This window comes from Magnolia sinica, chromosome 1, assembly GCF_029962835.1.
Source record: "Magnolia sinica isolate HGM2019 chromosome 1, MsV1, whole genome shotgun sequence".
NCBI lineage: Eukaryota > Viridiplantae > Streptophyta > Magnoliopsida > Magnoliales > Magnoliaceae > Magnolia > Magnolia sinica.
Window position 1 is genome coordinate 108,673,375 of NC_080573.1, and position 72,089 is coordinate 108,745,463.

The 72,089-nt window shown below is 40.7% G+C and overlaps 4 protein-coding genes across 11 annotated transcripts; 3 read left to right on the forward strand and 1 right to left on the reverse strand.

Annotated features, from left to right (window-relative positions):
- Positions 1 to 1,168: 1,168 nt before the first annotated feature.
- On the reverse strand, positions 1,169 to 10,014 carry LOC131253488 (uncharacterized). 7 transcript variants are annotated; one of them, XM_058254544.1, is made up of 4 exons: positions 8,923 to 10,014; positions 2,874 to 3,076; positions 1,458 to 1,653; positions 1,169 to 1,357 (listed from the first exon to the last, which is right to left on the reverse strand). In XM_058254544.1, the coding sequence occupies exon 1, from the start codon at positions 9,828 to 9,830 to the stop codon at positions 9,030 to 9,032; it is 801 nt and encodes a 266-aa protein (XP_058110527.1). In that variant the 5' UTR covers positions 9,831 to 10,014; the 3' UTR covers positions 1,169 to 1,357; positions 1,458 to 1,653; positions 2,874 to 3,076; positions 8,923 to 9,029. The 7 variants fall into 7 exon arrangements, with proteins under 7 accessions (XP_058110527.1, XP_058110518.1, XP_058110513.1 ...); XM_058254535.1 differs by adding an exon at positions 7,670 to 7,705 and having other exon boundaries at positions 1,169 to 1,653; positions 2,874 to 3,057; XM_058254530.1 differs by adding an exon at positions 7,670 to 7,705 and having other exon boundaries at positions 1,169 to 1,653.
- A 25,652-nt stretch (positions 10,015 to 35,666) lies between these two features.
- On the forward strand, positions 35,667 to 36,932 carry LOC131248294 (uncharacterized). The gene is made up of 2 exons (XM_058248525.1): positions 35,667 to 35,954; positions 36,706 to 36,932. Exons 1-2 carry the CDS (start codon positions 35,667 to 35,669, stop codon positions 36,793 to 36,795), a joined length of 378 nt encoding a protein of 125 aa, XP_058104508.1. The 3' UTR covers positions 36,796 to 36,932.
- A 562-nt stretch (positions 36,933 to 37,494) lies between these two features.
- Positions 37,495 to 41,553, forward strand: LOC131253539 (jacalin-related lectin 3-like). The gene is made up of 4 exons (XM_058254574.1): positions 37,495 to 37,618; positions 39,812 to 40,180; positions 40,639 to 40,857; positions 41,133 to 41,553. Exons 2-4 carry the CDS (start codon positions 39,905 to 39,907, stop codon positions 41,439 to 41,441), a joined length of 804 nt encoding a protein of 267 aa, XP_058110557.1. The 5' UTR covers positions 37,495 to 37,618; positions 39,812 to 39,904; the 3' UTR covers positions 41,442 to 41,553.
- A 4,707-nt stretch (positions 41,554 to 46,260) lies between these two features.
- Positions 46,261 to 54,629, forward strand: LOC131253525 (jacalin-related lectin 3-like). 2 transcript variants are annotated; one of them, XM_058254554.1, is made up of 7 exons: positions 46,261 to 46,366; positions 47,058 to 47,264; positions 49,918 to 50,406; positions 51,114 to 51,356; positions 52,527 to 52,895; positions 53,367 to 53,585; positions 54,298 to 54,629. In XM_058254554.1, the coding sequence occupies exons 1-7, from the start codon at positions 46,364 to 46,366 to the stop codon at positions 54,595 to 54,597; spliced, it is 1,830 nt and encodes a 609-aa protein (XP_058110537.1). In that variant the 5' UTR covers positions 46,261 to 46,363; the 3' UTR covers positions 54,598 to 54,629. The 2 variants fall into 2 exon arrangements, with proteins under 2 accessions (XP_058110537.1, XP_058110546.1); XM_058254563.1 differs by having other exon boundaries at positions 46,292 to 46,366; positions 47,061 to 47,264.
- The last annotated feature ends 17,460 nt before the right edge of the window (positions 54,630 to 72,089 follow it).

Below are 72,089 nucleotides of genomic sequence, written 5' to 3' on the forward strand. Positions count from 1 at the left end.
CAGGTCACTAGGCAATCGGCACCTATCTAGATCACACCAACCTAACAATCCTAACCATCCAATGTGGAGCTATCAAAGGGCTTGTAGGAACAATGATCACTTCTTCCAAATTAAATTGAAAATTCAGCTTACTTGGGGCTTTTTTGGATATGTAGAAGGTGCAGAAAATAAACGGTTTTTTCCCCAGAAATATTGTTTCCAGGAAAGCATGAGAAAACAACATTGCTTCCCATGTTTGTTTATGTACAGCATTTTCCAAGAAATCTGGAACAGTTTCTAAATCACATGTTTAGCAAAAAGAAAATTTCCCCAAGAAAATTCAAGATCCGCATGACATCAAGGGAAGGAGATGAAGCCTGTCTAGACTCTCATATTCATGTATGATCAACAGGGAACACCCACGTTGGAGGTTCATTATGGGTTTATTATATGGTAAGCAAATGCCATGGCAAGTGCCTGCAATTTCCATCATTTTTACATCTTGATCTGGTAATGGGAAGGGTTAACTACAAGAAAACTATACTATTGAGTGCTCCCACATGATCAAAAAACCCTAACCCGTCAATCAGTGAATGCCCAATGCATATAAGCAACCAAATTAGAGGCATGGTTTGCAAATCAGTTTCGGTGTACCATATGGATCACCCACCAATACAGGGTCATGTCACCCCCAGTGTCGAGCTGTTTCAGGCTGGTACGTTCATGGGCAATACATTCCAGTTTCAGACAATATAGTAAACCATGGTTTAGAAGAGAAAAAGATATGCATGTTTAAGCGGCCATGGCTGCTGTGACCAAGGGTTGGAACAGCCATGATTGCTGCTATCGTAGGACAATATCGATCAAGAAAGAAACAAACAAACAAAAACCTGTCCAGGAAAGAAGAAGGAAAAAAAAAAAAAAGAGGGAGAGAGAGAGAGAGAGAGAGAGAGAGAGAGAGAGAGAGAGAGAGAGGTGCCCATGGTTGCCTTCACCCAACGTTGCAGCAACCATGGGCGTTGCCTTCGAAATACTACAGCTAGCGACGGGGAAACGAAGGAAAAGTGTGAAAAATGGGGACGGGGCAGGAAAATAAAATCGGGATTTTGTGAGAAAACTTTGCATGTAGGAAAATGCGATTTCCCACCCTTCCCTATGGATTCAACAAATGCAAACAGTTTAAACGAAGTTCCTTGAGAAACTCTTTCCTCTAATCTAGTTTCAACAATCTAGTTTGAACATAATAACGTGTCATTGAATGACAAGGCATCAATCCAAGAGCTGTTCTACAAAGCAAGATGGGAATGGATCTACATGCATGTGATCTTAGCCAACCTGCTGGGGACACCATATCCCAAATATATGTTTTGTAATGGACCTAACATAATAGTTTCATACAGCAGTTCGTTATGCTTCTCATTGATGTGAACACATAACTGTAAGGGCTCCCATAATCGAGAAAAGGATTATGTTCTTACCTTGTACAGTCCATGCTCCTCCCACTATTTTCTTGGCAGCAACTACTTGGGTCTTCAAAAGGAGCAGCGCAGAGTGCTTTTCCTTGGCAACACATTCATCTTCGCCAAGACTCCTGCATAACTACTTGCCTTGATCACCCTTTGCATAGGCCACATGTGAGCAGATGCCATTGAAAGGACATTCATTTGCCCGATTCTGTACAGCACCGACATGAAATCAATGTTGTGAGAGGAACCAACTTTTGCAACCGATTCCATAGTTTATTCACATTGCAACAGACAGCTATGAAGATTCCCATATCAAAATCAGAGTCATGGAGCCGCCTCAACTGGTAGTTGTACACTGTATTTTAAATAGCGAATGGCATGTAGAGGAGCGTTCACCCCCCTGAAGTGTGAGGCGTACTTCTATATTTTTAATCAAGGTTGTGCTTGGCTGCACTGATTTCATGATAATCTCCAAATTACACTGATTAATAATGAAATTGAACAAAATTTCATGATATTTCGTGCAACCAAGCACAACCTAAAGTACTAGGAAATGGTAATCATTAAGTATAAAAGTAAAGAAAGAGAAACTGATCTAAATACCATTACTTATTGAAAAGACTAACTAATTTTTATTGAAAATAGAAAATTTTAAATAAACTTCAGCCAAGCATGCACTTGTGCTGAAGGTTATCTTCAAGGGGATATCAAACTTTACTTTTGTGTGTGTATCACTGTATCCTCTCCTGAAGTTATGCAGGGCATAGAATGAGCAGCTATAGGGTCCTGCTCATGAGCAATTGTACATTTTGTGGTGAGTAGGATTTCATGCATATGGGGCCCATGGTTCGATGATCAAATCATTATATTGATGGACCTCAGCACAGATGAGGATGTGCAATAAGTTGCCGAGATCTGAAGATCACACCATTCGATATTTGGCCTTTTCTCCATTCAACAGCAGTAGTTGCTGCATTCTCTCTTATCTGTGCATTTGTTAGCAGCATATCAATGGGTTGGCATTTACAAATCAGAGACATTTCTGGTGCATCCAGCATCCACGGTGAGTCTCATTGTATCAATGGTTTTGATCATCAGACCACAGGCCCCACATGCAAGACATCCTAATTGTCAGAAAACTACACATTTGCTTATGAGTAGGACCCATAATTCCTCTGCTTTCTTAATGTAACCTCTTGCTTTTCCTTTTCATTTAGGGCCTGTTTGGCAGCTAGGAAAATAAAAGGAGAGAAAATGTTCACAAGAAAGTGAACTTGCCTTTTTCTGATTTCATCAATTTCCCAATCGATAAAGGAAACAGTTATCTGATTTCATTGATTTCCCCATCAATAAAGGAAAAAAGAAAGAAGAAAGAAATACATGGCCTACTGAGAACTTCATGAGAATCAGAAAGCGTCTTATTCTTACCAATACTTGTGATGACTGATGATATGTCACCAACTCAAATGTGGTGTTCTCCACAAGTAAAGCACCTTTTACTCAGTTGCTGGAACAACTGCTATCTTTGCTGCTACCCTTTCCCCTGATTGTGCCATTAGCTTCATACAGTCACCCTTGCATTCTGCTAAGGTAAACCGCAGCATTGCAATGTCTACATCTTGTGAGTTTTTCTGAAGTTAGTCAGCATGACATGAGAGAACCACTTCACCCATTGCAATCAATCAACAACTCCATGTATAGACAGTAATGCATGGATGTAGAAGGCAATTTGTTCTCTCAAGAATAGTGGGGTTCTTACAGCTACAAGAAAAACACTTTTCAGCAACCCTTACAAGATGGTATGCATTATTTGTAAAGGCAACCAGCACCTTAGTTACATCCATTTACAAAGACGCATTCATAAATGATAGAGCTCCATGTTGTCTTAAGGGAAAAGAAAAAAGAAAAAACGGATGATAGCACTTAAAAGAGCTCTCTCCGTAGCACAAAGGTCCACTCATAATGGCCGACAACACACTATGTGGTCAAAACACAACATATGCAGTGGCATCTCATTTTGGCACACCTATGCTGTCACATGACTAGGGATGCATCATGTGCCCAGGCTTAAGAAAATAAAGAATGAAACGGAAGTGAGGTGCCAGCTAATCGCATGAATTTCAGAATTTACAAGAAAAACAAGAAGAAACAATGCTTGGGCGAGGTGCACACCAGATAGTCGGGTAATCAGTAAACACGATGGATTACATGTGCAAAGTTTGTAAGCCAATGCAGAGATTATCCAAGACTTCACGTGCCCATCAAACACAACAATCTATTTAAGCCCTTTTTTCTTTATAAAGAGTAAAGCCAAGGCAGGGAAAGAATACAGCCCAAACAATTACAACCCAAAAAAGAGTCGAAAGATAACAAACATCAATGGCTTTAGATCCGGACACCCTTGAAAATCACAACGAAGCCCTCCCACGCTCTTGAAGCATCATGTTGGGGAGAATCATAGACTTCTTTTGGAGATTTTCGATGGTGAGCACCCTCTTCCTACCCACAAACCCAACAAGGTTGTCACCTTGGACAATGATTGTCGTATCATCTTGTAGAAGGACCGAACCGAGAAATGACCCGATTTGTGAGTTTGCCAAACAATCGTGTCCCTCTTGGCCAAGGAAGGATGATAACACTACAATCGATCCAAAAGCCTAACAAAATCACCCACTTCCTCATCCAAAAGGCCCCCAAGGCATGGAGGAGACCATACCACAGAATCTCCACAAATGTAATAACCATAAGCTACTATAATCTTCCTTTGCCGGAGACAAGCGAGCTAGTCTTGAGAACTCCTGTAGCAATCTTCCTCCATACCACACATAGAGCTGGGCAGAATCCAACCCGATCCGATGGATCCGATCCGAATCGAAGGTCGGGATCAGGTCGGATCGAGTAGGCCCACTCGGATCCGATCGTATATCAAGTCGAGTTCGGATCAGTGGCCAATCTGGATTGATCCGTTCCGGGATCCGATCTGATACGATCCTATCTGGTCGAGTACCTATATAAGATATTTTTACTTTTTTACTACCCTCACCCGAACGAAGCCCTAATCCCTTCTTTTTCTTTACCTAAATGAGCGGCGCTGCACCCACCCATCTTGATCCGGCCACTCAGTAGCCCGACACCCATCTTCACCGTGTAGGTTTCATTTTAATTTTATATATATATATTTTTTGTTTATTTTCGAGCAGTGGCCCGCCCTGGCTCGCTAGTGGACTGCACGAGGTGCTGGCTCGGCTGCAACATCTCACCCTGGCTCTCCTCCTTTTTCTCCCGATTTCTCTCTCTCTCTCTCTCTCTCTCTCTCTCTCTCTCTATTTCCCTATCACGAGTCTCCGGCTCGGCTTGATTCAGCCCAATCCGAATCAACCAGACAGACTCGGTTCGATTTCCCTGACTGAGTCGGACTCAGTTCGGGTCAGCCAGCAAGGATTCAAATCGGATCGAGTCAGCCCTGCTAGACTCGGTCCCGGTTCAGATCGAGTTCGGATCAGGTTCTTGGAAAAATCCGATCAAGTCAAGTTGGACCCAATCCGGTCCGACTCGACTCAATGCCCACATCTACCCAAAAACGAAAGCACCTCCTATCTCCAAGCGAAAAAAAAAGAAGTCAACCCTCACAATCTTAGGGGCCACAGAAATGACTGCTTTCCACAGTTCAGAAGCTCTTTATCTTGAAGATATCCTCACCCCCCATCCTAGATCCCATACTTAAAAGCAATCACAACTCTCCACATTCTCCCTTCTTCAATGCCAAACCTCCATAGCAATTTAACTAGGAATGCAAGTTCATCATGCCCAACATCCTTATACTCACTCCCCCTTCATGGCACCTATCTGACCACTAATTACTAAATACCAAGAAAACCTTAGATGATGTCCCTTCAATCCTCTTCAAGGTTCTCTCCATCTCATATGGCCAAACTTGAAACAAGATGGGAATCAAAATGGCATATGGTCTACAAGTGACAAGGTATTACACACGCAGGACAAGAGTTTGTACAGTATGTTCATTTTTCAGTTCGCACAAGTGTGGCCCATTATTCAATGATCCAAACCATTGACATGATGGGCCTCACTATCAATGCCCATGTGCTAGAAATCCTCGTACTCAAATATTCTCGCCCTAAAATATTTGGCATTTTCTTTGCGAACCCCCTATTTGTTGGGAATCTATTGAAGGATTGTATTTTAACATTTGGAAGATTTTGTGTACGAGTCATTAAGTGGGGCCCAAAATATCACTAGATTACTCATTGAAAAACAAGCCCACAACGAGCTGAAAGCCCGAACAGTACTATACAAACTCGTCCCGACAACGATTGTCGTATCATGTTGTGGAATGATCGAACCAAGAAATGACCCGATCTGTGAGTTTACCAAACAATTGTGTCCCTCTTGGCCAAGGAAGGATGATAACACTACAATCGATCCAAAAGCCTAACAAAGTCACCCACTTCCTCATCCAAAAGGTCCCTATTGCATGGAGGAGACCATACCACAAAATCTCCACAAATGTAATAATTGTAAGCTACTATAATCCTCCTTTGATGGAGACAAGCGAGCTAGTCTTGGGAACTCCTATAGCGATCTTCCTCCATACCACATATCCGCCCAAAAGCGAAAGCACCGCCCATCTCCAAGCGAAAAAGTCAACCCCCACAATCTCAAGGGCCACAGAAATGACTGCTTTCCACGGTTCAGAAGCTCTATATCTTGAAGATATCCTCACCCCACATCCTAGATCCCATACTTCGAAGCAATCACAACTCTCCACATTCTCCCTTCTTCAATGCCAAACCTCCACAGCAATATAACTAGGAATGCAGGTTCATTGTGCCCAACATCCTTATACTCGCTCCCCTTTCATGGCACCTATCTAACCAGTAATTACTAAATACCAAGAAAACCTTAGATGATGTCCCTGCAATCCTTTTCAAGGTTCTCTCCATCTCATATGGCCGAACTTGAAACAAGCTAGGAATCAAAATGGCACATGGTCGACAAGTGATGAGGTATTACACACACAGGACAAAAGTTTGTATAGTGTGTTCATTTTTCAATCAGCACAAGTGTGGTCCATTATTCAGTGATCCAAACCATTGACATGATAGGCCTCACTGCCCATGCATAGAGGTGGGCATCTATTCGAGTCGGACCGGATTGGGTCCAACTCGACTCGATCCGATTTTTCCAAGAACCCCCGAACTCAATCCGATCCGAGACTGAGTCCAACAGGGCTGACTCGATCTGATCCGAATCCTTGCTAGCCTGACCCGAATCAAATCAAAATGAGTTGAGTTTGTCCGATCGATTCGAACTGGGCTGAATCAAGCCGAGCCGAAAACTCTCGGGAAATTGAGAGAGAGGGAGAGAAAGGAGGAGAGAAAGAATGAGAAGTGGGAAATCGGGAGAGAGAATGAGAGAAAGGAGGAGAGAAGGATCAAGGAAATTGGGAGAGAAATGAGGAGAGTCAAGGTAGGACGCTGCAGCCGAGCCAACACCTCGTGCGGTCCACCAGCGAGTCAGGAAGGGCCACCGCTCGAAAATACACAAAAAAAAATAAAAAAATAAAAATGGAACCTACCTAATCAATAGAGGAAGATGAATGGTGAAGATGGGTGTCGAGCTGCTGAGTGGCCAGATCGAGATGGGTGGGTGCGGCGCCACTCGTTCGAGTAGAGAAAGAGAAGGTATTAGGGCTTCGTTCGAAGGTAGTAAAAAAGTAAAAATATCTTATATAGGTACTCAACCGGATTGGATCGGATCAGTCCGAATTGGCCACTGATTCGAACTCAACTCGATGTACGGTCGGATCTGAGTGGGCCTACTCTATCTGACCCGATCCTGGCCTTCGGTTCGGATCAAATCAGATCCGTCGGATCGGGTCGGATTCTGCCCAGCTCTACCCATGCACTAGAAATCCTCATACTCAAAGATTCTCGCCCTAAAATATTTGGCATTTTCTTTGTTAACCCCCTATTTGCTGGCAATCTATTGAAGGATTATATTTTTCCATTTGGAAGATTTTGTGCATGAGTCATCAAGTGGGGCCCACAATATCACTAGATTACTAACTGAAAAACAAGCCCACTTCCACAAGCTGAAAGCCCGAACAGTACTGTACAAACTCTTGTCCTGAGCATTGTTGCAATCCAGCAGACATAAATCCGGACATCCAATTGTAGAAAGAATTACCATAATGGTGATCATACCTGGAAAGTGCAGCAGCGAGATGTGCCAAGTTTTAGCTGAATAAAGAAACCAAGGAAAGAATTACCCACTAGTTAAATCTATAACTTGGCTTTTGAAGCTAGTCATCTGCACCTGTTCACTCAGTCACTTAATAGGGTCCTTCTGCTCCTTTTTCCTTCTTCATTGATAACACATATCTAGCCAAAAGCAAATCAAAGGATTTCGGAAACATATGGGACATGTCACCCATTTCAAGTTGGAGAATGCTATAAAACACAACTTGGGACAGACGCATGCAATAAGAAATTGAAATGAAAAACAAACAATATAAATACCGTGGAACACTGACATGCTATTATTATTATTAGGAGTTGTACCATTTACTAACTTAGCATCACATTCTGTTATATATCCAACACTTAGTGCAGACATCTTCAACATTTTCAGACGTTATACTCAGGCTACAAACCATATAGCGATGAGCATAGAGGAGGCTTCTTGCTCACCTGTTACTTAGATCCACTTCATGTACAGTTAGACTAAAAACACGACAAGACATTCCTTTTTCTGTTTGGATTGGCGCATCCAACCAGGAAGTTAGCAAAGCCATGGTAAAATTATTCAAGATCATAACAGTTACTCATGCATGGCATAATAAGAAATTATGTGATACCGATCTAACAACAAAGAGTAAAAAAAGAATGAGATGGGCCGGCATCGAGATAGGCTGAAATAGAAGGAACTGACTGTTTAGCAACTTTAAAGTTCATGTACAATGGCAACAACAAGTCAGGTTGCTCTCAGTATGATGGTCAAGATGACAAACTTAAATTGAAAGAAAGAAAATAAAGAACCTCGTGACCATTGCAGTGAAAGAAAGAGGATCCCACATCAAACTACTACAGCAAGAACACAAGTTACACGAATCTGAATAGGATGTAAAACAATCAAATTTATCGATGCGATTTTCGTTCTTCATAATACTATTGCCAGAGATAGAAAGTGATTTACAACTTAATTCCTAAAAGCAGCATTCCATCATCTTCCCAATATAACACATGGCAAGAGCAATCTAATCATAGAATATCATCAAATCAAGCAATTCATCCAATCTAAAAAGACGAGGGAAAAAAAAAAGGTTTTCTCTTCCTAATTTGTCGATCCCAACCGTCCAAGACGATAACCACATTCATCGATTGATACAAGCTGTAGCATATAAACATATTGCACTTTCTATCAAAGAGAACTAAAACAGAGAGGAAAAGAAATGTACATCTGAACAAACCACTTGTATAGATACCATGGCTTTCTCCACCCCCTTCTCTCTCTATATATATCAACTCGTAACAAATCCAGACCTTCCGTTCATCCCACCCCAGATCAAGAAGACGGGAACACGTCCTTCACCGCTGAAGCTGCAGTCAGATAATTGAGTGTGTTCCGCAGCGTCTCCTTCTCTCTCTTGAGCCGCATCGCCGTGTCCTCCAGCTCCAGCAGGGCCTGCTGCTCCCGTGGGGCTCCTTCGAACGTGCTGCCCACGAAGAACGAGAACGGGGTCGGGAACAGATTCCGCCTCAGGTCCTGCGCCTCCTTCTCCGGCTTCCCATTAAGCCGGTTCGACAGCCGGATAACATCTTTCATGTAGGATTCCACTTCAGTGGCAAGCGACTCGAGGTCCTCGTCGCCGGAGGGGCGGTCCTCGAGCCATGAGACCTCGGCAACGAGGTAGGGTTTGGTGCGGACGAGGCCACGGACACGAAACCGCTCCTGGCCCTTGCAGATAAGGAAGAATCGATCGTCGACGAGGCGCTCGTGCTTGACGACCTCACCAACGCAGCCGACGTCTGCAGTGCCGCTGGCGCTATCGGAGTAGATGACGCCGAATCGGAGGTCGGTGTGGAGGAGGGTATGCATCATCATCCGGTAGCGGAATTCGAAGATTTGAAGGGGGAGGATTGCACCAGGGAAGAGGACGAGTGGGAGGGGGAAGAGCGGGAGCTCGACAGTGTCGATCGAATGGTGATCCGGTGCTCCCGCGGAGCACCGGATTGAATGGTGGAGAGAGGGTTTGGTGCGGGCGGTTGGGGTTTTGAAGGCGGCGCGGGGGAAGGTAGGGTTTAAGGAGGGTTTGAATCTGAGGGTTGGGGAGTGGTGAGGGTGTAGGATTTGGGGTAGCGCCATTTCTACCTTTCTTTTTTCTTCTTCTCTTTCTTAAAGGTTTCCTACTTTGGTAGGGAGAGAAAATAGGAGTTTGATTTTGAAGAGGAATGGTGGTGTAGAGTTAGAAATTGAAGTGGAATTGGAAAGAACATGATGTACTCTTCTTCCTTCGCCAGATGTTTTTCTTTATTTTTTTCTATCCTGGCTGTTGGTGGTTTTTATTTGATGGGAAGGGATTTTATACTCCGGTTGTGTAGGATACTTGATATACTAGCGCTTTAAAATGATACACCTGCAATACATTATCTCAAAGTAAACCCGCTGCATCTTAATATTAGATTGGTTGGACCATCCTAACCTTTGATTCTTGACTCATGGGATTTTTTATTTTTTTTTATGTTAACCGTTTAATAAGTATCCACAAATCTGATAGTGAGATGATCAAATAAGTGCACTTTTTTATTTATGATAACTTTAAAATTTTATCCATAAAGTGGACGGTATAATTTGAATTAATTGTATTCTCATTGTGCAATTTTTTAAGTAATTTGTAAGTGGCTGTGTATCATCCATCACACTCTTTCAGAGTATCTGAGTTTTTCTATATTTGTTCGTGAGCAGATTCGTGGCGGTGAAAAAACAAGAAATAGTTTGTGGATAGGACTCAGCAGACTGCTGGATGCTAGATTCGAGTGGATGAGTTGCAAAGATACTGATGCACCATTACCGTGCAGGGGGTCAATGGTTCGGTCATCGAGACCGTTGAAGTTATGTCCATACATGATTGTCAATCAGACCGTTGATCTGATGGTCTGTAATATATGACCTGGGGTTACACGAATCCCATGTAACTCCGGTTCTGTGGAGCTCACCATGATGTTTTTCTTATATCCACTCCGTCCAGCCGTTTCTCCAGTCATTTTAGGAGAAACGGAAGGTACAAAAATGAAGTAGGCCACACCACAGGTAACAATGAAGATAGAACGCCTACTGTTGAAGGAAGACGCTCATATCAGATTCAGAACTCCTGTGGCTGTGGGCGTTGAAGGCTTCGGCGGTAGGCATTTCCATCTCTACGGTTTCATGTGTACTCACTAGATTTTTAGATCGCCCGCGCGACCCTTTTTTTTTTTTTAAACGCACGCACAGACACCACCACACACTCACGCCGTAGTGGGATTTCACCACGCACTCGAACCCGAGTCCTGAGAGTCTACCACCTGAGTAAGAGCAAGGACCCGAGGGTGGGCCCCACAGAGCTAAAGAAACGAAAGGACGTAGTGGATATAACAAAATCCCAAGGGTGGGCCCCACAGAGCTTGTGGTTGTAGAATTCTTATGGCCCAAGCCTCGAAATCGCGTCTTTACCGTACTCCGGTTCTGTATGAGGCTCCGTACGCAGGCACTTAGACATGATTCATGTGGTATACATTAGCTCAAACTGGACCAGCTAAATTGTGGAATCCAATGTTTAAATTCACAATCTAAAAATTATATAAATTGCAAATGGTAACCTTGGGTTTCTGGGACCTGAAATTCTTGCGATGGAAAGTTAGGTGAGCCCAACGTAGTGTTTGTGATTCATCCCTATTTGTTTCACCTGCTAATATTAGAACATGAGCCCAAAATTGAAGAGGATTTAAAACTCAAGTGGACCACACAAGTGGGGAGGAAAATGCCTACAGCTGAAATCTTCTCGATGGATCTCTAATGTTTGTATGGTAATGTGGATGTCATACTGTGGGTGAGCCGGCACATCTACTATGTTTTTGTGTTATGGCTTGATTTTTGTATGTTAATGTGAATGTCATTCTGTGGGTGAGCCGGCGCATCTAATATGTTTTTGTGTTATGGCTTGATTTTGGATAGGTATGATATAAACTTAATATAGCATGTTTAAATGATTTAAGTCACCGCTAACCAATGAAGGCTTAATATTTATAGTCGATTAAATTTATAGAATCATCTTGGGTTGAGGAAGTACATATTCCTCAAGATAACTTTTGAACAAGATTTGTGATCAGAAATTCTTGATAAGGATCTTGCTAATGGCGAAGGAAGAGTTAAGTGCCTTTCTCTACCTAAACTTACATGCTATTTCTACTTTATAAAATTTAAGATTTTTAAGGATATTTATAGTTTCATATGGCCATATTTAAATCAATTAGTTAGTTATAGATGGTGTTAGAATAGACTAATAAACCACTACCCACCCAACTCACAACTAAGGAGATCCTAATGTCTCTACTTATGGTAGAATTATAGGGAAATAATAGTCACAATTTTTTTTAAAAAAATAAAAAATGAAAAGAGTAAATGTAATATATTCATGAGCAAATAAAAATAAAGCATCAAACCAAATAACACTTAATTTCTAATACACCAAGATTCGAAGATTCAACAATGTGTAGAGCATACAATCAAGAGTCCTTGAATAATAAGCATGGATTATGTGAGAAAGTATATATGCAATGTAAAGAGAAACTAAAAATGAACAGATGATTACTGCCAATGTATGCAAAAATGTGAGCGAGAGGAGAAATGGAGAGGTAAGAGACTCCTCCTTAGAGGAGATAGTCATAAATCTCGGATCCAACTCTACACCATCGATCATGAACCGTAAAAGTGGCTTGAATGCTTGTATAGGCTAGGTTGGAAGCCTTCAATAAATGGAGCACACTCCCTTCTCTCCATTTTCACTCTCATAGTTGCTTTCACTTAACTCACACTCACTCTCAAATCTTACCCGTGTCTTTTGCTATTGTTGTGTTAAGTGTTGTCTTGAAATGATAGGGTGGTCCTTAAATTTAGAGGAAGACTTGGTCTTTTAGTAAAAGTAGCAACTTGAACTGAAAACTTACCATGTGGTGTGATCTAATTGGTTAGGAGACACATGGCAACATGGATTTGCTTTGATAGATGATAATTTCACCACATGAAGGAGATAATATTATTATTTTACCTTAAAGCAATAATATTATTGGGGCCCAAAGAGAAGTTCTCTCTTTATAGTTGTCTAGATGATCTTGGGAGAGATCCCAAGATCTATTTCGATTTGTAAAAATTTAAACAGTCATAATATCACTGCCCTAACATAAATTTTACATCTTGCACTTAACCATCCTTGGGGCGAACCACTCTGTACTCAAACTTGCTGAAATAGAATTATTGTCACCCATGTGAACTTTTGTTCATTTCATCACAATAGCTTGAGATAATTCATTGACGACCCACCATGTCTCCAAACTATCAAAATATCTTTGGACTATAGTATTATTAACGTCCATGTGGAGCTTGCCCTTCAAAATTGCTTGTAAGGTTCAACGGCTCTGCGAGACCTTAGGCCTTATTATAAATTTAGATTTTGTATAACATAAGGAGGTTTCATAATTCCAAGTTCTCGAATCATCTATTCTGATTCAAGATAAGGTAGATGGCTTGTTGAGTTATTGTGTTTGTAGCAAATTAAAATATTCATAAAATTAACGCAAATGGGAAGAACTGAAAGCACACAAATATTAGGTCTTGTACAAAACCTTTACAAATCACCAATGTTTCAACCATGAGTACTCAGGCTTTTAATTTTTCCTATCATGTAACCCATCTGAGTTTATATACTATGTTATAGTTATAACATGAGTTAGCAAAATGAATGGATAGAAAACAAATATCAAGGTGGGCCCACCTAGCTTCCCAACATAAAAATTTCCTATGCACAAGTGGATTTGTGGGCACTCATTTGTTTAAAACTACTCAAAAGTTTTCATATTGTACTATCAAATAAATGTCCCACGTTACATTACCTGAGGGGAACGGATTCGCTACTCGCCCTGACACCGGCCAATGGCTGGTGGTTGGTGCTATATGGGCCCCACCATGATGTATGTGTTTCATCCATGCCATCCATCTATTTTTTCGGATCATTGTACGGTGTGAGTCCAAAAATGAGGAATATCCAAATATCAAGTGGACCACATTACACGAAACAGTGTTGAATGAGGGTTGACCATTAAAAACATTTTGAGGGCCATAAAAGTTTTGGATCAAGCTGATATTTGTTTTTTCTCTTCATCTGGGCCTGTATAACCTAATCAACCGATTGTATTTCTAATAAACAGTATAGTGGACCTTAGGAGGATTTTAATGGTTGATATTCAATTACTATTGTTTTCATGTGGTGTGATTCACCTTATATTTATATCCTTCTTATTTTTAGGATCAAGTAATAAAATCATCTTTAAAAATGGATAAACATAATAGATTAAAAACATACATTATGGTGGGACCCACAGAGCACCGACCACCGGCCACGTAGCTGGTGTCAGGGGGAGTAGCCAATCCGTACACTACCTGGGTCGCTAAATCTGACATTGCCAGGAGTAATTAAACAACACTTAAAAAATGTCGATAATTCTTTTATGTAAGTCAAAAGTAAGATGTGATATGACCCTAAGTACTTTGTTGTTATGAAGAGAATATGGACGGTTTAGATCATCCGATCATCTCAGCATGTGACCCCCAGTGTGCTGCGGCACACGCTGGATCGTTGGTCACGACGGAGGCAAAACGAACTCCACTAGTCCACATCTGACTGACTGATGCAACGGCACACTATTACCATGACTCCGCGTGCAGATGTGGAGGAGAGGACGTGGACTTTACAGTACCCTCGATCTGATTGGAAATGATATGGTAGATGCGGAAGAACTAGAGTACGGTACACCCATATCTCTACTATACAGTTGGCATCCTGATATCCTGAATCCGACCGTACTTATAGTGGGACATATATTGGAGGGCCCCACATAACTCAAATTCATACCTTTCAGTAAATCATAGCCGTCAGTTTTTGCAGTCGTGAATATCTACCGTAACTTTGCTTTCTTTTCTCGACAATGATTGGATAGCTTTGGATAATCCAGTTGGTGTGCTTTCTGTCCATGTGGCATACCTCGCCCAAAATCCGTTTCAAATCAGAAGATCTTAACCACAGATTATGAGCCATGTGGCCCAGTTGGTGTATTTCTGTTCTCAACCGTCCGCATGTAAGGCCAAATTCAAATGTCGGATCGTGCTATTGAAGAGGCATTCACGGCCTATTTCATAATCCCTGCCTGCCAAACGAGTCCTCTGATTCGAGGTTCGAGTATATCCTCGGGCTGAGGATACATATATAAGGGCATGTATGGCGTCCTCGGGCCTTAAGTTCTTATGAGTGGAGCGATCTTCTGATTATTCAGGTTGAATGGTTGGAATTGCCCCATCTGGAGGAATTTCGGCACGACCACCGGGGACGTTTTGGAACGCTTCAAAGTGGAGGCTGGTGGTCTACTGGACGCGCATTAGCTACTGACACGTCGAGTCGGGAGAGGGAGACTCGCTACTGATTTGGCGTCACCTAGTTATGTGGGCCCACCATGAGGTATGTTTTGTATTCATACCGTACATTCATTTTGTGAGATCATATTAAGCTATGAGCCAAAGAATGAGTCGGATATAAATCTCGAGTGGACCCACCATAGAAAACAATGGGGAGAGCGGCACCCATGGTTGAAACCTTTCTAAGGTCTAACTTGATGTTTATTTGAGACCCAACCTGACATGAAAGATTGGAAAACACAAATATCAGCCCAATCGAAAACTTTTGTTGCTCTTATAAGTTTTTAACGGTGGACATCATTCTAATCACTGTTTGGATTTCAAGAGCTGGTAAATACCTAAGAAATGGGTAATTATTACCATTTAACTCATTTGAAAATTTAGAAAATATTTTGCGTTTGAACCAATTTAAAATAGCTATTTAAATTTTTTGAATCTCATGGTAACATATATGATATATCAATTACGTCCATATTTTTTACCACAATATTTCGAGGCATGAGTCAAAAAATGAGGATGATTCAACACTCAAGTGGCCCACACTAAAAGAAATAATGACCTCACAAAGTTAGTTTTTAACAATAAGTATCTGAATCTCATTTTCGTATGGTGTGGTCCACTTGAGTTTTGGATATACCTTATTTTTTTCTCATACAAGATATTCAAATGGTATAATAGATGAACATGTGGATATGCAAAATACATCGTAGTTAGACCCATATATGCTTTGTAATATTTTCAATTTTCGTGTCAAAAAATAAATAATCTAATCCAAGGTGTCGTAAATACAGAGGGAAATAATTATTATTTTTTTTAGCTATGTTTACCAGCGCCCAGGAAAATCTAACACGCCCTAAAAATGGACGAACAGATGTGAAACGTAAATCACGGTCCGTCCAATGGAACTTGGTGACGTCACTTCGGCAGCGACTTCGCAGAGTCAGAAGAGAAAAGACGGGCGCGGATTGGGTAGAGCGGATTAGGTGAGAACCCGGCCTCACGCAAGACGGTACGGCCCTTACCATGGGGCCCACATTGATGTATGTATTATGTAACAACGCCGTCCATCCTTTTTTTCAGATTATTTTTGGACGTTATCTCAAAAATGAAGTAGATCTAATTATGAGGTGGACCGTGATCTAGGAAACCATAGTAATTGAAATCCCCAGGGGTTGGTGTGACCTAATGACATTGATGATTGAATGTCCACCGTTAAAAACGTCTGTGCGTCCACAAAAGTTTTGAGTCAAGCTGATATCTGTGTTTTCCTTTCATATAGAAGGTTGGTGTGACCTAATCAACGGGTCGGATGGCAAATAAACATCACAGTAAACTCTATATAAGTTTTTTAACGGCAAGAGCTCAATTAGCATTGTTTTTCTGTGGTGTGGTCCTCCTGAGAATCTGATATGCCTAAGTTTTTAGCTTATGCCCTAAAAGAAAGATACAAAATGGATGAACGGCGTGGATAAAATACATTCATCATTTTGAGCCCACAGATCACCGTCCAGTCGCGACTCCGCTGCTGGCAGTGTCAGGACGCAATCCGCTTCGCGTCCTTAATTGCCGTGCGAGGGTGGGGCCCGGAGTTTGGTGGATTGTGGTGTGGATTCTTCCACGGTGGATGTGGCTTATCTGAAATAAAATGGGCACGTGTTCTGCGAAAAAGAAAGGAATCGTATGGTCCTGAGTCGTGGATGTAGAAACAATCCTACACCTTGACTTGGGAAGTTGGAAATGTTGGGACTCGCTATGGGTGATCCAGACCGTTGATTTGACGATGGGTCATCATGGTTGGGAATTGTTAAGAAAGATTTCCTGGGCAATAATTTCTAAGCCTAGGCTAGTATATATGGTTGTGGACTTATGTGATACAGGTGGTCCGCATCTTTGCACAACACCAATCTGATAGGTGGGACCATTGTCGACTACGCCAGAATATCCCAGACACTGTTGTTAAGAACTCCTTCAGTTGATTCTGGAATGTTTCTTTCTTTTTATCTTCTTTAACCCTTTTAATCCATGGAGGTGCATGGTTACAATATCAGTTTCCTCTCTCAAATATTGGCAACTACTCAGCAGGACCTAGCTAGAGAGGGCGGTCACGCCGGGGCTTTGTGTAGCCTGGTGTTATTTTTACGTTTTATGCATCCCTTTCATCCATTTTGAATGATTATCTCAGGACAAAGCCTGAAAAGGAAGCAGATTAAAGGCTCAAGTATACCACAACATGTGAAGCAGTAACTGGATCCTTGCTCTTGCTCTTGCTCTTGCTCGGGTGGTAGACTGTCGGGAGTTTCAACACCCGTTGAAGGGTTCGAGTATCTATAGGTGGTGCAAGCCCACTATGGCGTGAGTGTATGGGGGTGTGTGCGTGTGTAAAAAAAAATAAAATTGAAAGTCCAACGTTAACAACTTATAACGGGCTAGGGAAATTTTGGATCACTTTGATATCTATACTTTTCCTTCAAACATGTCCACGTGACCTTATAAATGGCAAGTAAACATCATGGTAGGCCCTACGCGACCTTATAAACAGGTTCAATGGCAAGTAAACATCATTTAACTTATGAACAGTTTGGATGGCAAGTAAAGGTGTACACGAGTCCAACCGAGCCGAGCTTTGCCCAGCTCGTGCTCGACTCGGACTGCTCGAGTCTCAGCTCGTGCTCGGCTCAGATCGGCCTTCGAGCTCGGAACAGCAGCTCATGCTCGGCTCCGCTAAGTTTGAGCAGAGTTCGAGCTGAGTTCGAGTTCGCACAGATAATTTAAGAGAGAGAGGGAGAGGGAGAGCAGAAGCGTACAACAATGAGATCTTTGAGATTGCTGGATTCCAAGAGCTCAAGAATGTAAGAGAGAACCAACCTGTTTGCGACGGGAAGAATGGCCTTTGGAACTTCCTGTATTTTTTAAAAAATAAATAATGCTAATTAAAAATAGAAGAAAATGTTGTTTTTTTAAAAAGGATTTTATTCTAATTTATTTAGAGAAATTGAAAAAAATAAAATGGAGGGAAATGAGAAAAGGAGGGCCTTTGAAATGATGGGGTGTAGGTTTTTAGATGTGCCGCTAGTAAGGACTACCACTTGAAAATCCATCTCGACTGACCAGAGAAGAAAGCTGCTTTTGAGGGGTTTTATGGAAAACGCTTGCAGATTTTCAGAAATTGGCACAAGCGCCATGGGGCCCACTGTGATGTCTTGGTATATATACCCTGTACCGAGTCGAGCCGAGTCGAGTTGAGTTCAAGCAGTATTCAAGTCGAGCTGAGTTCGAGCTGGGGCTAGATCAAACTCGGCTCAAAACTCGTTTCGAGCTCTAAAAATCAGCTCAACTTGGTTCGAACTCGGCTTTGATTCGAGTTGAGTCGAGCGAGCTACCAAGCAAACTCTGCTCGTGTACAGCTCTAATGACAACTAAACATCATGGTAAGCCTTAATGAAGTTTTAATAGGCACGAGTTAAATCCCCATTGCTTACTATGGCATAGTCCACTTGAGCCTTCTATCTAACTCCTTTTTAATATGATATGATAAAATGGTCCGTCAAAATAAATAGCCGGTGTAGCTAAAACATATAATCACAGTGGGCCTCACAAAGACTTTGACATGACCTTCCGTCTCCAACTGGTCCTTTATTTTTTTTGATCCGAGTTCCAATCTCGGCAATGGAATTTTTTAGTTACACCCCTCCATTTTTTTAGGGTCCTTACTCTTGCTCCGGTGGTAGACCCTTATGAGTTTCAACACCCGGTGAAGGGTTCGAGTACCCATAGGTGGTGAAATTCCACTACGGCGTAAGTGTGTAAGTGTGTGAGGGTGTGTGTAAAAGAAAAAAAAAAAACAAGAAAAGAAAAGAAAAGAAAAACCTGGTCTTGGATTGTGTGGTGTGCCACACACCACCATCATGTACGTATTATATCCGCACCATTTATCCATTTTATAAGGCCATTTTAGGGCATGAACCCAAAAAATGAGGCAAATTCAAAGCTCAAGTGGATCATGCCACAAAAAGTAGTAGGAGCAATGACGTACAGATTGAAAGCTTCCTACAGCTCACCATGTTGTTTTTTCTCCATCCAACCTTTTCATGAGGTCATAAAGACTAATGAAGGTAAAAAATAAATATCAACTTGTTATGAAGATTTGCATCTGCCTCATTTTTTGTCTCATGCCTTAAAATGATCTTGAAAAATAGATAAACACATACATCATGGTGGGACTCATAACAGTTTAGCACCTGATCTGCTTCCGCTCTGTTTAAGCCCTGATCACATTGTTGGCCCGAAATGTTTACACTGCCCGAGTATGAAGGTTTGTCAGATTGGAGCATAGAGAGATGGAGACAAGCTGAAGGGTTGTTGTACGTGGTCCAAATTCAACTCAATTGAGTAATGAGCCTAAATTTTAAGTCTGAATAAGGTCCTCATGCTTGATATTCCAGCCTAAGCCACTCCTGAGGTGGTCCATGTACTTCTGCCCGGCTCATTAACTGACCTAGCTAAGGAATCAACTCGATTAGGCTTGCCATCTCTTTTCTAGTATCATCCATGTAACAATGTCTTTTCCAATGGATTCAAAGGTGTTAGCATTGAAATTGTTGTCATGGGGGATACCTTTTCTCTCAATCTCTTCTTGTATTTTGTTTCAATATAAATATTAAAATTTGATTTTCAAATTTTCGGTTTCCTTCCACATTTATAATTGTTGGTGCTTTTGAGTTGTGGGTTTTATCTCACATTAGATTTGACAAAGAAAAATATCTTTTATATAAGATAGCCTCTTTGCCTTAGGGCTTGAGCCCCATTTAGGGGGCATGTGAATTTGGTCGTTAGAGTGCCAATAGCTCTAATATATGTTATTGACCACACATGCGTACGCACTGAGTTGAGTTTGTGTGCGTGTGCGCAACATGACGGGCTAGGCGTGGGCGCGGGCACGCGTGCAGGTGCGGGTGTACTCGCGTAGGTGTGTGTCTGTGGGTACTTGCGGGACTTTATTTGTGAGAGTGTACTCGCACTTTTGCCTTTTCATTTTAAATCAGAGAAATGTGTCTGTGCTGGTTGGTCGCACCTGTTGGGTTTAAACCCAACGGACCTAACCCTTTTTAAAGGGTGCTTATGCACCACTTCGGAGTCTATATAAAGACTTCTAATTCATATTTCAAACATATGAAAATCATTTTTCTCTCTTATAAAAATCTCTTTGATATTCTGTTTTACGAATTTTGATTGTTGAGTCAACTCAGCATTTTCGGGTTAAACTGCAAGTGGTTCGAGCCCGCGTACAGTGAGTGCACCACTAGGACCAGGTCATAGTCGTTACATCCTAGAGGTCAATTGCTCTGGAAACCTATTGCACTTGGGACGCTTTCTAAGGAGAGTAAATTCGATTTCAAGCCGAGTGACTGACGTCACGCCTCGACTCAGTTTAATAAGTCTTCTTTCTCAGATTTTATTTTCTTTTTCGGTTTTCGATTTTCTATATAGTCTATTTAATTCAACATATATTCCAACAATCTTGAAATCGAATTGTTGAATTACATTGATTATGGCTACCATAATAATAAATGCTTCTATTGAGTTAGCCGAAATCGAACCGTTTGCTGGACAATGCTTTAAACGGTGGAAACAGAAACTGATGTTCGCACTAACCATCCTTAAAGTTTTATACATACTATCTGAATCATTTACTATAGATCCAACAAATCAAACTGAAGTAGCATATGAAAATAATTGTAAAAATTATATTCTAAACTCTTTGTCCAATGAACTATACGACGTGTATGCTATTTACGAATCTGCTAAAGACATATGGACTGCTTTAGAAAAGAAGTATATATTGGAAGATGCAGGCGCTAAGAAACATGCAATCGCTAATTTTCTTTATTATGAAATGATAGACGATAAACCTGTTACTAATTAGATTTATGATTTTCAAAATCTAGTTCATGAACTGTCGACTGAAGAAATTAAGTTTGATGAAGCGTTTCTGTTAGGAGTATTGATAAAAAAAACTACCACTCGCTTGGAAAGAATATAAGAATAAAATGAAACATAAAAAGAATGGTATTTCTTGGGAAACTATTATCGTACACATATAAATAGAGGAGGCCAACAGAATCAGGAACCAAAAAGAAAATAGAAATGAAATAGATTCAAAGGTAAATCTTATGAAATCAAGTTAGGAAAACAATAAGAAAAAGGGCAAATGTTATAACTGTGGCAAACCTGGACATTATGTAAATGAATGTAGGTTCAAAAAGAAGAATACAAGCAATCAATTCAAGAAAAAAGAAAATTACTACAACTGTGGAAAGCCTGAACATCACATTAAAACTTGCAGTCTTAAGAAAAATAAAGATAAGCCGCAAGCTAATCTTATAGAAACAGACAATGAGTCTGACATGGTAGTAGTTGTGGTGTCAGAAGTCTTCCTTATAAACAACTTAGAGTATGTATTAGATACTAGTGCAATTATGCATGTGTGCAAGGATTGTAGCATGTTTACCTCCTATCAAGTATCAGGATATGATGAACAAGTGTTAATGGGTAATGCTAAAACATTTCTAGTTATAGGAAAAGGGAAAGTACTTTTGAAACTCACTTCTGGAAAGACTCTGATGTTGAATGATGTCCTACATATGCCTGACATTAGAAGAAACTTGGTCTCCGGTTCGCTCCTCAATAGGACTGGTGTCAAGTTAGTATTTGATTCAGATAAGCTTGTAATGACTAAGAATGAAACTTTTGTTGGTAAGGGATAATGTAGTGATGGTTTATTTATTGTAAATGTATCAAATGATAATAATAAGAAGACATCCAATTCTGTTTATATTGTTGAACCCTTTTATCGATGATATAATAGATTATGTCATGTGAATGTAGTATCTTTGAAGAAAATGAAAAGATTAGGTTTATTATCTTAATATATTTAATGAAGAATTCGATAAATGTGAAATATGTGTAGAATCAAAATTCATTAAAAAACCTTTTAAACGAATATAATGATCCTCTGTTCTATTAGAATTGATACACAGTGACTTAAGTGATTTTAGAAATCACATGTTATAACGCCCTGAAATTCGGGGGTCGAGCATAACTCAGCTCCCGAGTTTCAAAACATCACTTATGCAACATATTGAATGATGGATGTATGTTGTCTGTATGAGTGCATAAAACATGGAATAGATTAAGCCAAACTGCAGACATAATTCACGGATAAGTGAAAAACATAAGCGGAAGACTTAAAGAAACATATGTGTACATGTGCAAATCCCTAAAATACATATACATACCAGGTCGTATTTCAAGTGTTATTATCAAAATTACAAGTATCAAATTACATCATTTAATTCCCAAAGAAATCTCAGCATTCCGCGCATCAGAACAAGGCTCACTAGAACCCGTCTGAAAACTACATAAAAGAGAAAACAACTTCATTATCCTCGATCTCCCGCTCTGCCTTAGAAGTCTCATCAATATCTGCAGCTAAGACAGAGTCTGGTGGGTGTTTAACACCACCCCAGAACGTGAGAGTAAGTGATCAACTCAGTGGAACAATAAAGCAAAAGTTAACATGTTATCAGTTCAATCAAGCAGTAATGATAAAGCAGAACAATCAAACATATCCTAAGTACTCTTGTTAATGTAAGGATGTATGCAGAATGATGCGTGCCCTCGCTTGTACACCCTCAACGTCTTCATCTTATGTTACGCATGATATCACTTCAAAGTGCGCCACGTCTACAAAGCATATGCAAATGCGGTGCATGAACATGATTACCAAGTTGTTATTAGTCCTTTTCATACAGCAGGATTGAGAAGCTAAGGTACCTTCCTCATATCACCATCCAAACAGTGATCCATTCTAGGGTCGTCAGTCCTAGATCATCTCATACGATCATATGGTTTTAGGTCGTTGCAAAGGGCTCGTCACCAATCAATGCACGCCTATCATACCTTCATTATCACAATAAGACTTGTCACCTCAATGCAGTATCCAGGCATGCTCGAGGTCACTACAAAGGGCTCGTCACCAATCAATGTAGGCCGACAGCACGAATATAGTGTCCCATACTACCATAATCGGCTCACGAGTTTGGTTGCTCACTGGTCACTACGGGGAGGCTCGTCACCCCAGCGTAGGCCGACAGCTAGACCACGGTGTCCCATACCACCATGTCCGGCTCATGAGTCTTAGCGGATCAAGGTACCATGGTTAACAGGATTTCATCGGTAAGTTTGATACCCTAGATTCAAACAGTAGCGTCCATACATGGTGAACATACATCGGACAATCGGGTTACTTGACGAACTCGACTAGCACGAGCGCACGTTGGGTTGAACGACATAAAGTGCGCAAACACTCCGCGTGGCCAAACCACTGCCGACAACTCTAATACGACTCGGGTTCGTCTAATCACGTCCTACGTGGCGAAAGCAACCTCAGCCAAGACCTCAAGGCCGATTACCAATTTCCTGAACTATTCATAGTCCCAAACATATTCCACTATAACAGATATTAATATCAACAATTTAGAATAGTAATGGAACAACAACTCAAATCATATGGTATGTAAGCATTTGAAGAATATCAACTTAACTTGGATTTAAGCATAAGTAAGACTTGAAATTAAACAACAAGGAATATGACTTCCATGCAGTAAATTCTACACATCAATAGGAGTGTTGAGAATCGCTTCTCAACGCCCGCAAATGGTATAATATATTACACTTTAGATCATTCAGGCATTTCTACAAACACTTAGAATACATAGTTCAACATACATGACGTATGTTGAAATACACACATTTGGACAATTCCTTTTGCCAAGGAGTTGCCACACATACATCTAGCATAAGTACACGACAAATAATCATGGCAAACACATGTTCATATTTTATACGCATACGATACTTTATATATACACGTAGAATATATAAATCTCAATGTAACACATGCATATCAGGAACTCAAAATAAACACAACATTTGGCATGTGAAATCTCATCCATAGCAAGAATAAACCATTCACTGACATTGAAAGCATTGAAAACCATAACCTATACAATTAAAGTCAGCACCTTAACCAGAAATGGAACACCGAACTGATTCAGACGATATGTCTTCGTCAACGGCGACAAGACAACCTAAAGCAAGAATAGAAATGAGCTACAACAACACAAAGACTATTCTAAGCTCTAACACAGATTAGGGTTAGGTTAACTTACCCAAAGATGAACTCAGAATCGCCGGAATAATGATTCTAAAGTGAAGGTTTAAGGATGAAGAAGAACAGGAAAGAATCCAAGATGATTCACCAACTTCTCTCTCTTTTCCCCTTTTTTTCTTAGCTAGGGTTAGGAAATTCGTATGGAAAAGAGAGCTAGGATTTTAAGGTCTATATATATGCCTAACATTGATGAAAATAACCCCAGGGCCAAGGTATACTTAGGTTATAACCAAAACAGGCTTCTCTCGATCCAACAGAGCACTTCCGGTGGGTCTTTTTCCACGAGAGGTCGGACTTAAGCTCACTGACCATGGATCTAGGTCAGACTGAGTTTTCGTACCGACCGGATCTTCAGATCAGCCGTGGCGGACCACACTCAATTCAACGGTCACCGAATCTCAATCAGGTCCACAAGCACAAGGACATGCCTGGCCCACCTTCCCTGATCAGAGGGTGAAATTGGGTCAGAATCCAACGATCAGATTGCTTAAAATCGTCGCGCAAGCGACACGACTCAGATTTCATAAAATCTCATTAATTTCTCACCATTCTCACACTCTTCACTCCGGACTCAATCAAATGGACCCAGAACATCATCTGGACTTGATTTTTGAGGTGATGGCCAAGTCCAACATGGTGACCAAAATAGCCTAAGATCATCGCTATCGGACTTACGACGCGCAGTCCAGGTCCGATCCAGAACTTTCAAAAATTTCCAAGAGCAACTGGATTTTGCGATGAATCCTAGATTTCAGAGTAACCTAGCGCCAACTATTCTACAGGTTTTGAGTCATGCAAATCAAATTTAAAGTGATTGATGTAAATTTCACAAGCAATCGAGTTTAGCGCTAATTGCCCCAAAAAGCTTCTAAGGAAAATAGAGGTAGTACTCGGGTCTTGGCACAAAATTTTCAGGGTCATTACACATGTCTAGAGGTGGAAAAAGATATTACATAACTTTTGTAGATGACTACTTTACGTTTACTAGAGTCTATCTATTAAGGAACAAAGATGAAGCTTTAGATGTTTTTTCTAAGTATAAAATTGAAGTTGAAAATCAGTTAAATATAAAAATTAAAAGACTTAGAACGGATAGAAGAGGTGAATATAAATCTTCTTAATTTAGAGAATTATGTGAAAAGAGTGGAATAGTTCACGAAACTACAACTCCTTATACACCAGAATAAAATGGAATAACAGAATGTAAGAATAGAACTCTTAGAAATATGAATGTTATGTTAAATAGTTCAGGCTTACCCTCAAATATGTGGGGAGAAGTAATTTTATCTGCTTGTTATATCCTAAATAGAATTCCTTGTAAATCTTTTGAACAAACACCTTATGAACTTTGGAAGAATCATGTTCCTACTTATAAATATATTAAAGCGTGAGGGTGTCTTGCCAAAGTAGGATTATCCGAAACTAAGAAAAAAATGTTAGGTCCTAAAACAATTAACTGTGTATTTATAGGTTATGCACAAAACAGTGCAGCATACAGATTTTTAGTTTTAAAGACTAAGAATAATATTCTAGATCCTAATATAATTATAGAAGCTAGGGATGCAGAATTCTTTGAAAATGTATTCCTTATGAACTCTAAATCTATATGAATAGAGAAAGTTAATGAATCAGATATCGCGTCTGCAAGTAAAAGTGCTTACGAGAAAGTAGTACAAGAGATACAACAAAAAAAAGTACTAAGGTTAGAAGAAAAAATAACCTAAGAGATGATTTTTTCACCTTGTTAGTAGAAGACGATCCTACAACTTATACAGAATCGATTAACTCTCCAAATGCAACCATTTTGAAGGAAGCAATAAATGATGAGTTGTAATCTATTATATTTAATAATACTTGGAAACTTGTATTCCCTATTATATCTAATAAACACTAAAAGATTTTAGTAATAAAGAGTAACTTATTAAAAATAATAAATATTAACTTTTAAACTCAAAATTAACTACTAAAATGACTTTATTTTGAAGAAATTATTTATACAACAACCTGTGACATTGGTCCAGACATAAAGCTCATTGATAGCTTTTCAATGATATATTTAGTATATGTATGTGTTAGGGGCCGTTGCACAAAACCTTAAGATCTAGCCTCCCAAATCACCAGAATTATGGGATAATAAAGCAATGAAATAAATCAAAATACAAACCACATGACATAAGAGATTTTTACATGGAAAACCCTCAAAGTGGTAAAAACCACGGGACCTCGTCCAGATCAACAATCCACTATGAAGTAGAACGTTACAATCGATCACAAGCACACACTGCTTGGATCAAACCTTCTTCACTCACGTAGGAATGGATAAACAACAAGAGTAATGAAAAACAGAGAGATCTCACCCATTACGAGGACGTAGAAGCGTTGAGACATCGACCGCGAAGTAGATCATCTTTACAAGCATAACCTCTCTTCCACAAGATTCCTCTTTTTTTTTCTCTCTCACACCTTTAATAACCCTAAACCCTTTAGAAAATCCTTGTAAAGTTTTAGAAAACTCTCTTGCGTTACCTAGAAAAGCCCTAGGAACCCCTATTTATAGTTTAGGCAACTCCCTTTCGCACCTCTTGCGAAATCGCCTCAAATTTATGCAATCCGCACAAAATCCGGACTCAAATCTACATAACCTCGACCAGTCGAGTGACCCACTTGACCGATCGAGTACCTCCCTCGATTGGTCAAGCACCTCGGAGTCCTAAACCAATTTGCTCGCTGAACTTTGAGTCGAGCACCACTCGATTAGTCGAGTACCACCCTCGACCAGTCGAATAAGACACTACCGATCGAGCCATGAGGAGAAAATCCCCATCAAATCTCCTCCTTTTCGACTCAGGAGGAATTCACCTTCTTCAAGCTAGCCCGGTTTCTACAAACCTCAAACTTGTCCTTGAGAAATGCCTTGGTCATTATGTCTTACCCATTATCATCCGTGTGGACCTTCTCAAGCTTTAACACCTTCTATTCCAAAGTATCCTTGATCCAGTGATACCGAATCTCTACATGCTTCGACTTGGAGTACTGACTTGAATTCTTGCTCAAGTGTATAGCACTTTGACTATCGCAATAGACCACGTGCTGCTCTTGCTTCAGGCTAAGTTCCTGTAGGAATCTCTTCATCCAAAGCATCTCTTTACATGCCTCTATGACTGTAATATACTCGGCCTCTGTTGTCAATAATGATACGACCTTCTGTAACTTGCTCTGCTAAGAGACCGCTTCTCTTGTAAACGTGAACATGAACCCCAATGTTGACTTCTTAGAGTCTATGTCACCTGCCATGTCTGCATCTGTGTAGCCCTCTAATACAAGTTTTTCGTCACCATAGCACATGCTAAACCTAGATGAGCCTCTTAGATACCGCAGTATCCACTTTACCGCTACCCAATGTTCTTTGCAAGGATTGGTAAGATACCGGCTGACGACACCAACCGCATATGTTATGTCTGGGCGCGTACACACCATAGCATACATCAAACTTCTTACTGCTGACGCGTAGGGTATCTTCTTCATCTCATCCGCTTCTGCCTTCGTCTTAAGATACTGCTTATCGCTCAATCTGAAGTGACCATCCAATGGAGTACTGACCGGCTTCACTGCATTCATATTAAACCGCTCTAGGACTTTCTCAATATACCGCTCTTGTGACAACTAAAGCTTTCTGCTGCTTCTGTCATGGGTTATCTACATTCCTAGGATCTGCTTAGCTGGGCCCAAGTCTTTCATCCCGAACGACTTGCCCATCTCCCGTTTCAGTTTGTCAATCTTCTTTATGTCTTTTCCCATAATGAGCATGTCATCAACGTATAACAACAGAACTAAGAAATCACCATTTGAGAACTTGCACGTGAACATACAGTGATCCAACTCCGTTCTATCATACTCATGCTTTAATATGAACGAGTCGAACTTCTTGTATCATTGCCTTGGAGCTTGTTTCAGCCCATACAAGCTCTTCCTCAGCCTACACACCATATGCTCTTTGCTTTTGACTTTTAACCCCTCTAGTTAATGCATGTAGATCTTTTCTTGCAGGTCACCATGGAGAAAAGCAGTTTTAACATCTAACTGAACTATCTCCAGATCCATGCTAGCTGCCAACCCAAGCAATACCTGTATGGATGTCATCTTCACCACTGGTGAGAATATCTCCTCGAAGTGTATACATTTCCTCTGACCGAACCCTTTCACTATAAGTCTGGCCTTGTACCTCGTTTGTGAATTCTTCTGCTCAATTTTCTTTCTGAACACTCACTTGTTACTCAGAGCTTTCTTACCCTTAGGCAATTTCACCATATCATAGGTATAGTTCTTATGTAAGGATTTTATCTCCTCTTGCATAGCTTTCAACCACTCCCCCTTATGCTCGTCGACTAGGGCCTTAGAATAATCTTCTACCTCTCCCCCATCAGTGAGCATATTGTACTCATGCGGTGAGTGCCTTTTGGACAGCTGTCTGTCCCTAGATGACCTCCTCACATGTGGCTTAATAGGTGGATCAGGTGGGGACTGCTTCCCCTGTCTATCTTCTGTAGGAACTCCCTCGTCCTCTGCACCTTGCTGTACTCCCCCGTCATCAAGCACCACGGGAGAAATAACTGGATCCATGTCCTCTAGCTCACCTGAACTAGGCTGTAACTTGTCTGGCTTACAGATGTCTTCTATACACTGATCTTCGAAGAAAACCACATCTCTGCTCCCGATAAGCTTCTTCTCAGTCGGATCCCATAATTTGTAGCTGAATTTTTCATCACCGTCCCAGAAGAACACACATTGCCTGATCTTCATATCGAGCTTGGACCTCTCGTCGTTTGGTACGTGAACGGATGCCCTACATCTAAATACCCTGAGATAATTGTACAATAGATCTGGTCCAGTCCACACCTTCTCAGGTACTTCTCCATTCAACGGGGCTGATGGAGACTTATTTATTAAATACACTGCTGTGTGCATTACTTCTCTCCAGAATGTCTTGGACAACTTTGCATAGGATAACATGCATCTGATTCTTTCTACAATGGTGCGATTCATTCGCTCAGCCACACCATTATGCTGGGGAGTCTTGGGAATCATCTGTTTATGCCGTATACCCAGGGACTTACAATACTCATGGAAGTCACCAATATATTCACCACCATTGTCAATGTGGATGCACCTCAATGATCTACCTGTCTCTCTCTCGACCATAGCATGAAACAATTTAAACACATCAAAGACCTCGTCTTTATATTTCAAAGCATAAACTCAAACCCTCCTAGATGTATCATTTATAAAAGTGATAAAATATAATGCCCCACCCAAGGTTTTTATCCTCATAGGACCACAAACATCAGAATAAACCAAATCTAATGCATGCACTTTATTAACATGAGAAATAAATTTAATAAATGAAACTCTATGCTGTTTCCCGGATAAACAATCAATACAGGTTTTGAGAGGTATACCCATCACGTCTAGAAGAAGCTGCTTTTTTGCTAGTAGGTGAAGCCCTTTTTCACTCATGTAGCCTAGACGCCTGTGCCACATGTCAATAGTTGAATCTTCCGCTGCGTTCAACCCACCCTTGCACATACTGACACTTGTCTTGTAAATGGTATAGCACTTCTTTCCTCTGGCTACGATCAACGAACCCTTGATGAGCTTTCAGCGCCCACCAACAAATCGGCTTTTATAGCCATCGTCATCTAACCTTCCTGTCGACATCAAGTTAAGGCGAAGGTTTGGAATGTGCCTCACATCCCTGAGAACCAATATGTAGCCCACATCAGTCTTCACACAAATATCACCGACCCTTACGATCTTCGATATGACAGAATTACCCATCTTCACGGTCCCGAAGTCACCTGACTTGTAGTTTGTGAAGAAATCCTTACATGAAGTCGCATGAAACGAGGCTCCTGAGTCTATCACTCAGTTGGTGTCCTGACTCATAGCCATGAGACAAACATCGTGATCTGCTGAAAGAAACTATAACGTCGCTATTTGAAGCGACCGCAGTGGAATTTGATTAATCTTCCTTCTAATTTTCTTTTCCTTTCTTGTCATTCTTCTTCTTATGACATTTATGCTTGTAGTGGCCCTTCTTACCACAAATTCAGCATTCAACATCCTTCATGGTACTCGACTTGCCTCTTGATATATCTCGGGCCTTCCCGCCCTTTCTACTCTTTCCTCTCCCCCAATCTTGTGTCACAAGGGCCTCTTGCTTAGTAGACCCCTGAGACTTCCTCCTTGTCTCCTCATTGAAGAGATAACTAGTTACCTGTTCCATGGACATCTTTCCGTCTAACGCGGAGTTACTTAGAAATACCACCAATGTCTCCCAACTGTCAGGCAATGAGATAAGTAATAGCAAAGCCTGTAATTCATCGTCCAGGACCATCTTTATAGCGGATAGCTGGTTCAATATATTGCTGACCTCATTCATGTGCTCAGCCACAAAACTACCATATTTGAACTTGAGATTCACAAGTCGTCTTATCAAAAAAATCTTATTGCCAGCTGTCTTCCTCTCATACAACCCTTACAGTTTCAGTCATAAGCTAGTGGCTGAGGTCTCCGTAGACACATGATGGAATACAGAATCGTCCAACCATTCTCTAATAAACCCTACCACCTTCCGGTCCAATTTCTTCCAATCATCATCTAATATATCTTTTAACTTTACTAATATGCCTTGAATTGGAGAATACAAGTCATTGCAATAAAGCAAGTCCTCCATTTTAGCCTTCCATATGGTCTAGTTAGAACCATTGAGACTAATCATCCTTGATGAGCCACCTTTTATAATTCAGAATCGGTCTTACCTTGTTCAACCAACTTATCTTTGATACCACTTTGTTGGGGGTCATTGCACAAAACCTTAGGATCTATCCTCCCAAATCACCAGAATTATGGGATAATAAAGCAATGAAATAAATCAAAGCACAAACCACATGACACGAGATTTTTACATGAAAAACCCTCAAAGAGGTAAAAACCACGGGACCTCGTCTAGATCAACAATCCACTATGAAGTAGAACGTTACAACTGATCATAAGCACACACTGCTTGGATCAAACCTTCTTCACTCACGTAGGAGTGGATAAACAATAAGAGAATAATGAAAAACGAAGAGATCACACTGATTACAAGGACGTAAAAGAGCTGGACGTCGACCATGAAGTAGATCACCTCTACGAGCAGAACCTCCCTTCCACAAGCTTCCTCTCTCTCTCTCTCTCTCTCTCTCTCTCTCTCTTCTCTCTCTCACACCTTTAATAGCCCTAAACCCTTTAGCAAACCTTTGCAAAGCTTTAGGAAACTCTCTTGCATTACCTAGAAAAGCCCTAGGAACCCCTATTTATAGTTTAGGCAACTCCCTTTCGCACCTCTTGCGAAACCACCTCAAATTTACGCAGTCTGCACAAAATCCGGACTCAAATCTGCGTAACCTTGACTGGTCGAGCAGCCCACTCGACCGGTCGAGTACATCGGAGTCCCAAACCAATTTACTCGTTGGACTTTGAGTCAAGCACCACTTGACTGGTCAAGCACCACCCTCGACTGGTCGAGCCATGAGGAGAAAATCCCTATCAGTATGAAAAAAGATAACCAACGACAAAGTTATGGATATATTTTTCAAGGCCAATAAAACAATATTACTAAAATTTATTATGTTGCCAGGGAAAAACATCTGGTTCAATAAACAAGTGGTTGGATTGGTGGTCCAAGAATCCAATATGCAAATACATGAACCCTTGAGAACTTATCCACTCATGGTCTTGTTTAAAACATTGATGTGTCTCAGGATCTAAGATCCAAATCAATTCAATCAACCATGTTAGTTGGTTCTATCATGCCCATCTTTAGGGGAGAAAGTTTTGTTGATTTAATGGATAAATTTAATAATGTGGTGTAAATGCCGTTAGTCACAATCATAGCCACATTATTGCTCTAAAAAATCGGTGGTTCCAAGGATACAATGGACCTGATTTCCAAGCTAGGGCATGGTGATGATGGTCCCTGTCCAGTGAATAGTTTAAATTGGAATATGAAATACTACACTATAACTTATCTAATTAATAATAATTACTTTTATATATATATATATATAAAGATGAGCAAAGATTTTATTACTTCCAAAGGATTAGAGCTTAAAAAACCATCAAAGCAACAAAAGCCAAAAAGCCCTCACCCTGATCATGAGAATAAAGCTTGGAAAAGGGGGAAAAAAAAAAAAACTCACAATCCCAACGGAAGAAACCTACACTTTAAATCACAAGAATCAGGATCCTCTACTTGTTACAAATGGGTTTTTTCTATTTTCTTGTGATGTAAAGTGGGTCACGGATAATTTTATGGCCAAGATGGACCAGAAAAGGCCCAGTCGAAGGTGGAAGTAGAGCTAGGCAGAATCCAACCCGATCCGACGGATCTGACTTGATCCAATCCAAACCAAAGGCCAAGATCAAGTCGGATCGAGTAAACCCACTCAGATTCGATCGTACATCGAATCGAGTTCGGATCAGTGGCCAATTCAGACCGATCCGATTAGATTCGATCCGTCCATCTCTTTTAACATATAATTTTAGGGATTTATCCCAAAACTAGAGTGTATCTAATCCTCAAGTGGAGCACACCACCGGAAATGGTGTGAATTGAACATTTACCGTTGAAAAACTATTGGGGGCTGAAGAAGTTTTAGATCAAGCTGATATTTGTTTTTTACCTTCATTCATGTCTTTTTGATCTTATGAACAAGTTGGATGACAAATAAACATCACTGGGCCTTACAAAGTTTTCAACGGTGGAAATCAATGTTTCTACTTTTTCTTGTGGTATGGTCCACTTGAACTTTGGATATGCATCAATTGTGGGTTCAACCCCTAAAATGATCTGAAAAAATGAATGGATGGCATGGATAAATCACATGCATTCACGGTGGGCCCAAACAGAGTTTAGTTAGTACGATTAGAGCATGATGAGTTAGCAATCCGATTTCGTGTGGTACACACCAACTATACAGCTGGTGTAGATATGTGTCGTGCAAAGACGAGCGCCGACGCGCCTTGAGCTCTGAGTTGTACGAATGATTCAAATGAGATCGAAGTTACATGGGACCCACCATAACGTTTATTTTCCATCTAATCTGTTAAAGAGGAAAAACAAATTTCATATTGATCCGAAACTTATGTGATCTCCAAAAGGGTTTCAATGGTAAATGTTCAATCCCCCACTGTTTTTTGCAATGTGGTCCAACTAATCTTTGTATCTATCTTATTTTTCGACTCAAGCCTTAATACAAGTTCTCCAAATGGATGGACGGTTTGGATATAACACATACCTCATAATTTGACCTACAGAGCTTGCTGACGTCAATACACCACTATGCAATCCGCTTCTGAACGGTGACTTGTACTCCACGTCTCCGCCCACTTCTCGCTCCTCTGCATTGCCCTAATCCCACCCCTCCCTACCAAGTAGGTCTCGATCTGAATGGTACCCAACTCGATCCGACTCGGTTTTCCTGACCAAGTCGGACTCGGTTTGGGTCAGGCCAACAGTGCATCGAATCAGATCAAGTCAGCTAACTCAGATTCGGTCCCAAATTGGATCGAGTTTAGATCAGTTGCTTGAAAAATTCGGATCGAGTCAAATTGGACCCAATCCGGTCCAACTGGACTCGATGCCCACCTCTAGGTGGAAGTGATCTGTACCGTTAGAACTTAAAATGGACATATTTCGCAAATCAGAGTGAGTTATCCAACATGCCTTATATGATTTTGGGGTAGGACGAGCTACTTTAGCCACCTAACCTACTATGCCGGGTTGCCCACGCCGAATTTTTGAGATTTCATCAGATCAATAGTCGAAATCCCTGTTTATTTTCATTTTTACTATTTATAATAAGTTTTAGTTTGATTATAACTCTTCATCCATTGGGCTCTAAGACTTGTGTCTAACTTGAAAAGTGCTTAGAATAATTAAAATAATAGCATGGCTTGGACACTTACTATTTTTAGCTGAAAACCATGAGGAAGTCCAGTGAAAGTCACGATTTCTAAAAGTTTTAGTTATAATATGATTCTAAAACTTCTTCCTAAGATTTATGTTATCATTTATAAAGAGGTTGTAATCTCATTTTTTCATCATAAATCAATTTATTATGAATTTTTAGAAATTATTCTATTATTTTTATTTTTCTCATAGATTTAAGGTATCTTGGTGAGGAGTTCAGAGAAGTTCTATGAATTTGAAATAGTTATCCACCAAACGAAGATGGTGCTTGACTTCAACGCGTCCTTCCCTGCATCATCTTGTATTGTGATTGGTCTACATCATCACTGGCACTGTCATCATGATTGCATAAATGCAGTTTATGACTATGTAGCATATTCACATTACAACAAACAGGTGTTCCTAGCTTTCTTACATTGTAATTGGTCCACATCATCATTAACATTGTTAGCACTGCTACATTAAATGTAGCTTATAATGATGTAGCCCAATCACATAATGCAGCATTAAATGTAGTTTACGAATGATTTAGCCCAATTGCATTGCGACAAACAGGTCTCCTAGTTGTGGCAAACAGTGCATCCGGATTCAAATCAGTAAACGCCCATAATGTGAGACATCGTGTTCTACTGCAGACAAAAATTTAGGCCCACAAAAAACCCAAGTATGCTGCTGCCCCATAGGAACATTTGGGATGGGAGTGTGCACCATTAGAAAAAAAAACTTTCAAAGCATGCGTGGGGCTCACCATGTTTTGTATGTGCCATCCAATCCGTTCAGAAGTTGCGACCACCACAATAAATGGACAGCCTAAAAAAATCAGGCAATTCCAAACCGCAAGTGGCCCACACCACCCGACTTCAGACATTTTGGGCATGATTTTACATGGTGTGGCCTAACTGAATCTTGAATCGACTTGAATTTTTTTGGTGAAAGTAAGAAAATGAGGAGGCACACATTATGAACAGCTTGGATATCATGAACACATCGGGCTTCTTCTTTCTTAAGGCCTCCTCATGCTACATTACGTTGGTCCACCTTTTGCAGATCAAGCTTGATTTCCCAGAGGAATTCCTCATTTCAATCAGCGGCCACTATGGTTCGTACTTTCAATTCTCAGATCTCATCCGATCGCTCGCATTTGAAAGCAATCGAACCAAGTACGGCCCATTCGGTGTCCAACAAGGGATGCCTTTCATATTCCCAGCAATGGGTGGTAAGATCGTTGGATTTCATGGCTCATCTGGCTATTACCTCGATTCTATCGGCTGTTATCTCAAGCCAATGGACACTCAAAACTCCATCCAACCGTTTGATCCCATCAACGGTCGGTCGGATCACCAAGGGCAAAGTGGGGTACAGTGTCTTCCAAGGAGCGGTTGAGAATGGCTATGATATAGTGTTGGCTGTAAGAGGGCGGGAGGATAGCAATAGCAACATCAACAGCAAGAAAGTTACATGGAATAGCTTATCCAGGCAATCTTCTCAGAGTAGTGAGAGTGATGATGAAATGCCTAACAAGGTATGAATTTTTACTGTTTCTATGTTCCATTTGATTCATTATGACCGTCCATTATCTCCATCAATCACATATTTACTGGGCTATGAATAATGCACTGATCTTATGATTTGATCTATCCATTTCCTGATATGATTTGCATGGTGTCCTATGAAATGTTTGCTTGGCCTAATTACAGTTTGGGACTAATCAATTGGACGGTCTAAGGGTCTCTATAACGTATAGTGTATCATTTCTTCATGGCTTCTTACTGTAGAATTTATATCAAGAAAAATATCCATGGTATCACTCATTCCATACATGTGGCATTGGCACACATGTATGTGATCTGAATCATTCCTCTCTTATGCTGGACTGCTATAGTTAGCACCTTAAAATCACGTTGGCCAGATGATCCTTATTCTAATAGATGTCTTAAATCAAGTCTATTACAGGGCCAGGGCCTGTCGATGCAATCGACAATCTATTTGATGTCACCTTCGATGGCACCGAACAATGTTCGATCCCATCAAGATTTTTCTGATTTTCTCCAGTTGGTTGCTGGACTAACCGTGCATCTTTACAATGCCATCGAACAAGACTCGATATAATCAAAGAAAATTGGATTTTCCAGATTTGTCTCTGGACAGTTTGGGTGTTAGTTTGATTCCATCGAAGTATTTCACGCGATTTTACGCAGAGTTGCAATTATGCGGGATTTGTTTTTAATTTTGTTTACGATCCTTCTTTAGGACATATACATGGGTGTAAGCAGGATTGGGAGAGTATTATAGGGTTTCTAATGCGTCTAAAGGTTTCAAAGGGTGTAGCAAAGGTGAGATTCGAAATTGTTCTAATTGGGTAAGCTCTTTACTTTATAATTTATGCTTTCATAGTGATCATCTGTCGCTTTGTGCCGTTGTTTTTTCCCAAAAGGATTTTTCCATGTTAAATCATTATATTCTCTTTATGTTTGCTTGGTGTAACTGGATTGCTATCCTAGATTCATCTCCGTGTACTTCCGAGGTCACCCAACAATCCTAGCCCCTAATTGGAGGTTTTTTTTTTTTTTTTTTAATTTTTATTTTTAAATGACTTGAAGTCCAACCAAAGGGATGATATTTGATGGAGAAAAAAAAAAACCTCCAATCAACAGCTAGATTTATCCAACTGTTCTTTTTAGATTTTGGCCCACCTATGGTTTGGCCCAATACATGAACAATTTGGAGCTTGTACAAGAGCTCCAAGAGCACTACCCAAATAGAGTCCTTGAATGGCATTCTATACCGTTGAGTTGATGGTCCTCGACCATTGGATCAAAGTTATGGATAATGGATAATGGGCCCCACTAGTCCAAGTTCAGGACCTGAGGAAACTGTCATGATTCCATCTTATTTTAAACTGCATGTTCTAACATGGTGCATCTTCATCTTTTATCTCAGCTGGTGACCAATCCCAACTTCACTGATAAATGAACCCCAACCGACGGCTGGTGGGCCGTCCCCTATGGGCCATGGGGAGGGAACGGCGGCATCATTTTCGACGATGGCGTGTATACAGGTGTTCGACAAATGAATATAACACATCACGCTAGAATCACATCCATAAAAGTTCTGTAGGATCGGAACGGGCAAGCAATGTGGGCAAGCAAGCATTGAGGAAGTACTGGAGGGATAAAATCAGACAAGGTGAAAATTGCAACGAGTTCTCAGCGCGTTTGGATGCACTATCCAATTAAATTGCAATAACTAATTACGGCTTGTTGGGCTTTTGGGCTTTGCTAAAACACCCAAGGGCTGGACCCACCTAAAATTTAAGCCCGATCATTAAACGAGATCAGCTTGGGCTGCATTTAGGAGCTTGGCTCGTTTAAGGTTTCAAGGGCATTTTTGTCAAAACTAGAGTTGTACATGAGTTGAACCAAGTTGAGGTTGGCACAACTCGACTCGGCTCGGCCACTAGCTAACCCTAACTTGAACTCGGCTCGACTTGGTCCTCGAGCTTGACTGGCCAGCTCAAGGCTCAGTTCGGTTAGCAGTTCGGGCCAGTTCGAGCCAAGATCAAGCACGTGCGGCATTTTCTCAAACGCATGGAGTGCAACTTCAATTTCTCACAGTATGTAAAACAGCTGCAATAGTTTAAGGTATTTCATCAAACACTTAGAAGGTAACATTAAAATCAAGATACAAGGGTATTTGTTTCATATCCATACCTTCCTCGCCACCAACTGAAACTTCATTGAGTCATTTCATCAAACACTTGGTGAGCAACATCAATTGGGCTGAAAGTCGGGCAGGTTGGGTCGGGTTGATGTTCAACCCTAGCCCAACCCAAGGTTCCTATACCTCAATCCTAACTCAACCCAACCCAACCTCGGGTTGGGAATTCTCAACCCAAGCCCAACCCAAGCGGGCTCGGTCGGGTTGATCAGGTTGGTCGGGTGGATACATTCTAATATTTTCATTATTACATAAGTCTATTATATTTCAATATATGTTTTTTTTTTTTTTTTTTTTTTTTTTTTGTACCTTTGATTTTATTAATTATATATGTAGTTATTTATGGTAAAAAACTTCATTTTTTTTAAACAAACAAGCCAAAATATAAGACTACTCATTTAAAAGTCATGTTGTGTAGTACGCAATCTATTTAAGAGAGACAAATCTAGCATATCTTGTTAGCTTGAGTCATTAGAAATGGTGTGGACCAATAAGACCTGATAGCACTAGAATTTCCTATTGCCTTCAACACAGATGATCCACACTCAATTATCATTTATAACTCATATAATGATCGGGTTCGGATTGGTCCAGCAACCCAAGACCTCAACCCAAGCTTAACCCAACTTTTATCGGGTTGGTGTTTATATAGACCAAGCTCAAGACCAAACCCAATACATCCTGCCCGAGCCCAACCCAATGTCGGGTCGGTCACGGGTCGGTCGGGCTGAACCCGCTCGACTTTCAGCCCTAACATCAATATTAAAATAATTAAGTCACCAAACTGGTTTAATATGAGTTCGATTCAAGTCGGGGTTTGATCCGAGTCGATTCGAGCTTGGACAATCTCAAACTTGGCTCGAAATTTTTCTAAAAATCGGCTCGACTCGATTTGAACTCAGTTTAGAACCGAGTCAAATCGAGCTTTTTTGAGTCAAGTCTAGCGAGTTAACCGAACCAACTCAGTTCGTGTACAGCTCTAGTCAAAACCATGGATGGTTGGACACCAATCTTGGGCCCGGTCGAGTTTGTTTGATTGGCCCACCATGGGCCCGGACCAGACGGGCTTCAGTTTTACTCTGCGGGCCAGGCTTGGACAGACCTTAGCATGGCCCTACCCGACCCATAGACAGCCCTACATGCAGCACCAGCTTTCCCCGCCCACGTGCCACTTGTGCGGTGCATCCACACCATGCAAATGGTAAGCCCCATCACAAACCACCCTCAAAATCGGACTGATCCACTCATTAGGGTGGTCGAGTAGCCAGCCTGATGAGCGGACCATTCTGATTTTTGCGTGAGATGATATTCATGGTGGGGCCTACTGTTTTCATGGTACGGATGCTACAAAAGTCCATGGTTTAAAGACTCGGACGAGTCAACTCGGATTCGGTACTAACTGACTAGGTTATACCGCCAGTTGGTGACTTGACTCAGCTGGTCGCAACTCAACTGGAGACTGAACGAGTCATTCCGAGTCACCTAGTCTAACCATGAAAATAGCAGAATTTCATTATTTTTTGCATTTTCCACTATTATATCAAAATGTCATTCGCAATTCATTTCACTTTTGCATCCAAACGCAGCCCAAATTTACAAATACCACGCGTTTGGATCAACTTCATCACCATATCAGCTTAATGGGTTTTTCTGGCCTTGCAGATAGTGTTCGACTATCCATATGATATCTTAACACACATAACGGGCTACTATGGAACTACGTTGTTCAAGGGACCGACAGCGATAAAATCCCTTATGTTTCACACCACGAGAAGGAAATACAGTCCGTTTGGTGAGGAAAGTGGGACCTTCTTCTCTTCAAACATAAAAGATGGAATGGTTGTAGGATTCCATGGGAGGAATGGATGGTACATTGACAGCATTGGAGTCTATGTTCTTGAGGGGAAAGTTTCAGTGTCGCCACAACCTACTCCTCCCACTAACTCATTCGACACGCTGATCTCCGAGGTTGATAATCCTCAAGTGTCCAATAAACTAGTTGTCGCGAAGAGAAGCGGACCCGGTGAGGAGGTATGTTTATGATATTTTTTCAGTTTAATAACTAGTGGTGCGTTTGGACGTACCACAAATTGCAACAGATGATATTTCGAGATGATGGATGGTTACCAATTTGCCATGTGGGGTGGTGGGATTTTTTTTAGACTTCCACCACATGAACCAACTTGAGTCAGGGTGACTCAGCCCATTCTGACTCGCGGTGTTGGACTGGATCGGGTCATTGAACTCGATCGGGTCAACCGAGTCCAAGTCGACTCCAATGAGTCACATGGGACTTCTGAGTGAATCTCAAAGACCTTGGATAGGATACCATTTTTCCTTTTTTTCTCTACTCAAATTAATATCCGGCGCGGTTCGGGTAATACCTAAAATGTGACTGATATCAATTTGTCATTCTTAAACACACGCGTTTAGTACTAAAAATACAATTATGATCTTTACTTGGGTCATTTGGTGAGGATGATTTCCAGGTTGTTTATGGTGTAGTAAAAGAACTAGTCCCAAGAGGGCGCGGGCCATGGGGCGGCGATGGAGGTCGGCCTTGGGATGAAGGTGTGTTTTCAGGCGTCAAACAAATTTTCCTGACAAGAGGAGAAGTGATGACATCGATACAGATCGAGTATGATCGGAGCGGACAATCTTTTTGGTCTACAAAACATGGTGCCGGCGGCGGAGAGGCCACGCATATGGTAATAAACGTTTAATGCCAGATTTTATACAAAAGCCATTACAACATACACCCGAAAAACACATCATACCACCCAATATAACGTTTTCGGCCCCTCGAAAACAGTCATTATATGTACCATTGTAGTGGCAAGTAATGTACGTGGACAACTTTCGCATTTTTTTTTTGTAAATATGGACTAACTACTAATTTTCCATTTTCAAATTTCCACAACACAATGTGGACAGTTGAATTCTCATGGAAGTATTGGGTTTTTTTTTTTGGTAATATTTGCAGATCACATTCGACTACCCAAACGAGGTTCTCAATTGCATTAGTGGCTATTACGGCTCTATCAACAGTGATGAGGGACACAAGGTGATCAGATCACTCACATTCTACACCAGTAAAGGGAAGTATGGCCCATATGGAGAGGATATTGGGACCTTTTTCACTTCCAAAACTATTGAGGGGAAGGTAGTTGGCTTCCATGGACGGAGTGGATTGTATGTTGATGCGATTGGGGTCCGCATGCAACATTTGTTGGGAGAAAAAAGGCCGTCCAAATCTTTAATCTCAAAATTTTTCGGTTTGATCATCTACTAATGGAAGTATTTATGTCGACGCCACATCGATAAGTAGTTATATTTCGACGATGAAATGGGTTGTATATGCTTACTGAAATTAATATGTATTTACAATTATACACGTATATATACATGACATATGTGTGCATGTGTTTGTTTTTGGGTTCTATGTAGAAATGGAATTTATATTTCTTGATTGAAATTAAGGAATGTCTCTCTTATCTCAGACTAATAATCTATTCAAATTTCTAAAACTCAATGACTCAAAACTTGGCTGAGTTGCTTTGGAACTTGCGGAAGAACGAGACTGGATCTGGTTGGACAACACTCATTGAGTTGGCTCAAGAACTCAGTCAGACTTTAAGTTAATCTATTTAATTTTCGAGCTTTGCTAAGCCCAAAACGTGTGCGCAGCTCATGTGAAGGGCACAAATTTGCAGCATGGCAAGATAGGTCCAAAGATTCAACCCATGGCACAATTATATTGATGACATAACCTATGAATTAGGTTGGTCCACTGGTCAGGGGGTCACAGTTTGCCACAAATGTACGTGTGAATGCTGCCTGCGGGCTTGACCCCATCCCGACATAGTCCGCTGTGAGGAGAGAAGGGATGAGTCTCGTGCGCTCGCCACTCTTTGTTGCGTTGCGAGGTGTATATGATTGGATAGTTAGTTTTATCTTGTTTCCTTGGTTGTGCAATTATTTTTTAAGATGATCAAGAATGATAAGTTTGAATATTTGGAGTCGCCTGGAGCTGATTAGGCTTTTTTGTGTACACGGTTAGCTAAAGCCCATGAAATTGCCTTGAGGCTCAGGCATGAAAGAAGACTCATGTGATGGGCCTACGACTACAAAGGTTTGGATAAGGGTCTCGGTTACAGAAGAGAAATGGGCTAGGCACCCTCTCCTGCCTGCACTCTGTGCGGCCTTTATTTTAAGGGATATGCAACTTTCAAATGGATTTCAGATATGCAATGATGATATATGTCATAGCCATGCTTCTCATAGCCTTGTAAGAGAATCAGACAAGCAAAATAAAATAATTCCTATCCTTGCTATATGGTATCAAGCAACATCGAACAAGTGAGTAAAATAAATAGACAAACAAGTAGAAATAAAGGTAGCTGAAATGCATAGAGTGGCAGATAATATATTGAAATGTGTGAAACGAGCTTCATTCTGAGCTTAATTGAGATGTGAGGAAAAAAAAAAAAAAAACAACGGAAAATTAAATACCTTTTTTAGTTTTTTTTTTTTAAAGGATATTCAAACATTTCCAATTCTGACCTTACTCTTGAACTGCCGGACGACTTTGGTAGGTTGACTTTCGGCAGCAGACCTTTACTTATGTTAAGCAGGATCTAGGCGTTGATGTGGCAAATTTTGGACTTCCTAGATGGCAGAAAGCTCTCTTATAGGTGTGCTTTTAACCTACCCTTGGTTCCTGAGGATTTCCTACTGTTTTGTCAAAATTTGGCCATGCATGATCTATCGAAAGGGGATTTATATATATGGTTGGTGAGAAAGGTTGCTAGATGTCTGTCGACTTGCAATGGGCCGACGATATCCTAACCTTTCGTTTCGGTCCAGCAACCGTGTTTTCTCTTCTTCCATGGATTTCCATGGCTGATTTTGAACTGTGGGATCATGGATCAAGTGATCTGAACCGCTCGTCATTTTTTAAAAGGGGTCTGCACATTATGCTTCTTTTATGGCTAGCTTTCAAAGTCCCATTTAGCAAATCAGTGCAGTTTATCAGAATGTAGCCTGGTAGCAAATTTTGGCGGGTGTTGATCAATGGCTCTGGTTGAGAGACGGGCAGTTAGAAATCTTTGTATCTGGCCCAATAGTTTAGTCTGGAGCAAGCCAAGGGTTCTTACTCTAGATTCAACCATAAGAGTAGAAGTGGAAAGAAAGATAAAACCCACCCAATGGACTATCTATCTTGTCTGTCCTATAACTTCACCATTTGAACTCCAATCTAAATGAGTGACCACTTGTTTCGAAGATATTAAGGATTTGAACAAAGGAATGAATTGGGTCTAAAAAAAGGAAGATGAAAATTAGGCTAAAAATGGTCTATAAGCCATTGATGTCACAAGGACTGCACATGGGTCAGCACATGAACATTTTTCTTGGACCCACACACTGATTCAACAGTCTTAGAGGTTGTGGAACACGATATACTACAAGTTAAGGGTGAAACCCCCACTCTTAAGTGGTCATATGGTATAAGTAATCAAATTGGCACCCTCATACCTGTTCTAGTTCTGATAGTGCTCCTGGGAGATTGGATTTTGACACAAACACACAGTGCATGCACGATGAACATAATGAATGGATTGGATTGTGTAAGAATGTAAGCTTCTAAGATTAGAAGTTTTTAAAACTTTAGAAATTCCAAGACCCTAAACAAAAAACCCAATTGGCTAACATGTTCCGGTGAGGTAAGACATGATCTAAAACTGGCTTTAACATCAATGGCTTACCAAGGCCTTAACATTACGCTGGGATTAAGAGAGAAGAAGACTCCTTTTGCATGTAAGCCCATGAATGAATTTTGACCTAAGCTTTTATTATGTTAATAAGATGATGCCCAAAGTTCGTTAGAAAATGCATAAATCTTTATTATAATACCAATTCGTAGACTAAATTGCATAATGTAAAATTGCTTGTGCATTAATTATAAAGATAATATAAACATAATATGAATCACATAATTGAATGAAAAATCATTCCTTTAAATGTTAATGTTGATTGATGATGAAGCATCTTTGATCAAGAAAAGAATAGATCTTTAATCTTTCGCACTTTGCACTAATTTAAAATTTTTATTTTTATTTTTTACAAATCAAAACTTGTATTTATAGAAAAATTAGTGAAAATAACTTAAATCATTTTAATTATTTTAAGAGTTTCTACATTGTAATTGCTCATATCTATGCAAGAAACCATATTTCATTGAAATTCTATAAATCCATGTCTATCTAAATTAGGGGTGTACATTGAGTCGAATCGAGTCGAGCTGGCATCAGCTCAACTCGGCTTGGCTCAGTCTTTGAGCCTGACTGGCAAGCTCAGCTCGGTTCAGTCATTATCTCGGGCCAATTCGAGCCAAAATCAAGCCTCTGCGGCATTTTCACAAACACATATTGTGCACTTTCAATTTCTCACTCTGTGTAAAATAGTAGTAGTTGTTTACAAGTATTTTCATCAAACACCTTCTAGACAACATCAAAATCAAGAAAAAAATGATATTTGTTTCATATACATGCCTTCCTTGTCACTAACCGACACTTCGTTGAGTTATTTCATCAAACACTTGGTGAGCAACATCAACATCAAAGTAACCGAGTGTCACTGAACTAGTTAGATTCGAGTCGAGTTGAGCTTGGGCAAGCTCGACTTGGTTCGAAATTTTTTCGATCTCAAAAAAATCAACTCGACTGGGCTTGAACTTAGTTTCGAACCGAATCGAATCGAGCTTTTTCGAGTCGAGTTGAGCGAGCTAACCCAGCTAACTCGGTTTGTGTACACCCCTAATCTAAATAACTTTGAATACATAGCAAAGTCCAAGCACACTACCCTTAAACCAATCACAATTACTTTAGAGCCCACTAGTGGGATCGGTCCAAATTTTCAATAGCTAAATTATCTAAACCATTGATCACATGGGGCCCACGTAATAGAAGTCTTACTAAGATAACTCACATAGCTTATTAAAACAGCATATCCAAACCAGATTGTGTGATGCAGGATTTTATTTGAATTCAAAAATCCCCTTAAAATAAACTTTTAGATAACCTTTAGTTTTAAATGAGTTATTCCAGCATCAAACGACGTTTGGGTATCCAAAGTGGTTTGAGGCTCTGCAACACATGTACCAAAATGCCACACGTTTATAAGATCAGCCTTTTAGCCAACAAATCATACTCATCCACTCATCAAGTAAACAACACGTGTATGTTGAACATAGACCATATTCCTCATGACTTCTCATGCAAATTTCCGACTTTGGATGGTAAGACCATCTCATATTTTTGTTGCATCCGTCCTAATGGATGGCTCGGATCTTGTGCATGTGTGCTACAATGCCTCATCCATTGAATTTGGGTCCCTACGATCTTCTTTCCAATCATCAGTTCAACGGTGAAGATCATCTGATCGTTGTGATTTGTAGGATGCGATCCACCTATAATCGGTCCCATGATTTAGACCGTTTAAATTAATGTATATATGCATTCCACTTGTACGATGGATGAGTCGCCAGCGCATATACTGGTGCATGACATCGCTTAAAAATTCCGTGAAATCTCCATCGTTAGCTGGCGGAATTTATAAAAGTGATTTGCTTTCTCTTGAGAATCGAATTCTCCATATTTCCTAGAATCCAGATAATGCAAATGGGAATAAGCGTGCGAGAGGTTTGCCTGGCCCACATGCGTGTGCACAGCCCATCCATATACACGCAACCACACGAGGCAATATGGCGCACATGTGCAACATCTGAGCTCTTCATCAGGTGGGCCAGATCACACTGGTTAGATCTAATGGCACAAAATTTATGAACTTTAACTCATCGGGTGTTTCATAAGAACAAAACATACAGACGGTTAAAACATTTTTTCCCAGCCGTCCATTTGTTTTGTATGCTACTAACAAAACGGGCTGATTTTTAGATAAGAAGAAGCAAGCAGTGTGACCCACCTTATGGAAAGCTCTGATCTCACACGAGTGGGGAAAAATGGAACGTGTGCTTGCATGTAGGCCTAGCATACCTCAATTTTCACGGCACCCTTTCCCGGACAAATCCAGACCGTTCAAAGGACCACATGTTTTCCTATAAAAACCTCCCACGTCTTCCCATCAAGTTGTCTTGCTAAAGCCCTTGCTGGCGAAATCAAGGCCCACCTCTCCTCCTCCATTGAGAATTGAGAAATGGTACGTACAAATCTCTGTGCATGTGGTACAAATTTAGTAGATCTGGACCGTTCATCTGCTAGGACCTTTGGTGTATCGGGAGCATCCCAAAATTTACACTGAATGATTTATCCTAGCAATTGATCGATGAATTTTGAGAATTGCAATCGGACGGTTAGCAAAAAGTCCAACCGTTGACAGCATTCAATCGGAGGCCAGGATCGTCCGACTGGTGTGGTTTCTGCTGCATGGTCCATCCACTCTATGGCCCATCAAATGAACGGTCCAGATCTCATACATGTTTGATATGCTAGTGCTGAGACTAGCAGCTCATGATAAGGATGTATGGTAATCGTTCCAAGAAATGCTATCGTGCGGTACAAGTTCATTGCAGTTCTTCCATCAGCACCGTAAATTTTTTAACACGAATGCTGACCTTGAGTGTTAATCTAGTGGGCCACCATACATCCTGGCCATCCAATTGCTGTGAGTTTCACCTGTTGAATGTGGACCGTTCCTCTGTTTCAAGCTAACCATCTCTTTTCAACCCCACTAATGACATGGCTACAACCGTCCAATCAACTTGAATTTCTCGGATATGCCTCTCCACACGGTGTCCCACCAAACCAACGGTCCTGATTCCCACAAAATAGTGCATGATCATGCACCATGGTAGTATACCTATTTACACATTCCTTTTTGAATGGTCCAGCAGAGAAATGGGAAGAGCCCCATCGCGGTGGGGCCATGGGGAGGGCAAGGTGGGACGAAATGGGATGATGGTGCATACACAACAATAAGGCAGCTGGTAGTGGTCCACGCAGTTGCAATCGACTCCATTCAAATAGAGTATGACAACAAAGGGAGTTCGGTTTGGTCAGAGAAACACGGTGGAAGTGGTGGGAGCAGGACAGACCAGGTAGGCCCTATATGCAAGGTTTACAATATCTTTTGAAGCCGTTACATATCGCCTGATACATACTTGTATTGTTTACAATATCGTTTCAAACTGTTACATATGGCCTGATACATACTGGTATTGTCCATGGATAATATTGGGCTGTATAGGATCAAAAATAGACTGATACAACCGTTTATATTAAAAACTGATTTTTAAACCATGGACCTATGGGTGACTTAAAATAGCCTGGTACGGTCAATATTAGTGGGTGGCTGATACAATAGGCCAAAACTAATTTTTAAACTATGGTTTTATCAGCTTCTTGACTGGTGAGTCACATGTAGACTGGTATGTGGTGGCACCTAGACATGAGACATCGTACACTTAATTTCTATTAAGTACTTATTAATTAATTATTATTAGTGTGTTTGGCTGCACCAAATTTTATGAAATTTCATGATTAATCAATTTGATTTGATTCAAATTTTATGAAATTTGGTGCAACCAAACACACCCTAAAAATTTTAGAAAGAGTTATTTCAAATTGAAGACCATTTTAATTCAGGAAATTGTGACCTCATGGAAACTTCCCATGAGGTCGAGCTGTGTGGCCCCACTGTAATGTGTGCTAAACATCAACACCGTGCATTTGATGGGTCTCCATAGCCTATGGGATATTACAAAAATCAGCCCTATATGGAACTAAGGTGGGCAATACCATCTAAAATCATGTGAAGACATGCTTAAAACATATAAAAGTATTTGGTGGGACCCACCTAAGTTTTGGATGTGGCTGAAACTTGGTCTAACCCCTCATTCAAGTGGGACACAGACAATGGATGGGCTGGATTTGTGAACCACATCTCGGTGGGCCTAATAAATAATTATGAATGTTTTAATGGGAGGGTAATCCCTCTCAACTATTGTATGTGGTGTGGCCCACCCAAGTCATGGATTGACTTGATTTTTAAGCCTGTGACCCATCATGGAATGGTGCATCTAACTGATGGAGTAGATTTTTGACACACATCACAGTGGGGCCCACACCTCATAGTACCATTTTCCTTTTAAATCCGTAGGAAATCTAAGAGTGGCCTTTCACTTGTGATACAGTAGAAACCCATGAAAGGTTGCAATCTTTCCATGTGGTCCTTATGGTAGGCCACACCAATGGAGAGAAAATGCTTGCCATAGGTTTTTTGTGGGCCCACTCAAGTTTTTTTTTTTATTGATTTGATTCTGGGTGATATAGTGGGTGCATGGTGGAGAGGGGAAGAGCTCATTGTCCTCTTCCTCCTTTGTAAATTTTAAATTTACGGAGAATTTTGAATCTGTCAAAAAAAAAATAAAAAATAAAAAATAAAAAATAAATAAATAATCTCTAAAAGAGAAAATATTATTTAAAATAATGAATGCTATTTTGTTTACAAAATAATTGATATTACTTACGTAAGCTTAAATCCTGAATTTATGACTTTCTCGAAATAATAAATTTGCTAAAATAATAAACTTATTAAAAATGTATGTATCAGCTTCTTCAAACATTGAAAAGCCCCAAAATTTAATAATAAAAGTAACTTACCAATGGCCATATTATTACTCTAAAAATTGGTGGTTCCAAGAATACAATGGACCTGATTTACTGGCCAGGGCATGTTGGTGAATAATCCCGATCTTGCACATGCATGCCAGATTAGAATATGCAATACTATGCTATAACTTATCTAATAGTACTTTCTTTTTTCTTTTTGTAAAATGACTAAAGATTTTGTTACTTCCAAAGCTTAAAAAACCAGAACTAACAGCACAAGTTTTTTTTTTAAAAAAAAAACCCACATTTTCGGTCTAAACTTATAGAGAGCCATCACAAGAAAGAAAAAAAAAAAATCACATTCCAAGTCACAACTTGAACCAAGAGAAAGCACCCACATTCCAAGTCAAGAAAATCAAGCCTACACCCTAGGTAAAAAAACAACCACAACTCAAGTTAAAATAAAGCGTCCACATCCAAAGCTAGGAAACCAAAACCACACTCACCTGATAAATAAATCAAGGTACAAGGGGTGTATGGAGGCAAGCTCAAGCATAAAGACCAGCCAAGTAGAAGGGCTAAAAGATTGCAAGTAGTAAAGCTCATACATAAAGCACCAATGATGTGTTCATTGCAAAGTTTTGTGGTTTAGCTACCTATAACAATATTTGTGGTGTCCACCATGATATGTTCATTGCATCCAATCCGTCCATATTGTGAGACCATCAAAAACTTAGGCGTGCCACACCACTGAAACATTTGCGATGGGATGCGCACTATTAAAAACCTTTCAAATTGTGTGTGGGGCTCACCATATTTTGTATATGCCATCCAATCCGTTCAGAAGTTGAAACCACCGTGTTGAATCGCTAGCCCAAAAAAATATGCAATTCGAAAACTCAACTGGACCACACCACACAACTTGAGGCATTTTGGGCATGATTTTACATGGTGCGGCCCAACTGAATTTCCAATCGGCTTGATTTTTGTGTGAACGTAAGAAAACAATGAGGCAGACATGATGAACAGCTTGGATGTCATAAACACATCACGGTGGGCCCCACACATGGCTATACTCTTAAGGCCAGATACATGGTACCAAGCTCCTCATGCTACATTCTGTTGGTCCACCTTCTGCAGATCAAGCTTAATTTCCCAGACGAGTACCTCATTTCAATCAGTGGCTACTATGGTTCCATCTTCTTTGGATTTCCAACCATCGTCCGATCTCTCACATTCGAAACCAATCGAACCAAGTACGGCCCATTCGGTTTCCAACAAGGTACACCTTTCATATTCCCAGCAACAGGTAGTAAGATCGTTGGATTTCATGGCTCATCTGGCTGGTACCTGGAGTCGATTGGCTTTTATCTGAAACCAATGGACGATCCCAGTCCATCCAACGCTTTGATCCCATCATCGCGAACCCTGACCGTCGATCGGAGCGCCACGGGTAAAGTGGGGTACAGTGTCGTTCAAGGAACGGTTGGGAAAGGCTATGATATAGTGCTGGCTGTGAGAGAGAGGGAGGACAGCAATAGCAATTCCAACAGCAGCAAAGTTACGTGGAACAGCTTATCCAGGCAATCTTCTCAGAGTAGTGAGAGTGATGATGAAATGCCTAATAAGGTGAGAGTATTTACTGTTTCTATGTCCCAATTGATTCATTATGACCGTCCATTAGTTCCATCAATCACATATTTAATGGGCCATGAAAAATGGACTGATCTTATGATCCAATCCATCCATTTCCTGATAGAGGTAAATCTTATATCAGTAAAAGTCATCCATGATGGGCCCAACAAATAGATAGCTCATATTGTTGATTTGGGCTTTTCTTTAATTCAACGATCTCGGCCGTCTAGCTTATAGACGGTTGATCGAACGGTTATAGTTGCATGATCGGTGTGATTTTTGCATGGTGTCCCATGAAATGTGTGCTGGACCTAACGACAGTTTTGGACCGCTAAATCGGACGGTCCAAGCGTCTCGATGCAACTTAAGATCTCTATAACTAATAGTGAGATTTATCCAACTGTTCTTTTTGGAGCGTGGCCCACCTATGGTTTGGCCCAATACATGAACAGTTTGGAGCTTGTACAAGATCTCCATGGGCACCACCCTTGTAGAGTCCTTGAATGGGGTTCTATGATGGTCCTCACACTGGATGTACAATGGTGGGGCCCATTAGATCATAGGTATAGATAATGGATCATGGGCCCCATTAATCCAAGATCAGGACCTGAAGAAACTATGCATGATTCCATCTTATTTTTAATAGGAAATTCACAAAAACTGCATGTTCTAACATGGTGCATCCTCATCTTGAATTTCAGCTGGCGACCATTCCCAGCTTCACTGAAAAAGGAGCCCCACCCGTAGGTGGTGGGCCCATCACCTATGGGCCATGGGGAGGGAATGGCGGCATCATTTTCGACGACGGAATGTACACAGGTGTTCGACAAATCAATATAACGCGTAATGCCGGAATCACGTCCATAAAAGTTCTGTATGATCGTAACGGGCAAGCGATATGGGGAAGCAAGCATGGTGGAAGTGGAGGGATAAAATCAGACAAGGTGAAATTTTGCAATGAGTTCTCAGCGTGTTTGGATGTGCTATCAAATTGAATTGCAATAACTAATTTATCAAAATGGAAATGAGTCATAGGGCTTGTTGGCCTTAGGCTAAAATACTATGCCCAAGGTCTGGACCCACCTTAAGCCCATTCATTAAACGGGCTAGGCTTGGACCGAATTTAGGAGCCTGGCTCAGTTGCAGTTTCAATGGCATTTTTGTCAATATCATGCATGGTTAGTGCTGGTCGCGGGACGACTCGACTCGATAGACTCGAATCATCGACTTGTTCAGACCCGACTTGATCCAAACTAAATGGGAACCGAGTAGACTTCATCCAATATGAACTCAAATCAAGTCAAGTTCAGGTCGCCCAACAACTCAACTCAACTCAACTTGAGCCGAAATCCCACTCGGTACTGACTCGACTTTTATATATATATATATATATATATATAAACCCCCCATATTTGATATTTCGTTCTGAGATTCCGTGTAGTTGATGGAGAGGCTGCAATTCCGGCAGGTGCATTTAGGTTTTGAGCTGCAACCAAACTGACTTGGTCCAATTAGTCCAAGTTAGACACGGACTCGAATTGGATCAGGCATGCTGGACTAGGTATCGAGTCGGAACGAGTTTGGTCACGTCTATTTCAAAACTGGATCAAATCGGGTCAGCCCTAACTTGGTCTGACCTAATTCGATGCCCAGCTCTATGCATGGTTGGGCATGCCAAATGAACAGTCTAGATCTTAAATAAAAGAGTGGGCCAATCTCGGGCTGGGTTGAGTCTGTTTTGGCCCACCAAGGGCCCGTGCCAGACTCAGTACTCATCTTTCTTTACAGGCCGGGTTTGGAGAGACTGTAGCCCGGCCTGAACCTGGCCCATGGACAGCCCTACGTGCAGCCCCAGTTAGTGAGTTGGGCCAAACCTCCCAACTCGGGCGGGTAGCAACTCGACTGGAGACTGAACGAGTCAATCTGAGTCACCCATTCTAACCATTCATACATTCTGATTTCATTAGTTTTTGCATTTTCCACTCTATTATTTCAAAATGTCTTTCCCAATTCATTTCACTTTTGCATCCAAACACAGCCCAAATTTACAAATACCACGCATTTGGATCGACTTCATCCCCATATCAGCTTAATGGCTTTTTCTGGCCTTGCAGATAGTGTTCGACTATCCATTCGAGATCTTAACACACATAACGGGCTACTATGGAACTACGTTGATCATGGGGCCGACGGCGATAAAATCCCTTATGTTTCACACCACGAAAAGGAAATACGGTCCGTTTGGTGAGGAAAGTGGGACCTTCTTCTCTTCAAACATAAAAGATGGAATGGTCGTTGGATTCCATGGGAGGAATGGATGGTACATTGACAGCATTGGAGTCCATGTTCTCGAGGGGAAAGTTTTCGTGCCACCACAACCTACTCCTCCCACTAACTCATTCGGCACGCCGATCTCCGAGGTTGATAATCCTCAATGGTCTAATAAACTAGTTGTCGCAAAGAGAGGCGGACCTGGTGAGGAGGTACATTTACGATCTTTTTCAATTTAATTGCTAGTGGCGTGTTTGGACTTACCCCAAATCGCAACGTATACGATATTTTGGGACGATGGATGATTACCAGTTTTGCCATGTGGGGTGGTGGGAATTTTTTGAGACTTGCATCACATAGGATCATGGTTTTAAGACTCAGACCGACTTGAATTGGTGGTGATTCAGCCCATTGCCACCCCCATGATCATGGCGTTGAACTCAATCAGGTCGACAGAATCCGAGTCGACTCCAATGAGTCACATGGGACTTGTGTGTGAAGCTCAAAACCTTGAATGTGATACCATTTTATCTCTTTTTCTCTACTCAAATCAATATCGGGAGCAGTTCAGATACTACCTAAAATGTGACTGATATTGATTTGCCGTTCTTAAACACAAGTGATTAGTACTAGAAATACAAGTATGATCTTTACTTGGTTCATTTGGTGATGATGATTTCCAGGTTGTTTATGGTGTAGTAAAAGAACCGGTCCCAAGCGGGCCAGGGCCATGGGGCGGCGATGGAGGTCGACCATGGGATGACGGCGTGTTCTCTGGCGTCAAACAAATTTTCCTAACAAGAGGAGAAGCTATGACATCGATACAGATCGAGTATGATCGGAACGGACAATCCATTTGGTCTACAAAACATGGTGCCGGTGGGGGAGAGGCCACACATAGGGTAATAAACGATTAACGCCGGATTTTACACAAAAGCCACTATAGCGAATAGAGCTGTACACGAACCGAGTTAGCTCAATTAACTTGCTCAACTCGACTCAGAAAAGCTCGATTCAACTTGGCTCGAAACTGGGTTCAAGCCGAGTCGAGCTGATTTTTTTAGCTCGAAAAAAGACCAAACTCGACTCGGCTCGTAACTTGACTCGGTTCGGATTGATTTGACTCGGATCGGGTTAACTTAGTATAAATATTTTGTAAATAATTATATATTTAAATATATTATATTATATTATATTATATTATATATATATTAAAAACTATAAAACCTAAACTCGAACTTAGCTTGAAAGATCGAGCTTAAGCTCAGCTTGAACTTGGCTCGAGCTGGCCAGAGTTGCTGACTGGGCCGAGCTGAGCTGAGTTCGAGATAGGGTATCCTACTAGCCAAGTTGGGCCAAGCTCGACTCATGTACAGCTCAACGGACACCCGAAAAACACATAATACCACCCAACACAACATTTTCGGCCCCTCAAAAATGGTCATTATGTGTACCTTTGTAGTGGTGGCGAGTAACGTGGACCAATTTCAAATTTCTTTTTTAAACATGGACTAACCACTAATTTTCCATATTCAAATTTCCACAATACAATGTGTACTGTTTAATTCTCATGGAAGTATTGGTTTGTTTTTTTTTTTTTCCTAATATTTGCAGATTAGATTCGACTACCCAAATGAGGTTCTCAATTGCATCAGCGGCTATTACTGCTCCATCAACAGAGATGAGGGACACAAGGTGATCAGATCACTCACATTCTTCACCAGTAGAGGGAAGTATGGCCCATATGGAGAGGATATTGGGACCTTTTTCACTTCCACAATTACTGAGGGGAAGGTGGTTGGCTTCCATGGACGGAGTGGATTGTATCTGGATGCAATTGGGGTCCACATGCAACATTGGTTGGGATCAGAAAAAAGGCCGTCCAAATCTTTAATCTCAAAATTTTTGGGTTGATCATCTACTAATGGAAGTATTTATTTCGACGCGGCATCAATAAGTACTTATATTTCTATTTGGGTGATGAAATGTGTGTACATGCTTACTGAAATTAATACATATGAGTATTCAAGTATATATACAGACACTATATATGCATGAATTTATTTTTGGGTTTTTAATGAAATTTATATATCTTGATTGAAAGGAATGTCTCTCATATCTTAGACTAATGATACATTTATATTCTAAAACTCAAATGACTCGAAAATTGGCCGAGTTGACTCACTGAAGAACGAGACTGGGTTGGGCTCGACAAGACTTATCAAGTTGGCTCGAAAATTCTATCATGACTGAGTAAACCAATCTAATTTTCGAACTTTGCTAAGCCCAAACGCCTGTAAAGCTCATGTACAAGCCACAAATGATAGGTCACCATATATTAATGACATGGCTCAGGAATTAGGTTGGTCCACTAGTCAGGTGGGCCACATATTTGCAATAAATGTAAGTCTGTGAAAATTTTGATGGAATTCTTATAACACATCCACCTGTTTCTAATATTGAGGCCCACATGCTGATTACACTAGATTTATTTTTTTGAAACATGTATAAAGCTGGATCAACCTGATGGATGGAAATTTATTTTAAATTTCCTACATTAAGTAAATACTTTGAATTTAATTATTAAAACGTATTTTATTTTAAAAGATATATTAGTATTGCTAATATATCTTTTAAGTGGGTCGAATAGGGACAACCCACAGGATTTGGTTTCAGGTTGGGTTTGGGCCAGAATTTTCTTGGCCCGTTTACTAAGCGGGCCAGGCTAAACTCCTAAATTCAAGTTTAAAAATTGAACAAAATGCTAAATGGATATCTAGCCCAAGCCTAATTAGTAGGCACATACATGTATGTTAAGTGTGTTGATATTTATCTTGGGTTAAGTAGGGTTTAACGTGAGCCCAGGCCAATGTACTTAAATGGGTCATTGTTTTTAGCCCTAGCCCCACCCACTATCCCTTTAGCTTGGCCAAGATGATGTTTTCTAGGTTGAGGTGTCAACGGGTTGGGTTAGTGACCTGCCCTCATTATTCAACACAGGCCCAGGCCTAGCTAGTAAAAATGTATACAAACCGAGTTAGCTCGGTCAACTTGCTCGACTCGGCTTGAAACTAGGTTTGAGCTAAGTCAAGCTGATTTTTTTATCTCGAAAAATTTTCAAGCCGAGTCCAAGCTCAACTCAGAACTTAACTTGGTTCGAATCGATCAGTAGAGCGGTACACAAACCGAGTTAGCTCGGTTAACTCGTTCGACTTGACTCGAAAATGCTCGGTTCGAACTGAGTTTGAGTCCAGTCGAGCTAATTTTTGGAGCTTAGAAAAATTTTGAGCTAAGTTTGAGCTTGTTCGAGCTCGAATCGACTCGGATCGAACCTCAACTCGAATCAAATCAGTTCGGTGACTTGGTTATTTTGATATTGACGTTTCTCATCAAGTGTTTGATGAAATGACTCAACGAAGTGTTGTTTCGGGTGCATACATTCTCCGTTGTATCGGCTGGTAGTGAGGAAGGTATGGATACGAAACAAATCACTACAAAAAAAAAAAAAAAAACCTTACATGATAAAACTACCCATGTATCTTGATTTTAATTATGCCTAGTGACTGTTTGATGGAATACTTATAAACTGTTGTTGTTGTTTTGCATACTTTGGGAAATTGAATATGCACTTCATATGTTTGATAAAAAGTCGCACAGGATCGAACTGGCCCTAGCTGCTGATCGAGCTGAACCGAGCCGAGCTGGCCAATCAGGCTCGAGGGTCGAACCGAGTCAAGTTCGAGCTAAGGTTAGCTACTAGACAAGCCGAGTCGAGCTGTGCCAAGCTCAACTTGATTCAACCCATGTGCAACTCTATTGATCGGATTTACTTAACATAACTATTTTGTAAATATTTATATATTTAAATAAATTATATATTATATATTATAGATATCAAAAACCCTAAAACTTAAACTCAAACTCGAACTTAGCTCGAGCTGGCCTGAGTTGCTAACCGAGCGGAGCCGAGCTAAGTTTGACCTAGGGTAGCCTGCTGGCCGAGCCGAGTCAAGCTAGGCCAAGCTCGACTCCGTTCAACTCATGTATAGCTCTATTAGCCAGCACCTACGACGAACGAAAATAGTCTAGTATGAGACCGGCCCAAATGTTTATATTGGGTGCATGCCGGAGCCCAGGTATTTCTTAGGTAGATCACACGCTGCAAAACAAGTATAAGCTGCAAAACGGGGTGAATGAGGATTTTTATATCCTTTAGTGTATTACAAAATTGCCTTTTCAAACCCTAGTTGTCTAGGCTGGGCTGGCAGGCTGTTATACACAAGCCGGTCCCAGGCTGATTGAGAAACAGGTCTGAATTTTAAGGCCGAGCCCTGTCCCAGGCCTGATACTCAAGCTAAGCTAATCTAGTGCAGTCTAGGTGCAAAAGCCCGTGGGCCAGCCCGGCCCATTACAGCCTATGTTAGGCGGTTAAGATGAGGGTCCATATAAAGTATGTACATCAATGGATTCAATTTCAAGTGGACCATCAATTCAAACAGATGGAAACAGAAAAAGAAGCCTACAGCTTGTTTTCCAGTTGGTTGGACGGTTTCAGTGGTCCGCTGGCCCACCAAAAATAACCACCAAAAAAAAAAAAACAGACATAAAGAAGATAGGAAATTATTGTTTTTTTTTTTTCTATATATGATCACATAGTTTCCTGTTGTTTTCAATTTGTATAAGTGAGGCCCATTATTCAATGATCCAGGCCGATTCTATTTGGACAGTTGATGGACTATGATCCAAAGTTTCTCGGATTGAAGGATCCTAACCGTCCAATCTTTCAGCATATATTTTTTAACCGTATATTTTCCATGCTGCAAATTGACGGCTTTAGATTCTTTGCTTTGAGGAGGATTTGGGAGCCAAAGGGTCCAACAAGTGGAGTCCGATCAGATCAACGGTTTAGATCACGCCACCATGGACCTCACTCATGCAAAATGAGGACTGGATTCGATCGAGTATAATATGGGCACAAGTTCAGAGTGTCTACGGGAATGATAGTGTGTGCTCGGGATTGCACCTTAAGTCCAAACATGTGGCACGTGCATCAAATCCAACCCGTTCAAAATGGTGGTAAGCCACGTTAGATTGGTCACATCGACAAAACCAGATTGATCAGACAATCCTGATGTCTCATTAATGATATCTGTTGGTTCAACGACGTCCGCTAATCTACCAGTCAGTATCATACTTCCAGTGTAATTTTTAGATTGTATTAATCTTCACAGGTTCCCACTATATCAACGGCTAGGATTTGAAGTACATACCACGTGGATAAGGCCCCCAAGCAGCGTACTTGTGGTGGAATGCCCAGCTCCCTATTACTCTGGACATGTACTGTGAACTAGTAAAATTCTCTTTTCAATGACCCAAATCAAGATTCCTGCAAGTGGGCCCAGCTAATCGTGGGGCTGTCAATGGACCAGTATTCAACTAAAATTAGGCCCAGGACTAAAATCCTAGACAGTCTATCAATCAGGCCCAGCTCGGGCAGTCTAAGAGGCCATCATCCAAGCCCGATCCCATCCCATTTAGGATTTCTAGTGCATGTTTTGTCACATTTCATGCATGGTGGGGCACACTTCATGAACGGCCCAAATCACTCAGGCTATGGCTGGATTCGGGCTCAGGTATTTATAATCATCACTGGTCCGGGCCCAATCATAAGTTGATAGTGTGCAGTTAGTTCGTACAGTTTATTATTCTCCACCGTCCATCTTGTGAGATTTACTTTGGATGATTAACAGCAGAACAGACACTAGAGCTGGTCACGGGGTGACTCGACTCGTCCGACTCATTTAGACCCGACCCGAACTGAATTGGTGAATCAATCCAAACTGAGTAGGCTTCGCCTAATCCGAACTCAAACCAGTCAAGTCAGAGTTACCCAGTAACTTGACCAACTCGACATGAAACTCAATCCTGTTAGACTTGACCCGATCCGAAACCGACTGGATTTGAATTTGAGTATATATATAATAAACAAATCTTAATTTCTAAATATCTCTAACCCTAACTACCACACCCAACCCCGGCCCGATCCCAAACTCTTAGTCTCCCTCCCTCATCCTCATCCTCCTCTTGTAAGCCTGGCAGCCACCCACCATCATCACTACCCTCCTCTCTCTCTCTCCACTCCACTCCCTCCCTCCCTCCTCTTCCAAGCCTGGCAGCCACCCACCAACATCACCACCCTCCTCCTCTTCTCTCTCCTCTCCACTCCCTCATCCCGACTCGGTGCCAATCCGACCTAACTCGGTACTTTTGACCTGTTCTGACTTGGTCCGAATTAGTCCTGGCTAGACCCAGACTCGGATCGTGTCAGGCATGCTGGACTCAATACCGAGCCGGGTCGAGTTCACATCAGGCCTATTCCAAAACCTGGATTGAGTCGGGTCAGCCCGGACTCGACTCAACAAACACCACTAGACACTGAGTCAAGAGGGCCGGGTTGAGTCTGAAGGACCTATTTTAAAGCCCAAATAATTGATTTCATGGACCCAACTCAAATAGACTACTTAAGACTGGTGGCCCAGGGTCCCTATTCCTGATTTTATCTTATGGGTTTGACCGGGCCCCTATTTGTGATTTTATCTTATGGGTTTGACCAGGCTTGGACATTCATGGACCGTCCCTTTTATAAGCCCTGCTGGCTCGGTTATCCTGTCAGTCCATTTGTCACCTTCAAATGGACCCTATTAATGAAAATAATGGAATTGATAAATATTCAAAAGGTGTGTTACTCAGTTGTTAGTACTATCCTATCAAGTGCTTTTTCCAACACGGGCCTTCCCATAGTAAGGCCCACAACCGACTGTACGGCCTGCTTCAGTATGCACAGTGAGCACCAAGACTCTGTGCGCGCATAACTTTCACCATTTAGAGACCGTTGAAAGGAATTAGCAAAATTATTTCAAAATTTAAATAAAAAAAATAAAAAGCCATTTGGGATACTTGCGTTGAGATTCTCACCCACGATTATTAGACGGTGGAGATGTGCTCACCGACTGTCGGTGCACACAGCACAGAAAAAATTTCCCAATTATTGTTATTATAGCTAGGAAAAGGAAAGCTCATGAAGGATGTGTTTGTTGAACCGTTTAAGGGGCCTGTCACAACTCACAAGATGGAGATGATGGGCTTCAATTTCAAGTGGCCCACTAAAGTAAAAGCTTGAAAACAACGGATATAAACAAGGTTGAAAAGGGATCCAAATCCTTTGGGGCACTTTATATAAAGAATGGGTATTATATTATGAGGTGCGCACCAGTGTACCAGTACCGCTCGGTGGTACCTGGCAGATGTGAGGTGCACGTCATGTATATCTCATATCCAAGCCGTCCATCCTATCATTTCCCTCAGGTTACGTAGACCTTATAAAAATTATCACGATTCAAAACTCAGGTGGGCCACAGAACAGAGAACAAAGTGGAAGGATATGCTTAGGCTTGATTTTCACCTGGGCCCACCTGAACTACAGAACAGTCTGATTTTTGTCTTTACCTTTCATCCTTTTCAGATCAACAGAATGGACAGCCTGGATTGGGTCCCCCACGAAAATCAATGGCTAGAGTTCCATCTCAACTTGCCCCCTGTGATGTAGCCCACATATGTATCCGTTTGGCGAATTTGGGGGAATTGAGGTAACGTGAGGCGACTTGTCTGATGAACGGGTTGGATTTTGTGATTATATCATGTGGGGCCCACATACGCACTGTAGCACCGCGGCTTACGGTGGTACCAGTACCACTGGAGGGCACCTCTTATGTTATTTGGCATCCATGAGTTTCTGGTTTGTATGACCTCGGCTCAACGATCCAGACCGTCCATGTACCATGTACAATTGTTGATATTTGTAGCCATGGTCCATCCACTGCGGTCTATATCAAATCGACGGTTTGGATCACCTAATCAAGTTCCCCAATTTGTACAAACTGACTAAAGGATACCAAGAATACCCTCGGAAGTGAGTGTATTTCATGTATGTTTGTTGCAACTTCCACACACGTGCAGCCCTGCCCCATCCATGCGTAATCACACGTACAAACCGCACATACGTGTGCAGGATCCGAGCTTTCCATCAGGCGTTAGGCGTTTTGGTTAAAGCGGACGAAACCAACGGACGGATAGAAATAAATGTTGCAAATCCCGGTTTGTTTGGTACATTGTGGCCCAGATAAGGCGTACGGTGGGCCGGGTCTAGGAGACCCAAGGGCCCGCTAGGCCAGTTCGAAATCCAGGCCCGGACCCGATCCATTTCCAGACCTAGACCCAGATGAGGACTAAAACGGCCCCGTTTCTAGGCAATTGGATTTAAACATTGCGGTCACATGATGAAAAGCTCAGATCTCACACACACGGGCACACGTGCTTGTATGTGGGCTAAGCACAAGAAAGCCGTGTGTGTGAAGAAATGTGGAGAATCAGTTCCCTACATTTTCCATGTCGTACCAAAGCAACGCCTCTTCCTTCTAATAAATCTGTTGGAAGGAATGGTGCAATAAATTCCTAAGAGGACGTTTCGAATTTCCTGCCCATCAACATTCTTGCACACGTGTAAGATATTATACCCTTTCATCACACGGGATACATCCTTTACATGATATTTCTTAAAGCTCAGGCTATTTCACACTCTCAGTGGACCACAACTCAGAGAACAAATGGATGGCTAGAAAACACCATTTTAACGGCCGATTTACATTGTATACTGTGGACCAAATGAATTGATATGCTCTCTGATATTTTACCTAAGAGATATAGGAATTATTTCAAATAGGATGGAAAGTTCAGATCTTACACACGTGTTCCTTATATTGATAAACAGGGCTCCACACGCGTGTGGAACTAGCATATCTCTACCTAAGAAGGTCTCTTTTATAGAGTACCAAAAAGCAAAAGAAGGTGCATGTGCTCGTGAATCATGAACAACATGTCGCTTGCCCTTGGGCACCTTCTTGAGTGGTAGAGCATTGTTAAGTGCACACTCACCCACGTGTGAAACAAATAACATGTGTGTAAAAGATCTGAACCGTTCATTACATCATCCCACTTTTTAAATGCTAGTTTTATAAAAATAAAGACTATTAAAAATACAAATATTACATAGAATTTGGACAATTGGTAAATTCTTATTACCAGTTCATTTATTGTATATATCTGTGGCTCATACGGTTATCAAATATAAAATATTTTTAATATTCCTCATCTAACAAGTGTTGATCATATGATTAGAGGATTAGATCTTACACATGTGTGCGGAGAGTACACGTATTAGGAGGGAAATTTTGCCGTTTGTTTTGAAGGAAATATTCATGACTTGTATCATATAATCCTTCTTCCACCTAACATCGCAGACAGGGACTCGTGCATATGTGAATAGATGCGTTGTCGGTGATAGTATAATTGCAAATGCCATCATGCAAGCTCGGAATAACAGAAAACCCATCCGAGGATTTAACCAAAAAAAACAAAAAGAGTAGACGCCTTCTCATTGGTTCCGTACAACATGAAGTCCCGCTTGGGAGGAACGCGGCTTCGGTGGATCCCTCACCGTGGGGCCCACCTTTATGTATTTACCTTACATCTACACCGTCCATCCATTTTTATAGATAATTTGAGGAAACTATGACAAAACATAAGCATATCCAAGTTTCAGGTGGACCAAACTAAATGAAACAGTGGCGATTGAATACCTACGATTAAAAACTTCTTGGTGGCAACAGCAATTTATTTTCCATCCAACCTTCTGATGATGTCACATATCAAAGATATGGATGAAGGAACCACAAATATCAGCTTATCCAAAACTTTTGTAGCCGGCAAAAAAATTTTATTTATCAATCACCCATTTTTCCTATGGTGTGGTCAACCTGACATTTGGATATGCTTTATTTTTGGACCGATGATCTAAATAATCTGGAAAAAATGAATTTACGGTGTAGATTTAAGTTAAATTAATCGCAGTAGGCCCCACAGTCAAGAATCCACCGACCTCGGGAGATCCGCTGATCCACAGCCGCGTTCGCTTAGGAGCGAGTAGTACGCGGATTTCAGGAAGTTCACTTGCAGGGATTCTGTGTTGGCCCACTTCAATGTTTGTTAGAAAGACACTCCGTCCATCCGTTTTTAGAGCTCATTTTAAGAGATGGGACCAAAAATTAGGTGGATCCAAAACTTAATGCCACACCAGATGAATCAGCGTGGAAAGGAATGCCTTGATGTATCTGTTTCATTCATGCCTGTCCATATATTTTTACATATCATTTTACAGTATGTGTTTCATCCATGCTGTATATATATTTTTACACTGTTTCAAGTGGACCACATTACAAGAAACAGTGTTGAATGAGTGTCAACCATTAAAAACATTTACGGGCATGAAAGTTTTCGATTGATTTTTGTTTTTTCCTTTCATCTGGCCTGTATGACCTAATAAACATATTCGACGTCAAATAAACAATACAGTGGGCCTTTGGAGGATTTTAATGGTGGATATTCAATCACTATTGTTTTCATATGGTGTGGTTCACCTGAGATTTATATATCTCTCATTTTTTGTATGAAGCCATAAAATTATATGTAAAAATGTATTAACAGAATGGGTGAAATACATACATCACGGTGGGCCCACATAGCACCGAACACCAGCCATGGGGCTGCTGGCAGGGGGAGTAGCCAATCCGTTCCCATTTTCACTGAGATGGAGCGAAAACACCAGTAAGTTAAACCGACACAAAAATTTTGAGGCCATATAAATGTTTCAACCGTGGACTCAGCTGCTTCCTTTCGTGTGGCCCATTTAAGTTTTTGATACATTTTATTTTTATTTTTGGTCGTATACCCTGAGATGAGCTCTAAAAACGGGTGGATGGAGCATCTTTCCCTCAAACATTGCCGTGGGACCCAAGCAGAATCCTTCAGCAGGGAATTACTGCGGAAGGCTTTGGCAGGAAATCCGCGTCCGGAGCGAGTATGCGTCGGACGCCGATTGCTTACCCGGCACCACGTAGCTACGTGGTGTAAGAACTCTGTTGGGGTCACCGTCACGTATTTTTTTCATCCACGCCATCTATCTGTTTTTTCAGCTCATTTAAGTAAGTTAGTTCAAAATCGAAGTATATCTGGAATCAAATGGACCACACTAGAGGATACATTGAGAGTAATGATATCCACCGTTGAAACCTTCCTACAGTGATGTTTATTTACCATCCAACTTGTTAACAATGTCCAACAGACCTGATGAAAGGAAAGCACAGATATCAGCTTGATACAATACTTCTATCGCCACTATGAAAATTTCAATGGTAGGCGTTAAATCCCCACTGTTTCCTCTGGTTTGGTACACTTGAGCTTTGGATACGCTTCAATTTTGGGAAAATGCCCTGAAATGAGCTGAAAAGACAGATGGACGGCGCAGGTAAAACACATACGTCAGGGTGAGCCCCACAGAAAGTGTTGGTTTCACCACTCAGTCCGTCTCCGCGTGCAAAAATCTGGGCCCCACCGCGAAGACGCTGGGTCAAAAGTTAGGCTGGCCTGCTCAGCAAGTGAGGTACGCTGTACGTTGAAAATGAAAGGTTGAGATTAATTGTACAACGGTTCACATTCAGCGTACATGTGTAGCCCAACGGATGACCGATCGAGATAGCCTAATTTTTGGGCTAGCTCAATCAACGGCTAGGATCTTGCACGCGAGGTCCACGGTTCGATGATCTAAACCGTTGATCTTATCGGTTCCAAAATGGATATGGTATCTTCAAAATCCATCCATACCAGAAGATAGAAATATACAGCATCAGTCAATGATCAAAGGTCCGGGACATTTCAATCTGGAAGATCTTGGGGCATCCCCCACAAATCAACGGTCTCGATCACTAAACCATGGGCCCCACATAGATGGTATATGATGGGAAGGTCGTGGGACCCAACGTACACCGCAGTAAAATAGAAAGAATCCAACGGCAGGCAGGCATGCGTCCAAGAATATCATGATATGTCTCCATTCTCTACAGCTATAAATACAAAACCGACACTGAGAAGGGAACGATGATGACAAAAGCTTATATTGGATGAGCTTTGATGGCCCACCTACACATGATGCTGGCATCTGTCGGTTGGGATTGAGACTTGGCCGGGCCCCATGAATCCACGTATATGAGCTTCCCATCACCTTGATTGATGTTGCATGTGAATGCACATGGGGAATTATTTTATACTCTGGCTAAGTGTCACGCCTGATACTCAGGCACTTATAAATGTACACGTGCCACTAAATTGCGGAACCACTATTGCTGAATTACCATCAAAAACTCAAATTGATCGAACAATCCTAACCTTTGATTCGTGAACACTTGTTTGTCGAAATGAGACCATTCGATTCTTTATTTTCGACCGTCCAGCAAATGTCCACCAACAGATGGTCAAAATTTTGACGGTTTTTATTTGATGGTAATATATCTAAACCTGCTACCCATCATTTTGACGGTTTTATTTGAATTACTTATCTGCCGTGTATGCAATTTCTAGTGCCTGTGTATCATCTATCATCCTCTGGCAGAGTATCTTTTTTTTCTCAATTTACATTATTTCTCTCATGAGATTCTAGAATGATGTGGTTCCTCAACGTAACACAAGTACATGGTCGTATCAGATGTGAAAGGGTAAAGGGGTAAAGGGCCACTTGATGCTTGGTAAGTGGAGTTCGATGAAATGACATGTGTTTTTTGGTGATCACAACCGTTGATTTTGTGTCCCACCGTTGGATTGGGCTGTACCTTAAAAGGGAATGTAATCATACCATCATAGTGACCAGATCACTAGCTTGAAAATTTGTAACGGTTAACTCAAATGAATAAGAGTATTCATTCAACTTGCAAAAATCCCATGGCCAGATCTGGTCCAACCACTGCTAATTTTCGTCCTGTAGCCTGTCAGCATGGCGGGTCACCGGATCAACGGTCGTTATCAATATAAATCCATGTGGTCGTATCTGCGGTAGATGTGTATTCGTGCTGCGATTAATCTACTTCCTACCTTTTTATGGTACGACAGTACTTTTGTAAAGAGGAATTACCGGGGCTACCACATGGTGGGCCACACCTCAGAAATTGCAACGGTTAGTGTAACTAACTCTGCAATGAGTAACTTGCTTTTTCAGACAAATGGGCAAAATCATAACCAACGGTCCACGACAAGGTCCACTGTCTATGATTTGATCTGGTTGGGATCATTCCACGAGTGTGATTCTTCTAGGCTATGGTCCATCAGGGACTGGCCCACCTATTGAATGGTTGGAAATGATGGGCATCTACAACAACAACGGATCTATAGAAATGATTACAGACAAGACTGGGAAATGATACAACTGAGCCGTAAGAACCGGAATGTTACAGCCATATCTCGAAAATACACGTGGTAGGGAGATGCATTGATCGGCGCCGTCCATCTAGTGGCTTCTAACAAGGATGGCTTATATTTCAAAAATCACACAACTGTCCATCATAATTCTCCAATTTCCTTTGATATATGTTTGGACATTAACTAAGTTCATCTCACACAGTCGATTTGAAGGCCACGTTTCAGATGGATAGGATAATCGGATATTTATGTACATGGATACACCGTCAATCCAAAGTAGGGGCGACAAGATGAACGGACCAGATTACTTCATTACACTGCCAGTTGTACGAGTTGGCTCAACCATGCTTAAGTTCTACCGTGTCCAACGCTTCCTACTTTGAGTTACATGCACGTCACCATGATAACGATATGTGGTCCCTTCCCTCTTTGACTGGTAGTGGACCAAAAGCATACTGACCGTACAATCATACCAGCTGAATCTGGATCGTTGGCCTTTCTTAACCAGCTAGTCATATATCACTGCCAAAGAGCCGGAAGAACCGTACAATGGCAGAGCATTCTCTCCCCCGAAGTACACGTGGCAATTTTATGTATCGATCAAAGCTTTCATCTAGTGGGCTTTAATACGGATGGCAAATCATTAATGACATACATAAATCATATTATCATGTCCATAGATGAACACACTGCAAACCAACGGCTTACTAACGTTCAACATCGAGGTTTCTGATTGTTGCAGCTTAATTTCAAAATTGGATTACATTTTCTCATCACCAAGCACTTAGATAGGCAAACACGTAAGAACCGAGTATTTGCAACTGAGATCTAATAAGAACAATCGTCTACTCGGACAATCATAACATATTACTTACTGTGATTTGGCTAGGGTAGATTTTGTATTGCTAACATAGATTGCATTTACTTACTGTGATTTGGCTAGGGTAGATTTTGTATTGCTAACATAGATTGCATCTCTCTGGTTAAAAAAGACTTTCAAATTTAAAAATAAAAAATAAAAATTATAATCAATTACACAAACTACCTACAAAGCACATTTAAAATAAAAAATAAATAAATAAATAAATAAATAATAAATTTGATAATATCATGGTAGAAATCATTTAGCATATGAACTTAGACTTGAATTACAACTACGGATAATAGCTCATAGATTATTGCTACTCCTAACGTAAAATTAAGATATTAGTTATGCCAACAAATGTAGAAGATAGATTATGCTAATTAAAAACATAAAGGTTATGCTAGGATAATTAAAGGATAGATTTGATTTGTTTATTTGAGTTGGTAAGAGATGCTTTGCTTCATTAAATTCCTTTGTTATTTATAGATTTCCTCAAGATATCTATCTAGATACTTCTTTTCACATTTGACAGTTACAACAATCGCTACAGTACTCTGACCTTCCAGACTCTTCTTAGACACGTGTCCTGCAACCACTTCAAACCGCTTTTCTCTTAACCATGTTCCGTCTTTCACTACTTGACAATGTTCCACCTTCGAATGATGTGCACTACCTAACTAGTATCAGTTGTTGTTTCTGCAACACACACTCAAAATATCCACAAAGATCTTAAGGGTGTTATGTACTCCTCATGCAATAACACAGGTCTTTTCTTAATTGGTTCTTCCAAGAATGGTAAAAAATACTCCCCCGGTGTCACTTCACCTTTGGATAAAAAGGTGAAAGTGATGGTGATCCGTTGCTCAATGCAATAAATACGATCAGCCATTTCTTCCACGTGTCTCTGCTCGGCTGAGACAAAAACCCGAATGATGGTTTTACTTTTTCCACAAGTATTATCATGATAAGTAGCATACGATCAAATCCTACGATGAGTTAAAATTATCATTTCATTAATGCGTACGTTCCTATCAATATATACGCATTTTCAAGTCAATTTTGATTTTCCACGCCTCTCACTATCTCATCTTTCTTCTTCGCTTCTTCATCTTCTGCTCTCCCGACCTTCTATTAGGAATAGAGAATTAGATAATCTATCTTTAAACATCATAGAAGATATCATCTTCAATGTCCCTACCGAGTTCCTTTCACTCAGACAACTTTTCATATTGAAGTCACTCATCGATAAATTCTGACAATAAACCAATAATTCATAAGCTGTCCAAGTGTGTGTGTGTGTGTGTGTGTGTGTGAAATATTACTGCAATCCAGCCTTTCAAATCCTGTAAATGCTTTCAAAGCTCTAAGATCATAGTCAAGACCAATGAAATAATAGGCAGGATGTTACAATCGTGTAGCCCAATAACACAACGATACATGGAGACAATTTGACATCTGTAAATGTATCGGGCTCTTTCTTTTTTAATATCTAGCATTCACATCCCTCCTTACTGCAGCTCCAATATTCTGGAGCTCATCAACCAACACCTCCCACTTTGAATATGGTCGCATGAGTCCAACAATCATAAATGTCTGAGCGTTCACTCATCTTCTTGCTTTTGGGGAAGCAATCTTCCCAAGTTTTGCCCATAATAATGATCACTACTTCGACCTTCCAAACAAAAATTGAATAGCTTATTCTCATTTCATGCTTATTCAATGCCAGAATCACATTAAAGTTAATGATCATGAACATGCAGTATTCCTATTAATACGGATCTGTTGTTATGTAACATACCGATTCTTAAAGCTCGAGTGCAATCATGATCGGTTAAGAATCTGAGTATTATATTAAGGGGGATAGTTTACCATTAGGTTTTCATGATAAAATATTAGTCAATTTCCGCATAAACAGTGGATGCTAAAAGCAATAATAAAAGAAAATCCAACATAAAGGAAAATATGCAAATGTCAATAGATATAAAATCCCTCAGTAGAGGAGTCTGATACAAACCATAGAAATCAAATGTCTAAGGATCTAATAACTAGAATAGGAAAAAATAAGCTATTGCTTGAGCTCAAAAAGCTCAACCACAATAGCATAATGCTCCTCCTTGCCAAGCTCCTCTTTGGTCTCCTTGGAAACTCTGGCTGATAGATCTTCTTCCAATTCTAATCCTGCATCTGTTTGGTGCAACTGCAGATAATGCGAGTGATAAACTCAGTGAAAATTTTCCTCCAAGATTTTATACATAACATAATATTCCATGATATAGTTTCTAATTACTGAAGCGTTTCATAATAAGGGTATCATTGGAAAATCTCGTTTGAACATGCATGAGTGTATGATCATGATCACAGACTTTGGGATGCACATCCAGCTGACAAGGGGGTCACCCAAGGTGGATTGGCCACCTAGAAAAGACCATATGATGAGAGCATATAAGATAATCTAGTCTCTTAAAAAACTATTCGGAATACCCCCTAGGAGAACTATATACTCGGAAAAGCCCATGCAAGGAAGACCACCCATGGTAATGTGAACGCACGTAGATCATAGGGCACTTGGAATAATACCTTTAGGTATAAACCATAGAAACCTACAACGTTGTGTCTTACATCGACTACCTAGTAAAGTTCATATGCCATGAGTGAATGGTAGTTTACTCGCTATGGTCATCATAAATGTAATTAAAATATTTGTGAAGATGCTTCTCGACCGATGGCTATTATCCAACACTTTTATGATTCCATGTTTCTTAATGGAATTCATTTTATCTCAACGGGGTCTACTCCCGATTTTTTACAATAATCATGTTTCCTTTGGTCTCATATTAGATAGAGCCACACAAGTCTAAATATTTCATTTATAAGTTTCCCACACTATCTAGAAAGTGAGTATCATTTTAAAAGTATGAATTATAATACAAGTAAAACCATACAAAGTTAATTGAGATCAATCAAGTTTATCTTATACCTATATTTACGACAATCACATTCCTAGATTTATTCCTAATTCAATTCACTTGCCAAAAAGAAACACAATGGGGGTGATTTCTCACTTTTTTTAGTTGGATACCCTTGCCTTGACTGTTCCTATGGTATGAGTTTAAGCATCCCACGATCAAGTTAGCAATAGTTTAATGTAATTCCAAATCAAATTCAGACCATAGTATAGTCTTCTAACATTTGATTGTTGGGATTTTCATGGGATTTGTTAGATACTTAGAGTGATTTGATTCAAACTTGGTTGAATGAGGTGTCTGATCTTCAAGGTAAGTGGCTGAAGATGTTACCTAAAGATATTGTTTCAGAATTTCACTGAGTTATGACCTTAATAATGGAAATTGAGTCAACTTAGTTTCTTCTAAGTTTAAGATTTATACTTAATAAGTTGATTGAGTCTAAGTTTGGAGTACTTATTGCTTACTCGAGCCTAATCCTTTGAATTTGGTGAGATTTTCAAGAATCTCCTTAGACAACCCCTGTCATTAGTTTTGGAGATAATTCAAGCCCGATTTGTTAGGTATCTGCCGAGTCAACTCATCAGTGAGTTGAGTGTGGTAATATTAACTTGGACAAGTGTGGTTCGACGTGATACCTTCATAGATGCTACTCTTCATCATTAATGGAGTGAAATGATTCGTATAAGCTCCGCGCCGAACCTGACTTAATCAGGGAGTTCGCTCCTTAACTCAGTAGATGACAGAGTCGATTTCAAATGACTCAGTTCGAGTTCTATCTCGAACTCGGCTAGAGCGGTGATCTGGTTGCAGCGAACCAGGGAGTTTACTAAGTACGATAAGAGCGTGCTCAGTAAGCCAGCTCTTGCGTCGATCCCCATTTCACCCCTCTCGAGCCATCTCCTTCATTTTCCCTCTCCGTCATGAGCGTTTTCCCTCTCCTTCACGCAGCGAGGGTTCCGGAGGAGGATTTCTCGTTTCGTTTCCTCAAATCCGGCCTGATTTCTTGCTGAATCTCCTAGAAATCCATACAACCACGCTCCCATCAACGAAGAAAGAGATAAATTGGAGAAAATAGTGAGAAATTTTTGAAAAAAGAGGGATACAGATACTTACCTATCGAATGGCCCACCTTCGATCACCGCTACAGCTTACGGCTACAGATAGTCTTCGATTTCTCTCTCTATTTTTTTCTAATTCAAAATTTTTTGATTCTCCACAACCTACGACATCGGCTTTTTATCGTTGTGGGTTGTTGGCTACGGACACTATTTGTCGATTTTCGATAATAATAGAGGAGGAAATACCGCGATATCGTCTGATGTGGGTTATATCGGCGATACTGACGATATATCGCTTGATATCACATGATATATCGTGCGATATTTGAATTTTTGGATTTTCAGTATCTTTCAGGGGTTATCAGACGAGTTTCATCTCGCTAGGGGCCGACAACGATAATATCGGCCGATAGTATCGATATTTCGAACACTGGGCATCGCTTGTATTGCCTGCATTTCCGGTTATTAGTGATATTATCGACGATACCGATATTGTTTCCGTATCCCTGGCCAGTGAAACTTGTAGTGATACCGATACTTAGAACACTGGTTCCAGGACTTTCTCCAGCTGGAACGCATTACCCAAATAGTTGATGGATTTTTATAGCTGGACCATATGCAACTCCGGCGAATTCCAAGACAATTCTCATCACTCCCTTATTGAGAAGTGACTGAATTGACAGTGAAATGAATTGGATTGACCGTGAAATGAAGGGAATTAGCCGTGAAATGCATGGAATTGACCGTGAAGTGAAGGGAATTGACCGTGAAATGCACGAAATTGACTGTGAAATGAAGAGAATTGACCGTGAAATGCATGGAATTGACCGTGAAGTGAAGGGAATTGACTGTGAAATGCACGAAATTGACTGTGAAGTGAAGGGGATTGACTGTGAAATGAATTGGAATTTGAAATGACCTAACTATATGTCTTAGAGGGGAGAGGGGGGTGGGGGGTGAATAGGACTATGCCAAATAAAAATTTTAACAACGGAATTTAAATAAATGAATGACAACACTTTAAACAAATCACAATATGAAAATGTAAAGCAAACTCAAATAAAGAAATTGATACCAATGTTGTTCTAAAGACAACCTTGCACCATAAAAACCAAGGGTTTATGGCAGGACAACCTTACTAGAACAAATTGAATATCA

Excerpts from the sequence above, each read along its gene's own strand:
- LOC131248294 (XM_058248525.1), top strand. The coding sequence starts at position 35,667 with ATGGCTCATCTGGCTATTACCTCGATTCTATCGGCTGTTATCTCAAGC. Across the intron at positions 35,955-36,705 it reads ATGATGAAATGCCTAACAAG|GATTGGGAGAGTATTATAGG; the intron begins GTATGAATTTTT and ends GGGTGTAAGCAG.
- LOC131253539 (XM_058254574.1), top strand. The coding sequence starts at position 39,905 with ATGTTTCACACCACGAGAAGGAAATACAGTCCGTTTGGTGAGGAAAGT. Across the intron at positions 40,181-40,638 it reads GAAGCGGACCCGGTGAGGAG|GTTGTTTATGGTGTAGTAAA; the intron begins GTATGTTTATGA and ends GATGATTTCCAG. Across the intron at positions 40,858-41,132 it reads GCGGAGAGGCCACGCATATG|ATCACATTCGACTACCCAAA; the intron begins GTAATAAACGTT and ends TAATATTTGCAG.
- LOC131253525 (XM_058254554.1), top strand. Across the intron at positions 51,357-52,526 it reads GAGGGATAAAATCAGACAAG|ATAGTGTTCGACTATCCATT; the intron begins GTGAAATTTTGC and ends CTGGCCTTGCAG. Across the intron at positions 53,586-54,297 it reads GGGGAGAGGCCACACATAGG|ATTAGATTCGACTACCCAAA; the intron begins GTAATAAACGAT and ends TAATATTTGCAG.
- LOC131253488 (XM_058254538.1), bottom strand. The coding sequence starts at position 9,830 with ATGGCGCTACCCCAAATCCTACACCCTCACCACTCCCCAACCCTCAGA.